Here is a 72,089-nt window from a genome sequence, read left to right as displayed (position 1 = left end):
AATGAAGTAGTATGGGAGTGGGCAGATGGGTGCAGTGAGATTATGAGGCTCATATGAACATTGGTTCAGACTCAGAAGGCTGAATGCTTTGTTCTTGTCCTGTACCATTCTCGATTTGAGTTATTTTACCAATGCCATCAAAGGAATTGCCAAATAGAAATCTAACCTTTTACATTGGCCCAAAACAATGCTGTATAAACATGAACCTGCTGATCAAAGGATCTGTGTTTGATAAACAGGAAGAAGGAGGTTGCTGCTATTTTTAAACTTGTTGCTAAATATTAGAGGAACTCGCTTTGTTGACCTACTGTTATAAACGGCTGCCTCTTTTCTGCCTCTTTATTATGCTCAATGAAATCAATTTGAGCTCACATGAATTGCGCTCTATTGATTAGTCAAATCTTTGTCTTTTGAATGCAGTTATTGCTGTCTAGCAGCAACCAGCAAGTGAATCAGACCTAAGTTAATTAAAATAGCATACTTTAAATAGCATAATTTAATCTGTGAAACTCAGAAACAGGAGTAAACCATTCAGTCCCTCGAGGCTGATTTGCCATTCAATGAGGTCATGGCTGATCTAGACCTGAACTCCATTTGTCTCCTCTTTGCTCCTTAACCCTTGATAACTTTGCCTAACAATGATCTATCGATCTCAATCATGAAAACTCCAACTGCCCCAGCTTTCACAGTATTTTGAGAAAATGAATTCCAGATTTCTAGTACCCTCCTTGTGAAAAAGTGCTTTCTGATTTCCCCCTGAATAACCTAGCGCTAATTTTATGAGTGCGCCCAATTGTTCTTCTTTCCCTATCAGAGGGAATTGTTTTTCTGCATTGATCCTATCAAATTCTTTTAACATTTTAAACAACATGATTAGATCAGCCATCTATCCCATAAACTCTAGTGAACAGCTGCCAAGTTTATACAACTTGTTCTCCCAATTTAATCCTTTAAATTCTCATCATTCTGAAGAATCTGTGTGAGCAATTCCAGCTCCTTCCCTCATGGTGCTTCAATGTCAGCTCAGGGGCACATTAATATGGTTTACTATTCACGCCTATAACAAGACACTCAAATAAAAACAGAGATTGCTGGAAATACTGAAAGTCTGGCCGCGTCTGTGGAGAGAGAAACAGAGTTAACATTTCGAGTCCAATATGAATCTTCTCCAGAACTGCATTCCTGACCACCTGAAAGGAAGAGAAAAAGTTTTTTGTTAAAGTGTCGGATGTGTTGAAGGATGTAATGAAACTGTGAACAAGGACAGCTTTGAGATGTCGGTGCTGCTGGAGAGAGAGGTTGAGTGTGTACATGTGGTGGGGCATGACACTGACTGTGGATCTCAGCATGTGGTGGGAACAGTAGTCCAAGGAATATTGTATGTCTCAGAGATACCTGTAATCCTGGGTGGACTCAAAACATGAAGGATGGAACTTCAAAAGAAGAATCATATTAAATTTGAAATGTTAACTCTGATTTTCTCTCCCTAAAGATGCTGCCAGACCTGCTGAGTTTTTCTAGCACTTACTGTTTTTATTTCAGATTTCCAGCATCCACAGTATTTTCCTTTTATTTCAGTAAGCCATTCAGTTGTATTGAAACCTCTACAAAAGAATAGCATGAGAAACCTGGACAACCACTCAGCTGCAGCCTAGGTGTGACAAAGACATACCTAGCTCAGTCAATCCTACAAAGTCCTCCTCACTGACCTCTGGGGACTGGTATCAAAGTTTGGAGAGCTGATCCATAGACTGGTCAAGCAACGACCTGTCACACTCACAGAATCACTATCAGCCAATGTCCAAGATTCCCCCATCACTATCCCTCAGTATGTCCTGTCCCACCACGGGACAGACCAACAAAGATGAGGGCACAGTGGAATATAGTTGAAAGAGAGTTGCCCTGGGAGTCCTCAACATTAGAGTAGGAATCTAAGGAGAGGCATCCTGGAATCCATCAAAGCTGGGACATGGCTAAAAAGTGGGGAGATCACAGGATGGCCATTATAGGAGTTACTGGGATCTAACAGCCCTTGTGGAGCTGGGGTATAGCTGCCTTGGGTTAGGGAGCTCAAGAGGATGGCCCTAAGCTGCCTGTAGTTTCAATTGTACCTTGAGGTCTTAAACCCGATCATATGCCCTTTCGCTCCTTCATGTACTCCAGTGTTTCCCCATCACTTAGCCAGTTCCTCTCACTGCATTCCTGTCTTAACGCATTTAAATCTAAATCTTCTAGTTCTTAACATTTTTAATGTTAAATCAACTCAAGACTGTCAAAAATGAAGACATTTAGGCACTTTTTTTAAATTGCATGAAATATTACCGGCAAGGGTTACAGAATAGGAAGCCATTATAGTATTTTTTTTAAAGGGCTGAATTAATTTCTGTTTGTAAATAAGATTCAGGGCTATTAAGGAACAACCTCGATTGACACTGCAGCTTATCACGTCCTTGGAATCTCCCAAAATCTATGACAGCCAATGAATTAGTTTTGAAGTGTAGTCACTATGCTTGTATAGACAGTAACTGCAACCAACTGGAACACAGTAAAATCCCTCAAACTATAATGAGTGATTGGATACCAGCAATCTGTTTTGGTGGCATTGGTTCTAGAATCACCAAAGAGATGGAGAATACAGAGGAAGCAGTACTGTTCCTTCTGGTTCTACAGGAACATTTTTTGCAAGTCACTTTTTAAATCAAACTTTTACCATTTCTTGGTGCCAGTTGCTACAGCAGTCATTGAATAATTTAGAAGGTAGGCCCTCAGACCAATTTAGCAGAGAGGGCCTGAAACAAATGTTAGGCCCCTGTAAAGAACATATCTTTTTATTTATGTTGGACTGTGGATTAAAATTACAATGGCTGCAGTTTGAAAGATATGTCTACTGGAACAGTGTGAGGGATGTTTACAATGTTGCTGTCTTTAAACAGAGTGTGCCATGAAAGGCAGGATGGTGCAAGGAGGATTCTAGTCTAATGGGGAACTGCCTGGCAACAATATTTTAATTGGCTTCTAACTAGGTGACCAGGGCTTGTGTGAGAGCAGTGCAGCAGTGAAAAAGCTCCTATCCTGAAAAGAAAAAAGACCTAAAACTTCTTTCTCCTATGTGTGTAAGATTCCAGTAATTCTACAATAATAGCTAGCTGTATTTTTCCCCTCATATCACTATACCTTGCTCTGTCTCTCTGAAAAACCCCTGTCAAGAGGAAAAGGGGAAAATCACCATTAGAGACATTGAAAAGCAAGCGCTCAACCAGTGAACTAAAGAGAGAGAGAGTGCTGGAAGACCACCTTGTGTCATTAACAAAGAACTGAAAGGAATTTGGAAGACATTGGTCAAAATCAACCCATCGGATCCTGTACTCCGGAATTGGTGCTATTGAACTGTTTTATCCCAGCCTTAGAATCCATGTTTCTGTGTGTCTTATGTGTCTTTTATGTGTCTGTATAGGGATTTAAGAAGGGGTGAAGTTTAGGTTATAGAATTAGAAGTTAGCAGTTCATATTTCTTTCTTTTGTCATTGGCTAAAGACAATTTGTTTAGTTAGCAGTTGTTTACTTATTAAGTATACAAACCTGGTGCTTGTATTCTGTTAACCTAAATTAAACAATTAGGTGGTTTGATCACACTTTGCACATTTGTTGCGGCTCAGGGAGCAGTGGGGCTTGATATTACAGTGTGCAATCACCCCCCCATTTCTATATGTAAGAGGATTAAAATGCTTGTTTTAGCTGACTGCTGGGCACGTTTAAAAGTGAGTCAATCCAATTTTGAGAGAGATCCTCTTCACGCATCTGAAATTGGATGCTGTTGTGCCATTTAAAGCCCAGAAAACTGGTGCAACAGGGTTTAACCTCTCCCATGGGTTGGTCAACCCTCGTCACTGCTGTTGCTCTGCTTCCAACTCAAAGTTGCGGTTGTTGAATTTGCGCTCACACGTCTGAGTTTGACTAAAGAGATCCACAATATCACCTGGTGGGACCACTAAAGTATAAGAAAAATGAAAAAAAAAGATAAATCAAGGAAATAGCAAAAAAGATGAGAAACATCAAAAATAATTCCACTGAGAAATGGGCCTGTATATAATAACTCTCCTTCTCCTTCTCAGGCAGTCCCTTGGGATCGAGGAGGGCTTATTTCCACTCCAGTTTGATGGATTCTGTGATGGCTGTTAAGACCAATGTGCAATCTGTAGACTTTGCCAGATATGGGGCAAGTGGTGCTGGAAGGATTGGGTAGATGAGTTGTTTGGTGGGCTACTTGCTCCTTCTGATGTCTCAACTTCACCTCTGCATGTTCCCGATGAAGTCTCTCAATGTGTTTGGTGCCTTCCTGAATGAACCTTCTCCATTTTAGGCGGTCACAAGCCAGAGTCAGAGGGGATGTTTGACCTCTTCAGGAATGCTTTGAGGACATCCCTAAAGTGTTTCCACTGTCTGTCTTTTGCGACCAAGCTCCGAGTAGAGCAGTTGCTTCAGGAGTCTGGTATCATATATATGAATGACATGTCCTACCCAGTGGAGTTTGTTTTGAGTGATGGGCCTCAATGTTGGGCAGGTTGGCCTGGGGGAGAATCTACCTTTCTTGCCACTGGATTTGGAGCTGGAGTAGAGTAACTGGAATAGAGTCAGCAATCAATCATGGTACAGAGTTAAAGGAAATGAATCAATCAAACATCTGTCCAACTGTTGGACATGGGCTGCTGTCGTCATGTTACAATGTAATGGTCAGTCATGGTCACAGGCAGCTTCCCACAACTCAAATGTTCTTATAATTGACGGTGATCAGAAGGAACTCTGATTTCAGAGTGCAAAGATTGTTCAAGGGATAAACTTTGGAATGAAGATGAACAAAGTTATTGATCTGAATCATTCATCCCAGAGTTCTGATGCAACACATCAAAGTGAACAAGGTAATTTATTATTAGAAACAGAACAGATGGCAAGGGACAGGGTGGCACAGTTGGGAGGAATGTTCTCTTTCGTAGATAAGGCTTATTTTTGAAGCTGATATTAAGAAGACACAAGTCTCTTCCATCTATGAGTTGGAATTTTCCCAAGTATTATTAGTTTGGGCACTCTCAAGCCAGTTGCTAGTGGATGTGAGCACATAAGACAAATTTAGCATTAATTGGCACCCAATTTCATACCAGTGCATTTGGAGTTCTGAATTTAGAGATAGGAGCCATTGCCTGGGCAAGGTAGGAGAAGCTCGGGGCGGAATTTTCTGTGCCCACTGGTGTCGAGCATGCGTGGTAGTGTGAGCAGACAATATGGTGAGAAGACCAAAAATCAGCTTCACGACATTATGAAATGAGCTTGCAATCGTTTGCTCTGCCCGTCAATGGTGGGCCGTGTATCCAGCCGCCAGAGATAGGGAACTTCATTGTAATACATCTGCATATCATTATAAGCCCAGCTCACTGGAATCATCCCCCTTATGGATGTAGCAGCAGGGCCTTCGAAAGATCGTATTCCGAGCATGTTTTCACACCAGCATATTTAATGTGTGGGCTTGGCGAGCTGCACTTTGAGGGAAACTCGGGGGCGAGTGCACAGTAATGTTGTGTAGAGTTCGCAAGGGTTGCCTGTTGGACTTCAATGTTGAGGCTCCGTGTATTCAGGCGAGGGCACAGGCAAATCGCTTTTTCCCACTGGCTAACAGTGCAGTGCTGGGGCAAGGGCTGCCCTGCGGTTGATGGTAGTGCACAAGCACATGCAGGGTGTGGGTGAGGGAAATGGCCACGTATTAGGGAAACCTTATATAAAGTGACCATTCCACCGCAGCTGAGACAGTTCAGGCACAGCCACATTGACATGCGTGGAGTTGGGCTTCAAATTTATCTGCCCACTCAAGCAACACAGAGGTATGAAAGTGCCACCAAGTGCTCCAGAGCTTTTCATCCCTCGGGCACAGACTGCAAACTAATGAGCGTTTTAGTCGACAGCAGAGCAGTTGGACGATTGCACGTGTTGTACAATCTCCTTGCTAAATCTGGCCATGGAGCAGTCATTGCTGGAGGTGCTCACAGCCCCTTTGCAATGTCAGCATCCCTGTTTGGACCAGTCTCCCCCATGGTTCAAGCTAACAGTGCAGCCTTGCAGTGTGAGTTAGGAGAATGCCTGTGCCTGAGCTGAGAGCACAGCATGCAGTCCAGTGTTCAAAGCTGCTGCCAATTGGTCGGGTGGAGTTGGGGTGGAGGTGGGTGAGGTTTCGGGCAGCCATGAAGCGCACTAAATTCTGGCCATAAAAGTGGTGGCCAGCACTCTCCAGGATGTGTTAAGGGTTCTTCAGACTTAACCAAGAGAGGTTTTTAGTACACCCAAGCTCACCCACACGTCTCTCTCTTTCATCCTGCAGGAAGAGTACATCAGGATAATGGAGCCTGGTGAACTAGCTGTATGCCTTGTGGCTTACAGAGATTGGAGGTGAAGGAGAAGAGGGTGACTGAGGCAGCTGGCTGAGCAGAGGGAGGAGCAGCACCCTCAGGAAGAAGGGGCGGCTGGGTGTCTCGCACACGTTGCTGAAGAGCCACAGTGAGCCGTCGCTGTTCGGTGCCCAGCTAGACTCAGGATTTTTGACTCCGCCTCTCATTCCTGCAGATGACTGAGAACCAGCGTTACCAAAGACTGCGCATGTCCAGAGAGCTCGTTGGTCACATCTGCCAGCTACTACAGGAGTTGGCGCCGGAAGGACATGGAGGGCATTCACTGCCAGTGGCCATGAAAGTGACTGCGACACTCAACTTTAACTCCAGTGGCTCCTTTCAGGGCTCCCCATGTGACCTCATTGGGATATCACAAGCCTCCACCAACAAATGCATCCATGAGGTCACCGATGCCATCTTCACGAAGGCACATATCTTGGTACATTCGCCCGGGACCAGGAAAGTCAGGATGCAAGAGCACTGGGATTTTCCCAGATCTCAAGTTTCGCACAGGTGTCATCAACTGCACTCACGTAGCACTCAGATCTCCATGGCAACAAATAGTCAACCACATCAATCACAAGTGCTTCCACTCATGGTGCAGCTGGTGTGCAGCCACTACAAATGCATCCTGCGGGCCTGAACACGGTTCCCAGGGAGTGTCCAGGGAGCATTCTTAGTCAGTCTCAGATCACTGACGTCTTCCAGACTCCCTGGAAGCTGCAGGGTTGGCTCCTCGGGGACAGGGGCTACCCACAGAGGCCGTGGCTGATGACACCCATGTGGCGGCCTCAGACTGCAGCAGACCGATGGTACAACGAGGCTCATGCTGGAACTCGCAACTTGTTGGAGCAGACCATCGGGATGATGAAGGTGAGGTTCCGGTGTCTGGACCAGTCTGGTGGAGCCCAGCAATACAGTCCGCATCATCGTCTGCTGCGCCCGTTACAGACTGGAGCTATAATGGGGAGAGAACCTGGCTGAGGAGGAGTCGGACTTCTACTCCGATGAGGAGGGCGTTGACAAGGATGCGGGTGAGGAGGTCCTCAAAGGCAATTATAACAATGATGAGGCCATTGCACTGACCAGACGAGGCAGGCACATTTGGGAGGCCCTCATAGCTGCTAGGGGAACTGCTGGAGACCAGAAATCTGCTGAGTCCAAATCAGCCGATGGGCCTCTGGACTCGGTCATGTCACAGTTGCTGGAGCTGCAAAGGCAAGCTTGGGAACATCAGGAAGGGATGTCCACTACTCTTCTCAGATTGCAAGGCAAAATGGAGGAGTCTATCATCCTTAAGGCTGAGATGACAATGCCAGCATTGCAATGCAACGAAGTCAACACTGGTAAGATGGCGACCGCCATGGAGGCCTTAGTCCAGGACGTCGCTCCTGCACTGCTACTCGGGCTGAACTCCATCGCTGAAGCCATAGTTGGCCTCCAACATTGTCAACGCGAGAGGGGTGCGAGGCAGCTACACCAGCTCCTCATGGAGTCAGCCAGGGGCCCTCGGGCACTTATAGGGAGGAAGACCAGCAGGTGCACACCCCGGGGCCATCCACCCGGGTGACTCTGGGAGTGTCTGGCCCATCCGAATCCCCTCTTTCTGTGACCTCAGCAGCTCCAGCTCCACAGGCCAAGGAGGGTGCCACTGCCACACAGCAGGAACTCCAAAGCAGGCCGGGGCCCTCCAGGTCTCGGCCCTCCAGAGGACACCCATCAAAGTAATCACAGACAGGGTGTAGCAGTCAGCAGGCTGCCTCCACCTCTGCTGTGGATGCTGGGGAAGCACCAAGATGTAGCGGCAGGGTTAGGGAGGTTAAGAATATGTGGTTGCACAGCCTGGGCATGGGTATTAATCACTTGTACATAATGTTCACTATTGTTAATAAATTCACAAGAATGTCTCCTTGTCTATGGCTCCTTGTTCTGATGAGCAGTGTTTGTGTTATTCAGATGTGAAATCCTAGTTCCAGCTCAAGATAAAGGCAAATGTTTCAGTCCAGGGCCTCTTCCCTGTTCCATCATTCTCTCTGTGGCTCTCAGCACCTTTAAGGTGGGGCTGGCCCCATCTCGTCAGCATCTGTGACCAGTGACACTGTGTTCCTGAAGGGTACAGGTGCTGAAGGCTGACAAAGGATCAGGTGCATTTAAAGTTTCACGGCTGCGTCTCTATGATATGACCCTGATCACAGAGTGCAAGCGAGCTGCCCTCAGCCAGTCAGGAGTTAGACATTCACAGAGGCTCTGTGAAGATCTATGGAGTGTCCTCACTGAATGTTTGTGGAGGATGATGATGACATGCAGTGAGGAGACACCATGGATCCTCACATTACATCTGTAAACGATTGACTCTAGTCTGTCTTATGGCAGTGCACATATCCTCAGAGAATGTTCCTGTCATGGAGATGCAGCGGAGACCCTAATAGTCACTCAACTGCAGGAGGATAATGACGACATTCAGTGAGGATACTCCAAAGATCTTCACACAGCCTCTGTGAATGTCTAACTCCTGACTGGCTGAGGGCAGCTCGCTTGTGCTCTGTGATCAGGGTCATATTATAGAGACGCAGCTGTGAAACTTTAAATGCACCTGATCCTTTGTCAGCCTTCAGTACCTGAGCCCTTCAGGAGCACAGTGTCACTGGTCACAGATACTGAAGCGATGGGAGCCATGCCCACCTTAAAGATGCTGAGAGCCACACAGAGAGAATGATGGAAGTCTGTGATGCCTGCCCATGACATTCTGGCAGCAATGACCAGCACCATCGAGGGGCAGGCACCAGTAATATGTCCAGTGAGTGTGAGGCCGGAGCATCACTTTGGTTTGGAGGCTGCACAGAGCACAGGGAAGAGGCCCTGGACTGAAACATCTGTCTTTATCTTGAGCTGGAACCAAGATTTCACATCTGAGTGACACGAACACTGCTGATCAGAACAAGGAACCATAGACAAGGAGACATTCTTGGGAGTTTATTAACAATAGTGAACATTAAGTACAAGCGATTAAACCCCATGCCCAGGCTGTGCAACCACATATTCTTAACCTCCCTAACCCTGCCGCTACATCTTGGTGCTTCCCCAGCATCCACAGCAGAGGTGGAGGCAGCCTGCTGACTGCTACACCCTGTCTGTGATTACTTTGATGGGTGTCCTCTGGAGGGCTGAGACCTGGAGGGCCCCGGCCTGCTTTTGGGGTCCTGCAGTGTGGCAGTGGCCCCTCCTTGGCCTGTAGAGCTGGAGCTGCTGAGGTCACAGAAAGAGGGGATTCGGATGGGCCAGACACTCCCGGAGTCACCCGGGTGGATTGGCCCGGGGTGTGCACCTGCTGGTCTTCCTCCCTATAAGTGCCCGAGGGCCCCTGGCTGACTCCATGAGGAGCAGAGGTAGCTGAAGTGAGATCAAACTGCCCCGCACCCCTCTCACGTTGACACTGTTGGAGGCCAACTATGGCTTCAGCGATGGAATTCAGCCTGCGCAGCAGTGCAGGAGCGACATCCTGGACTAAGGCCTCCATGGCAGCTGCCATCTTACCAGTGTTGACTTTGTTGCATTGCAATGCTGGCATTGTCATCTCAGCCTTAAGGAGGACGGACTCCTTCATTGGGCCTTGCAATCTGAGGAGTGCAGCGGACATCCCTTCCTGATGTTCCCGAGTTTGCCTTTGCAGCTCCAGCAACTGTGACATGAACGAGTCCAGAGGCTCATCAGCTGATTTGGACTCAGCAGATTTCTGGCCTCCAGCAGTTCCCCTATTGCTGGGGTCCTGCGAGGTCCCAGCTACCATCTGTGGATCAGACAGTGCAATGTACTCACCAGATTGTGATTCCAAGGCTACTCTAAAGCTCGGTCCCTCCGAGGTGTGTGTCTCTGCGCTGGTGGAGAGTGTGGGTGACGCTGTGACAGGTCTTCAATGAAGGTGCCACCAGATTCGTCTTCAAATGTTTGTTCGGGGCTTGATTGGAGGCCATTGGGTTGTGGTCTCCATTGGCTGTTTCCAGATGTGCCTGTGAAAGCAAGGGGAGATAATTAGTGCATGGCAGTGGCCTGTGAAATAGGACACATCACTCACAGTGTGGTTATCTGATGGATGTTGCACTGCTGGGTCCTCACTTGGTTGAGAACCACCGATCTCGCCGTCAGCATAGGAAGGGTCCAGATCCTCGCCGGCCAGCTGGATGGCTCTGTTTTCAAAGTCTGTGAGGACCTTGATTTCAGGCATTCCTCCACCAGACTGTGACCTCTCCCTCTTGTCTTGTGCCAGCTTGTCCTGTATGAAGGCAGATGAAGAGAGTATAAACAGGATGCCTGCCAGGCCTGATAAGAAGGATGCCTGGCATGTGTGAGTGATGAGTGATGAGTGGTGCCATGGTTGGGATGAGGTAAATGACAGTGTCTGTGAGAGAGTGAATGGTGATGTCCCTTAAACTGGCAGTGAGTGAGATCCCTGTGGATGTGTGATGGGTTTGAGAGTGTGTGAGTTGGGAATGATGAGAAGAGTGACTTACCCTGGCAGAACAGAGGAGATCATTCATCGTTTTATTAGCACTGGGTGGCTGTCCCCTTTTGCAGGGTATTGGCGCTGACCACCAGTGCCACTGCCTCCCATTCTGGATTAGTGATGTTGCCGCCCCTCCTGCAGGCAGAGCAGGGGTAGAGGACATCATGATGGGCGTCTACAGCATCCAAAAGGTGCTGGAGGGATGAGTCACTAAACTGGGGAGCTGCAGTCTTCCTGCATTTCAGGGCCATGTCTTCTTTGCAGCTGCCCTGGGCTGGAAGCACTGAGAGGTGTGCACGTGGCTGTACTTCACCTAAGGTGCCTGGTGTGAGGAAGTGGCGAGGTGACAGCGCCGCTGGCGAATTGGAGGCTGCCCACCATCGAAACAGCGTGTTTCCCGGGAATGCATGATTATCGAAGCGGGATTGGGACGATATGATGTCATTGGGAAGATGCCATTGCAGCCGGCAGGCAAAACGTTCTTTATCCCGCCCACTACCGCACGTAGTGCAAATCTGGGATGATTTGGCTCTTTGTTTCTCTCTGGCCCCATGTGGAGTATGGAAGGGTTCATACTGAAAATGCAGTGCCTGAAGGTCAAAAATTGTTTTTCTGAGTTGATCAGATAAGGTACCAAACAAGAGAATCACGCATAAGAAAGATAATGGCAGATGGAATTAAGGGAAATGCAAACGTGTGGAATAGAAAGATGGTCGGTGGAAAGAAAGTAAAGGAAAAGGAAAATCCCAAGACTGGAAGAATGTAATAAGCGCTGTTCCACATGGGTCCATGTTGGTACCTCTCTCATTTCTAAATATATAAATAGTCTGGATTTCAGGATTGAGGGGACATTACTGAGATGTGCTGACGACACCAAATTAAGGGATGGCAAATTTTGGTAATGATTGTTAAAGATTGCAGAATGGCACAGAACAGCTGGCAGGATGGGCAGACAGGAGGCAAATGCAGTTCAAAGTAGAAGAACGGGAAGCAATATATTTTGGAAGTGAGAATAGTGACAGGATGATGGTAAGATTTTAAATACAATGGAGGACCTTGGTGTGAAGATGCATAGATCATTTAAGACGGCAACAAGTGAATAAGGCCATAAATAGAGAAAACAAATCCACAAATCGTTGATATCCAAACACATGAGAAAAATATGGATCTGGACCACTCCATCAAGCCTGCCCTATACAGACATGCAGCAGCCACATTGACTCAATCCCCTAATCAAGCAATCACATGGGATTTTTTTTTAAAAAGGGAAAGAAATGGGCCAAACTCCAGAAAAAAACAGAAAAACTCCAAACAAAAACTCCAGAAGCTTATTATCCAATTCCCAAAGGTGTTTGGGCAGAACTCCTTCCAAGTCAACAATTTGCCCTCCATAACTGAAAGGGTCCTCCTCTCTCAGGAAAATCTCCAATTCCTTTTAGAAGGATGTGGGGAATCTGTATTCTTCAATAACCTGTAGGTGTAGTAGACCTTAATACAACTTAAGTAAAGTGATCATAGCTTTATTTTCTATCGTCCTATCAATGCAACCTAAAGCCTATTTTACTACGCAATGGTGTTTCTCTGTGCTTAATAACATATCAGCATATTAGAAGGACAAGGGCAGCAGGTGAGTGGGAACACCAGTACCTCCAGATTCCTCTCCAAGTCACACGTTATTCAGATTTGTCACACATCGACCGTTCCTTCAACATCACTGTATTAAAATCTTGGAACTCCCTACTTAACAGCACTTTGAGAGCACTGTTACCACCCATGCAGCAGAGGTTTAAGAAGGCAGCTTACCTTCTCAAAGGCAATTAGGGATGGGCAATAAATGCTGGCCTGATCAGCAATGCCCAACTCTTGAGAATGAATATAAAAATCATTACCTGTGCACTTTTAATAACTTATAGGTGTGTCTCCTTCTTGATCTATAAACTTGTTGAGTATCCTGGTATATATTGGACAATTAGTTGTCCAATTCAATACACCTTATGTGCCCAATGATATTAACCAGATATCCATATTGTGTGGCTCTTCTGGTGTCTGACAAAAAAATCGGTCAGTCTTCAGACATGTGCCTACTGTGGCTTGGTGGGTGGCACTCTCGCTTCTGTGACCAGAAAGTTGTGAGTTCAACTCTCGCTCCAGAGACTTGCCTACAAAAACTAGGCTTATTCCAAAGCAGGGAATGCTGCACAGTTAACAGATATTACTGTTTGCCAATAATATTGAACCAATGATAATTACCAGTCACTGTAAGAATCACTCATAAAATGCACCATTCACAGCACACACACAAATTGGAGGAGCTGCTTTCTGGCTCTCAGTTGGACCTAAAAGATTCCAATGGCACACTATTAAAAGAAGAGGGGAGTTCTCTCTGGTGTTCTGGACAATAATTTATCCAACAGCCAACACCTAAAAACAGATTATCTAGGCGTTATCACATTGCTGTTTATGAGATCTTGCTGTGCACACATTGGCTGCCACACTTCCTTAATTGCACCTTTAAAAGCATTTAATTGGCTGTGAAGTGTGTTGGGGCATCCTGAGGTAAGGAAAGGTGCTAAATAAAGTGTTTTTTTAATTGTTGTCTTGATTATGTCCTCAAAGTGGGTTGCACCTTGTTATTCCTAATGAGGTAAAGCTCCAGTCTGGTATGAACAACTTTGGCTAGAATGTTTCTTTTCTAAAAATGGCAGAAAACTTCCACTGCTTGCCAAACTCTTGGTGGCAATGTGAAGTTGAATCTGATATCTAGACGGTGAATCACACCAAACCTTCTTTAAGATATTGAAGGAACCAGATAAACTGGATCACAGAATGACATTCACAATTAAGACAATCCATCAAACCATGGAACATGGATTTGTTCTTGGATGAGAAAAGATACACTGTGAAGGTCTCACTGCTTCACTCAAAGTTTGGTAAACATGTGGGCTCACCAAGACAGGGAGGCAGTGCAAGTGAAGACTATTATAAACAATTGAAGATAAAGTGGGGTTGGAGTTCTGTGAACACTGGGAGAGGCCTGATGATGAAGGCTGACATTCCTCACCCTCTTCTTCCCCTGTTGTTGGCCTCAAAACAGAACAGTGGTATGAATTAATAAGACAGCTTGATCAAAACTTCATACTTAACTTGCCAAAAACTTTAATGGTTCATTATTTGAGTTATACTTTCAAATATTTGCCTGTTACAGCATCTTGTTCAAAAATTAATGCCACTGTCACTTAAATGTTTGTTGGAAATTCTCTTGTTGGTGGACCCCAAATTCACCTTAACAGCAATTTCTTGCCTGGAGTTCTTGATCTTCAAGATAGTTAGAAGGTGGCTGCTGGAGGATTATAATAACTTAGGTACAACAGTCAGCACAGACTCAAAATCTTGTCTGACCAACCTCCATGACTTCTTTGAGGAAGTGAAGACTCAAGTGGATTGGAGAAAGTCCTATGATTAGGTGAGAAGTCAAAAAAAACTTAGAAAGGCTAAGAGGAATATTACTTTCAATTAAACTGCTGAAATGGAATTAGGAACCATAGCAAACTAGCAAACAAACTATTTAATTCAGACAATTCTTCATTTTTGGTGAGATCAACAGGTGAAATACATGTCTAGATAGTTAATGATGGTAAAATCTATAGAATGACTCACAAAGCCAGTTAGATGTTATTGTGGGTGGGATGGGTGGAGACTGTTAGAACCTCTCTCGATAAATAACTTAAAATGGGCTAAACGGTTTTCCGCACCTGTCATTGTGATCTTGTGGTTCACAAATCATCACCAGGATACAAGCTAAATGGCACATAGTGAATGTTTTATAATTGCTTTGTTAAATTCTACATGGCCTGGGTCATTAACCATAATATTTTAGGAGAGAACAATAAATCCCATAAAATACAGGCCCAACACTTCCATGACACTCCCAGTTATTCTCGTAGATAGTATACATTAACATTTACACATTATCAGTAATCCAGGGCAGGAACATGCTAGCAATATCCTGACACAAGTCACCAACTGGAGTCATTGTTTAACACATGCAAAAGTTGCACTGACACATATACCTACTATTGACTCAAATTCTCTACTTGTTCCTAAAAGTTAACAACTCTACATCTCTCGGTTTACCAGAAAATCAACTTTTTTTCAACAGTTCCTAATATTATGTAGGCACTTAAAAAAATTTCACCTGTTCATGGATGCGAGTGTCACTGACTAGACCGGCATTTATTGCCATCCCTAGTTGCCCTTGAGAAGGTGGTGGTGAGCTGCCTTCTTGAACTGCTGCAGTCCATGTGGTGTAGGTACACCCACAGTGCTGTTAGGGAGGGAGTTCCAGGATTTTCACCTAGTGACAGAGAAAGAACAGTGACATATTTCTAAGTCAGGATGGTGTGTGGATTGGAGGGGAACTTGCAGGTGGTGGTATATCTTCTTCCTTAATCTGATTTTTAGGAAAATTTCCAATTACAGGATGTCAGAGGAGATGATCCTGGTCTTTGCTTGGTGCCAGCTGGGGATAACTGATATTCCTCCCACGTTTTGAAGTGTTTTTGATTCCCGCTCAGAGTGTAATTCACATGTTTTCACTTATGCTTCAACGAGGTATGTCATAAAGTTACTGCTCTTTATTTTTTGAAAAAGTATTTTAAAATACCTTCAGCTGAAACTCTCTAATTTGGAATGAGACAGCACAAACTGCTTTCAAATGTGAGGTCATCTTCGAAGGTGAAGGTGAAGGTGAGAAAAGCAAACAACACTATTCCCCTCCTCCCCTCATCCCAAGGAAGTGTGAAGAGAGAGACACATTTTGGGTAATCTACAGACATTGAAACCCAACATTAAGGAAGATATTAAAAATGCAAAATGCTGTACTTTAATCAACGGTAATCCTATTATGACAATGGGGAACATCTAAGTGTGGTCACTTGTTCTACAACGATGACTACAGCAGATATAATAATCGAATTCCTTTTGGAATATACATCTACAGGAGGGCCCAGCAGAAGTAGAGGAGCCTGAAGAAGCTGCTAATGGAGCAGTAAGGAATCGCTTTCTCGCTCTCTTAAATTAAGTAAAGCCCTATCCCCATAGTCTAAAAATCCAGCACATGCGATAGAGAGTGTCCCTCGGAAAGGACCTTAGGAGGAACTCATCGATTTCTGCAAGATGGACTATGGATTTTAAAAAAAAGAAATTGTCTTCAGCAAATACAGTTACATGGATTTCAATTCAGCTCTGGGATTTTAAAGGAACCAGCTAACTTAAAATGGCCACAATGCTCAACAATCTATACCTCAAGGAGAAGCAAATGACTTTAACCCAAATTCTTTTAACTTTTTATTTGGATAAACTTTCCTTATGTGTGTAACATCACATCTTTCGTTATTTTTTCCTTGGGTTTAATAGCTAATAAACTTGCTCTTTCTTTAACTCAAGAAAACCTTGTGATTGGCTTCTTATTGTTCACTGTATAGATAGTAAAAAAAATATTTTTGGGATCTGGGAAAGGCATCCACAGGGAAAAGAAATTCATAAAGGGTCATGAGGACTCGAAACGTCAACTCTTTTCTTCTCCGCCGATGCTGCCAGACCTGCTGAGTTTTTCCAGGTAATTCTGTTTTTGTTCAAAAAACTCTTGTGACCAACTGAGCAGGCTAAATAAAGGGGAGCCGGTTCACTCCTCCTCACTGCTCCTGGTCGTAGCAGGTAACTTCATCAATGGCATCTGTAATGGATCTATTTACATGAACGCATATTCTCTGTGATCCGTCAGTATTACCTGGTTGTGATGAATGTAATTAAAGATAGAAACAGACAAAATAATGTTTAGGAAAGAACCATCAAGCCTGCCCGACACTCATGATGGCCAGAACAACATGACCAGACACTTGGGCAAAAGAAGAGAAAAACCCAGGGTTAATAAGAAAAACACTGGAAAATTCCTCTCTGACCTTTTTCAGGCAGTGAAACCAGTCCAATCCTATAATGAAGCAATCTCTGCCTCAGTCAAGCACCACTCCAGCTCCCTCGTGAAAGGAAACAGAGAGTCAGCTCCACTATCACCCAGTCGGAATGCAATCCAAAGAAAACAAGAGCAGAAGAACAGAAGGAAGGGGAAGAGGAGCTGGTCATTTTGCCTTTTGACGCTGCTTTGCCATTCAGTGAGATAATGGCTGACCTTCAACCTCAACATCACATTCCCACACCATCTTTTGATTCACTTAGTGTTCAAAAATCCATCAATCTCAGTCTTAAATTTACTCAAATGCTGAGCATCCACAAACCTCTGGGGCAAAGAATTCCTAAAGTTCAGAACCCTTTGAGTGAAGAAATTTCATCTCATCTGAGTCCTAAATGGCCGATCCCTTATTCTGAGACTCCTGACCATGTGTTCTCTTCTGCAACCAGGAGAAACATCCTCTCACATCTATCCAGTCAAGTCCTTTATGGATTTTATATTTGGAGGCTCATTACTCTCTGTGAGAAGAAGACCTGCCCAATGTTCTCACTTACACAAAGGTTAAATACATGTCTCCAGTCCTCCCTATTGTAAGATGTTGGGCGTTATACAATAGGTCTTATTAAGGTGTTCGTAGTCTTAGGTAACTATCTATCAACTACCAGAAAATATTTCCATAGGTATAGTAAAGGTCCCATTTTAGTAGCTGTTACATACAGATCTGTCCAACACTACACTGGCCCCTAGGTGTATGTCATGTGTTCTGTTACATCACTGTGTGGGCAGCACTGCACTAAGTTCCAAGTTAACCCTTTATGTGCCAGACCCTTATAGTACATCTCCCCCCCAAGTCTTTACCCAACATAATTACAAGTTATCCAAGTTTACCCCATGTATTTACATCATTACTACTACCCCATCAACCCCCTCAAGTCTCTGAGTTCATAGGTTCAGATTGACTGGAGGCCTTATAACCCTTCCACATCTTGTTCTCACTACTGTCAGAGAAGTGGTAGGCTCTGTCGCTGCAGGTAAACTTTGTTGAATCAGAGATTGTCCTGGCATCCTGGGTGTTCATCTTCTTTTTCCATTCTTTGGCATTGAATCGCTCTCTGTCGATTCCCCATCTGTAGTGATAGATAGTGGTTGGTTTATCCCACTCTTTACAGGCCAGACGAACTCTGGGCTCATCTCTATAGTGTTTTTTTCCACTTCTTCCTTTGTGTGGCTCGCAGTGTCACACGCTGGGCTAGAAGATGGCTCTTTCAGTTATGAGGGTGTGCCTTGGTAGTGAGCTCACCTTTGCATTTGGTTATGTGGTGTGCTGTCATCAATGGACGGCTGCTACTCGGTTCCAGCATCGTTTGTGGCACTGTTTAATTTACAAAATTATGAGTGGCATAGACAGAGTAGATAGTCAGAAGCTTTTTTCCAGGGTGGAAGAGTCAATTACTAGGGGACATAGATTTAAGTTGAGAGGAGAAAACTATAGAGGAGATGTGCGGGGCAAGTTGTTTATGCAGAGGGTAGTGAGTGTCTGGAATTCGCTGCCGGAGGAAGTGGTGGAAGTAGGTACGATAGTGATGTTTAAGAGACAGCTTGACAAATACATGTATAGGATGGGAATAGAGGGATAAGGACCCCGGAAGTGCAAAATGTTTTAGTTGGCAGGCAATATGATCAGCGCAGGCTTGGAGGGCCGAAGGGCCTGTTCCTGTGCTGTACTTTTCTTTGTTCTTTGTTATACTGGCTGGGGGCTGCAGCGCCTGCTCTGTGGTCTCAGTGCTTATCTCTTCAACTGGCATCAGAGCTGGAGGTCGAGACTCTTCTCGTTGCTGGTTCCTCTCTTGACTATCAACTATTCAAGGTGTCATGGTAACCATCTGAGTGGTTGGCTAATCTGACCAAAGAGGAATTTCTGGTACCTGTAATGAAAGTGGACAAACCTGCTCTGCAAAGAGAGAAGATAATTTAGAGCTCAAGTCCCAGTCGAGAGAATCTTTCCTGTTGGGTCTCTCTGGAACTTACAGGTCCGTATAATTTACGACATTGGATGTTTTGACATCTGCCATTTTGTGGAGATTCAGGGATACACAGAAACAGACTGGTTATGGATGATGTACATCAGCTCAAAGATTTGTTTGCTGCCATACCTTAGTGATTCCAGAATGACTGGAAGTCAGATTCCTCCAGGCCTATAGTATGGTGTGTCTGTTGTTAGTAGCCAGCAGTCTCTCAGCCACGGCTTTTTGTCCAATAGGACCATAACACTGGCTCCTGTATCCAATTTAAAGTTTGTGAAATGGCTATTAACCAAGATGTCCACATTCCAGAACAAAAATCCAGGGTCTTTAACCTCACCCAAGATGGATGGTTGTGTGCCCTCTTGGTGTGCTGTCTCAATCTTGTGAATCCTCTTGGGATTTTCCATGTGTTTTTGATGTTTTGGTTTTGCACAGCTTCCTGAAGTGTCCTATTCAGTTATGTTGAAAGCATTGGGCTGAAATTGCCAGACATTGATCATGAGCGTGGGAGCGGTTTGCTCCACAGTGCTGAGATGGTCACTCTATCGGTCAGTTATCCTCCCCTTAATATGGATCTATGCTGCAAATGGATTTCAAATTGCCTGACAATCTGAAAGGCTTTCTCAAGAGTTAGATGTTCCTTCACTTGAAGCACGTCTGAGAGTGTGCCATCTACCATTCCTACAACCATTCTAGCCCTGATTAGCTCAGATTCAGGGTCACTGAAATCATAGCCTTCAGCCACTCTGTACAGCTCAGTAATGAGAGAGTTGACAGGTTCTCCTGGTTGCCGGACATGTTTATTAAATTTAGACCTTCAATGATTTTGGTACTTCTTAGGTTAAAATAAGCATTGAATGGTTTTAAAACTTAATCAGATTTTGCAGATGATTCATTAATTCATTGTCTAGCTATTATATTATTGGCTATCGGGCCTACTGAATAAAGCAGGATGTTAACTTGTTCAGTTTCTGTCTTTTATCCTGACCTAAAGAAATCATGTATCTATAAGAAATCTCTTTCTTCAAAGTCCCCAGTTTTGTGATTGATCTGGAACTTGGATAAATCCAAATTGACCTGGAAGAGTGGATTTCTGATCCATGGTTAAAATTTTTGAATTGCAGGTTCAGCTTTAAAAGTATTCTGAAAATCCAAGATGCTGAAGCTATTTGCTTCTTCACAAAGGATTTTTCCACACTTGTTGATTTTGGTGGGCTCGCACAGTAATGACATTTGTGATCTCAACGTTTAAATTTTTTCAATAATGGTTACCTGGATCAACTGGTTAGAGCCTTCCCTATTTTAGTGCAATGTTCTTGGGTCTTGGAAGCATCAAATCCTGGCTTTTGCTGGGTTTTTTATGATGCCTACACAGACACAGTTAATTGTTAATTTTTTTTTTGTTCAGACGAACTTGGGCACATGTTTAGGCATGGACTCAGGAATCAGGTTTCTCGGACTGCAGTTTAAACAGCAATTTCTGACCATTGCAATATTTAACTGTTTTCAGGACCTGTGTTATCCAGGAATTTAAATGTTTTTGTTCACCCCTGTTAGGTCTGCTATGTTCTGGGTTTTGCAACTGGACTTCCACAGGATTCAATGGAGTCTTCTGCTGCAGTGAGGAATTTAATTTCTGCCTTCAGCTTCCAAGACTTTCTTCAGAGCTTTTCTCTGGTGATTTCCTTCTGTGCCTTCACTTCTTGAGCTTTCCTTCAGGTCAGAAAGCTTCTTTGATTTTTTTCCTTCAGTTTTCCAGGATTTTAAATTACTTTGGCAGTCTCTGAGAGGTTTTGAGCTGTTCCATTCACTGTAACCGTGTTGTAAGATGTTGGGCTTAGTTCAGTAGGTCTTATTAAGATATTCATAGTCATAGGTAGTTCAACAGTAAGTATTTATTAACTACTAGAAACTATATACATAGGTACAGTAAAGGTCCAAGCTGTTTCCATGCTTGCTTCTATACACTGCTCTGTCCAACACTACACTGACCCCTAGCTGCAGGTCAAATGTTCCCTTACATCACTGTACTCAGTCCCATGTTAACCCTTTCTGTGCCAGGCCCTTATACTACACTACCCAGCCTATAAAACTGAAATACTCCATCAATAGGAACACTATCCAGCTCTAGATTTTATAAATCTGTCTATGCTGCCCTAGATTACACAGATCAAGCTCTTCAAGACTTTTTGAGCAAACTGGAATCACTTTTTTAGCTCTCTGAATATTTTCTAATGTCACTATATCACACACTATGTGAAGGGACCAAAACTGGGCTCAGAACTCCAGATGCAGTCTAAGCGGTGACCTGTATAATGGTATGATGGCATCATTGAAATTCTTGTTGCAGTGTCTTGAGCAACCAACAGGTCTTTGTGGATCATTGAAATCAGGAAATTGTCCTTTGCATCTGTCCATTATTTGAGAGCCAGTGAGGGGGAGTGAAAGCATCTCACTAGCATCAGGAGTGGTGGTGATGGAAGGTGAGATTTGGGTGGGTCAGGCTGTCTGCACTCTTGTTGCCCTCCAATACTAAGCCCTGCACATCAAACTATCCAATTTTACCAGAAGGAGGGGCTCTTGCTGGGTCCTGTAAATGGGATTAATAGCAGAGAGGCCACGTTACTCATTATTTCCACCACATTCCCCTCATGGGATGTTACATATTTCGAGGCTATAATATTCCAGATGGAGAATTGGAAAACTGCAGGATTATTTCTATGTTCACGGTTACTGACAACATGCACGTTCGGATAATCTCAGCAACCACCACAACTGCAAGCTCGACACCTACTTCACATCCTGTCGCTGATAAATTCCACCTTCCATTGGAAATGAGCCCTCCTGCTCCTCAAAGTCGCCCCTTGTTTAATGGTCACAGCCAAAGAGGAGCGCATTATAGCGACCAATCGCAGCTTAAAGCCGACCCATTCTCCCGGAGCACACAAACTGACACCAGTCACTGGAGGCTCCCATTAAAGAAAAAGTCGAGGTTGATGGCTTGGTTTTGGCCAGTTGCCAATGACTGTATCTCATTCATTTAGACATCCAAGAAATTATAATCTTTCAAAGCTTTTTGGACCAATAGATTATCGGTTTTTTTTGACATTTACCTATGGTAAGAGAGCAATAATGTTAGTGTTCTAGTCTTGGTGACCTTATATAGATTCCTTCTTGTATTTTGCAGAAACAGCCGATGGGGAGAATATTCTGTGTCCTGTAGCCACTAATAGTGGCAACCCGCTCCGAGTGCTTACCCAGCAGATACACAAAGAGACATGGATAGGTCGATGTGTGACTGCAGCCGACACCAGCAGGGTGGGAAGTGCTGAATGAACGAACGTCTTCGGGTTGACAGCAGTATGTGGGGCCGGAAGGGACGGTCACTGCGGAGTGCACAGCGGAGGCAATGCAGTAAGTGGCAATGGGCATACAAGCGAGTTTAACCGAGTTTAGTGGCCAGGTTTAATCTGCCAGTGTTAGGAGTTGCACTCTGTGACCGAGACAAGCGGGAGTGTCTGCCAGAGAATGAGCAGGTTCTGCTCTGTGTGCCTTGAAGATGAATGAGTTCTGAATGAAGTGATCATGATCACGATTCCCATACCTGGTGCTTGCAGTCACATATAAACTTTCCACAGAAAGGTTGGTTTTATATTTAAATACCTCTTTTCGATTGGGACGCTGTCAGAGTTATCTAGAGATGGGAAGCGAAATATATGAATAATTCACATTTCGGGTGTATGATAAAATTGTTCGGCTGGTTTGCGATCTACCGCAGTAATTAGTTTCTAGGAAGGGACACTGTAATGTTGCACAGTTTTAAAGTTACCCCAGTTAAGTGTGGAGCTCTGAGTGCACTGAATTCGCCATTCTTTCCTGCAAGTTATTTGGAAACAGATTTCCATCTGAAATCTCGCCCTGTGTCAGCAGCGGTCAGTTTGTTCCAGTTGAGGCTGCGGGGTTCTGAGAGATGTAACAGACCAATCAGACATGCGGCGTTTAACCAGGAATTCAAAGGGGAAACGGGTTCGGTTGAAGTTTTGACCTTCCGCAAGCTTGAAACGCCTGAGCCTGTTGGAGGGCGTGTGTGTGTGTGTGTGTGTGTTTTTGTTTTAAATTCTGTCTCTGCTGTTCTCCTTAGAGAGTGGATGTTCGGGGTCCGAATGAATCTCCTATACACACATCACACACACCCCTCCTCCCCCGACCAGATCATCCTGTGTTCATCATTATCTAAACATCTATTTTTATTTAGCAGAGGGTTAAGAGGGCCATAGAATAATTGGCCCGTAAAGAGGTAATAAGGACATATTTATCAAGCGGCGGTTGGAAGATGTTGTGGTTTTAATATAATGAACCCCAGGAGGGAAATAGACAAGTCAGGAATCATAGATTTTAGACTTAGTTCTCCATTGGTTAAACATAAACTTCCTTGTTTATGCTTTAATAAATAAAACAAACCAAAATTGAATCAATTTTTCAGCTTATTCTGTATTGAATACATTTTCATTTCTAATTGGAACATGGTGGGCGAGTAAGGATTATTTAAAGGTGTAGAGTTGGGATGCCTTCACCGGATTACATTTAGCAGAAATAAAACAACTTGAATACTTGGTCAGCTTTTTCAATGGGATATTTTGAGCTAAAAGCACTTTCCGATGCCATTGGCATTCTCTTGCTATTTGTCACCTCCTGAAGTCCGGCTCATGCAATAGTTCCGGACGGCAGCAATCTCTGATTTCCAAGTTAGAACATCCCAAATGGATCTGGAGAAGAGGGAAGGGGTTATCTTCAGGATGTCAGCCGGCCTAAGGGATGAGCCTTTAGGAATTTCGTTCACTGAAAACCGGCTGCTGCCTGCGAGTGAGAGATTCCCTCAGCCGGAACAGGTCGTTTCCCCAAGTGATTTGTCAAGGTTTCACAAAAGCTCTTGGTTATTCCTGACACTGATGGTGGGAAGTATTGTCTGGCCAGAGGTCTGCCTCCTCCACAATTATTACCGAGTCAAAGCCACAACGAAAATGCACCCTTCACTGATATACCATCATTATGCCCTGCAAACTGAGAGTCTAACCTTGTTAGACTTTATTAGGTGACACGGACATTTACAATTGAATAAAAACTCTGTTTAATTTTATTAACCTATAGAATATTTTATTACAAACTTATGATAAAACATTGGCCAGGCTGACGAATCACAATAATCACAAAACGATTTCTCCCACTGCCTCACGACTCCCCTCCTTCCACGCACAATTCCCAGGCCTATCTGTTAAGTTAATACTTTTGCCGGTGGCCTATTTTCTTAGTTGGATACTGAGAGCCCAGAACAGTATCACCTGGCGCCCCCAATTTCAATCTATAAGGATAAGACCACGCGGACTGCAACGATTCCACATTGTGGCTCCCCATCATCTTCTTATGAACCATTTCAGGTGGGCAAGAAGTCCTGACCTTGCCATCAATTCCATAAATAAGTAAGTGGTCCCTGTTATAGAATCATAGGGAAGTGCAACACAGTATTACAGTATCTTTAAAGTGCAGAAGGAGGCCATTCCCATTATCCCTGTAACCTTGCACATTATTTCTTTTCAGGTAACAATCCAATTCTCTTTTGAATACCTTCATTGAACTTGCCTCCACCACCCTTTCAGGAAGTTTGTTCCAGACTACAACCACCCTCTAGGTGAAAAAAAAATTCCTCACATCACATTTACTCCTTATGCCAATTATTTTGAATCTGTGTCCTCTAGTTCTTGATGCTCTTTTGAGTGGGAACAGTTTCTCACTAGTTACCCTGTCCATTCCCCTCAGAATCTTGAATACCTCTATCAAGTCTCCTCTTAGCCTTCTTTTCTCCAAGGAAAACAGTCACAGGAAAATTCCAATGTCAGAGGAAACAACATATTTATACTGAATGAGAAGAGAGTGCTGATAGGCAAGTGGACTCTGATTGGTAGAGATGTTGTCATGAAAAATGCACCAGTTGATGGTGTCTGACATTTAACTGCCAGGGCAATGTTTTGACCAATTGGAGTCAAGTTGCCTGAATTAAATTTCACCAACAATGCTTGGCAGTTAACTGTCAGTCACCACCAACTGGTGTATTCTGCATGGCAACACCTCATCAATCAGAGTCCACTTGTCAACCAGTCAGTGCTCTCTTCTCATACAGTATAAATATTTTGTTTCCTCTGACATTGGTATTTTCTTGCGATTTATCCTGATGAGTACAAGACAAAAAGCTTTGACAAAAATCTATTATTTTCAGTGATACTAATGTACATTTATTAAGTAGATTGCAAGTACAGCCTTTAGTGCCCTGTCACTTGCCACTCAATCTCTCATGCCACTCTAGCATCTCCATCTTTGGTTTCCTACACTGTTCCAATGGAGCTCCTCACAAGCCTGACACATGAACGCTAAGTGGTCTGTGCTCCCTCCAAATTGGATTTTAGGTTTTACTATTGAATTTTAATAACATCAAAATGCAACTTTAATGCATGTTATTTTTGAGATGAGACCTTGGGATTGGGTATGTTAGTGTATCAGGGGAGTGGGTTTTTGGAGATCGGTTGGGAAACACCACACTGGGGGGACGATCTGAATGGTTGGTGTCAGTTTGCTTCCTTCTCCTGGGCTGTTGGATTCTGTTCCTTTTTACCAGCTTCCCCTGTTTCCATTTCAGATCTATCCAGTCATAGGATCTTACAACATGAGACAAGACCATTTGGCCAATCAGTCCTAACCTGGCTCTTTGAAAAATCTATCCAATTAGTGGCACAGTTGAGCTTTCTCCCCATAACCCTGCAGATTAGTTCTCTTCAAGTACAATGTCCTCTTGCCTTTTGAAGGTTCCTGTGGAATCTTCTTGAACCACCCTTTCAGCTAGGGGGCTAGTTCCAGATCATAGCAACCCTCTGCGTGAAATAACTTCCTCATTTCCCCTCTGGTTCTTTTGCCAATTATTTTAAGCTGTGACCTCTGGCAGAGGAAATAATTTCTTCCTATTTGTTTTACGAAATCCCCACACAATTTTGTACGCCTCTATAATGTTTCCCCTTAACCATCTCTGCCCTAAGAAGAACAGTCCCAGCTCCTCCAGTCTCTCCATATAACTGAGCTCTCTCATCCCTCGAATCATCCTGGTAACCCTCTGTACCCTCCCAAGGGTCTTTGACATCCTTCCTACAGTGGGATGCCCAGAGTTGTACACAATACTCCAGCTGTGACCTAACCAGTGATCCTTAAGATTTTCATAACTTTCTTTTTTTTTATTGAATGCCCTAATTACAAAACTAAGTATCCCATATACTTTCTTAACTCCCTTATTAACTTGCCCAGCCACTTTTGTAAATATATACCCCACCCCTGACCCTCCCCACTAGGCTCTATGCTTTTACACAATGTCCCTCCTCAAAGTAGTATTGTTTCAATTACACTGCCTCCCTATGTTGTTTCTCCCAAAGTACATTACTTCACATTTGGACCCACATTAAATTGCATCTACCATTTCACCAGTCTGTTTATGTCCTTGTGAAGTTTGCTACTGTTACGGACAGTGGGGGGGGGGGGGGGGGGGGGGGGGGGGGGGGGGGTGGGTGGGGGGGGGTGGAGGTGTTAATTTAAAGAGCATTAATTTCTCCTCTCACCACCTGTCTGTAAACAGAAAGGTGTTTTGATTTGTTTCCTTCTTTATAAGCAGTAACATATTTCCCAACCCCTTAGTTTTTGTGTGATCCAATTTTTCTATTAATCACCCCACAGCAAACTCAAGATAGGTTGAACTCAAAGGGTTAGTTTATTTTCACACACTCAGACAGTAAAGACAGGGATCAAGAAAAGAGGTTTTACAGAGAAAATAAATATTGGTTCACATGAGTTCCTGAGTCCAGAATCAAAGTCCAATGAGGTATTCCTTCATGGAGGTCAGTTGGCTGAAAACTGATGTTGGATAATTCACTATTTTGGTGGTGTTGACTTCACACAACGAGATAGGCATGTAGAGATGAATCAGTCTTATTGGTGATGGTACAGAAATTTCAGAAGCAGCATTGCTGATGGAGGCCAGGTATTCCAACTTGACAGAGCTCCTTGTCTGTGAGGCTGCTAGTTAGATGGCAAAGAGCAATATGAGCTATGCTGTTCAGCGAGGCAATATTACTTGTTCCACAAGCCAGAGGTCCAGGTCACATGACTCCCACTTCTGTACTAGGTCTTTGACAAAGGATGTGCATCGTCTGGATTCCAAAGACTGTTAACTGTCTCAGCTATTAGGAATTGAAAGGAAGGTTGCAGGGCCTTTGTCTTAGCACATGATCCATGTCCTTTTGGCTAACCTTGGGTATTAAATGCAGTGGTTGTTAGTGGCTCCTCAGATATAATGAGATATGAGTTTTCCTGAAACTGTCACGTAGTTTTTTCTTTGTCTGGAGAGTCACAGACAGACATAGGCTAAGCCATTTTAAAGATCTTTGTTCAGTTTTTAAATTTTAGAAATAGCAATGAGCATATCTACAGATATTTTATCAAAACATACAGTGCGAGGTCTTTGTCCCTCACATTGCTGTCCTGCTCACTGTTTACTGCGTTGCTAAGTTTTGTGCCATCTGCGAACTTCAAAACAATATCCAAGACCAGGTTCTTTATACATGACTCCACTGCTTATGTCTGTCCAAAGAAACATCTGTTCAGCACTGGTCTGTCTTCTAACCCTAACCCTTAGCCAATGTTATACCCAAGTTACCATTCTTTCTTTAATACCATGTGCTCGAATAAATCTGTTATGTGGTACTTTATCAAATACCTTTTCAAAATCTTTATCTACAACATGCACAGCAACACCTTTATCAACACTCTCTGTTCCTTCAACAAAGTCCAACCACCAGTTCAGCTGTTTACGCCTATTCCATGTCTCTTAGTGCCTTTATTTTCTTGCATTATATTTCTTCCTATATTCTCTTGTTAGTCCTTTTGAAGGCTCTTGCTCTGTAATATCTTCCAGCTTTGATGGGAAATCCATGTCTAAAACTTTAGCACCTTTGTCCTCTAGATGCAGATTGACCTGCTGAGTGTTTGTCAAAGTCTCTGTTTTTGTGACAGTTTACTGTAAATATCTGTCGGCATCAGGACAAAGAACATTGGCTGAAGCTGGAGGATATTTAGGTATCAGCTACTCATAGTGAACATGTATTGACAAGCGTAGCTTTGTGACCATTGTTCAATTTTAAACTCATAACAAGAGCAAGGCCTTAAGGACAAAATATAAATTAAAAGTGTGGAATTTCCCAGATTACAAAGAAGCATTTGATCAATTGGTAGAAATGCAATTTTGGGGAAATCAATTTGAGCTGATGGTGAAGCAAGGGAATGAACCTTTCTATTAGAAATAATCTGCATTTACGCATTGCCTTCCACATTCTCCAGTTGTTCCCAAGTGCATTACTGTGTAGTCACTGTTGTCATGTAAGTAATACTTGTGCACAGCAAGATCCCACAAGCATGACAGGTTTTAATTTTAGCGATGTTGGTTGAGGGCTTTTTGGACACAAGGGAAACTATACTGCTTGTCTTTAAATAGTGCAATGCAATCTTTTATGTTGAGTTGAATAGGCAGATGGGGCCATGCTCTATGTTTCACCAGAAAGACTGCACTGCTGATAGTGCAGCACTCCCTCAGTACACCCTGAGTGTCAGTTTGAATTAAATACTGAAGCTGGGGCTTGAAACCACAAACTTCTGACAGGCAAGAGTGCTACCGGTGCGTCACAGCTGTGTGTCACAGGCGAGAGTGCTACCGGTGTGTCACAGCTGTGTGTCACAGGCGAGAGTGCTACCGGTGTGTCACAGATGACGCTTAATTTGGGTTTTGCAGGACGCTTTTCTTATATGATTTTTCAACTCAATGACAATACTATAACAGTTATAAAGAGGGATTTGAGAAATTGTGTCTTTTTTAAATGGACCTCAGGATTAAAAGGCTTCAAGATTGTGAAAGAATTAGAATGTTGAACTCTCCAAATAAGCTGTTTTTGTGGCAAAGTCCATTACAATTTCTTTTAGAAGAAAGTTTGTTTAGTTTCAAAGTGTGATATTGAAGGTTGATGGTAGTGTGTAGGAGACTGCGATTACATTATACGGTAGGTGAGGTTGGTGAGCCACAGAATCTGTTTCTGTGCTGTTCTGTGTTTCTATTTTCTTCTGAAGGTGGGAAATCTTTAAGGAGTTTCAGGATGCACTGACGTGCAGTCAACTGTAGACAAATGCAATTTTGTGACTGAGAATGAAATTAATATTTATTATAGTGGTTCAGGTCTAAGGACAACCCTGATTTAAATAGAAACACTCAGTGTGATGGCTGTTACTAATGTTTGGGTCTGTGTGCCACTGGCTGAGAGAAACCGGAGACATAGCAGATTAATCCCTACCTTGTACACAGTTAGCTTCTTGTGCTCAGCCTCTGCTTCAAGTCAAGAGGTTCAAACCCAACTCCAGTCTCTGAGCACATAAGGTACTGAGGGAGGCCTGTATTGATAGAGGTGGCATTAAGCCATCACCTTGCTGCCTGCTCTGTTTAGTTGTCCACATCACTGGTAAGCTGTGAAGTTTGATAGCCTGAAAGGAAGAGGTGAACAGGCTTTCCACAGTCAAAGGTTATCGGAGGCAGGCCGAATGTAGAGTTGAGGCCACAATCAGATCAGCCATGAACTTAATGAATGGTGGAGCAGGCTCGAGGGGCTGAATGGCCTACTCCTGCTCCTAATTTGTATGTTCATCTGAACTTATCTGGAGATACTTGAAAATGCCAACAGATTATTCCACCAGCTAGGAGTCCTCACCATACCTGGACAGTGTAGTCAATTTTGGGCAGTTTCTTAACGTTTAACCTGAGGCTACAAACCAATCAGGAACTTGGGGGGAAAACGAAGCAGATGCAGTCAGAGCTAAGCAGCTGTTATTAATGCACTGAAGCAAATCTGTGAACAGACAACCGGCCACAGTTTCAATTAATGTTCGGACAGGTTGAGGGCAGAGCTGGCATAATATTTCAGGAGGTCCTGCTGCAATTTGAAAAACTCTAACTCAGCACAGAGTCCAGCATCCTATAAAGGACATGTCTTTTAATTAAGGAAATATCGCAACCTTCAAATCTAATCCAACCCCAGTAGCTGAGCACAGCTCCTTCAGAAAATGTTACCATTCAGGAATTTCATGTTGCTTTGTTTTGAAAGAGGAAATAAAGAGAAATTGTTCTGACTGGCAGGAGGATCATTAACCACAGGATGCAGAATTGAGCTTTAAAAGAACAGGGAGAGGAAATAAGAATTGTTTTTACTCAGTGAGTTGTTGTGATCTGGTACATGACCTGGAATGTTTGGAAAGTCAGTGGAAGCAGACTCAGTGATAACTTTCAAAAAGAAATTGGAATTGTGTGTGAAAATGAAAATGGTGGGAAACAGCGGAGGAGCTGAATCAATTGGATAACTCTTTCAAAGAACTGGTAGAGATGTGATGGGATGAATGGTCTCTTACTCTGTAAGGCTGTAGAAATCTATGATTGAGTGATTTGTTTCTTGTCTTCTGGCTTTCCTGAAGATACTGACTCCACCTGTGATCTGACTCTACATTCCTCTGCTCCCTTGCCCAGGTGTCAACATGGACAACCTATTCAACGATGGGAGCCAGCATAACCTATCCTCACCTGACATCCAGACATGTGACCTTTCACAAAGGCAATGTGGGAGAGTGAGAAAGTTTTTATAAAGAACCTTCGCACTATTTATTTCTTGTCTTTCTTTTGGACTTTGCTCTTTTCTTACTACCCACATTTCCCACATTACGACAGTGACTATACTTCAAAAGTGCTTTATTGGCTGTAAAGCACTATTCATGTCATGAAAGGCGCTATATGAATGCAAGCTTTTCTTTTACCCCTTTGGATACCAAAGTTACTATAACAGGCTCAGAACAAAGGACAATTTAATCTGAGTCAGAAATGTAAATTCAAATCAAAGCTTTCCAGTCCAGTACAAGCTGAGACACTTTTTGATTAATGCACAATTTGTTTGAAATTCAGATGAGCACTTTCAGAATGCTTTAGAAGCTTCTGAGTTCTAATCACGTTTTCTTAATATGTGGATGACGTTAAGTAGATGGTAATGAGAATAGAGCCAAACCTGGGAGATTAATGGATTTTGGAGACGGGTCACAAATACTAACTGGCAATCCCCGGAGCCAAGCTAAGGCTGATGTGGGCCAAGTTTTTTTCCCTCCCCCTGCTCCTTTCCCTATCGGTGAGACCGCCTGCTGAAGCTAAATGTATAAAATTCATTATTTCTGATTTTATATCCATTAAAATAAAGTCATTAGGCAGAATTTTACCAGGCCCCAGGTAGCAGGCTAGGAAACAGGGTAAAATACTGGGCAGCACGGCTCTCTGACACAGTCCTGTCGACAGCGAGGCTTCCAGTGGTGGAAACAGCAGTGGGTCAGCTGCAGGAGGAGGCAGGAGGCAGGCGGCTGCCTTAGAAAGTGAAAGGCCCAGCTAAGGGCCATTTTCCCCGTCTGCTGGCGGTGGAGCCGTCCTGTCAGAGCTGGAGGCTTCGTGGCCCAAAGAAAGGCTCGCCAATGGCAAAAGCCACCCCTGCTGCTGGAGTGATGTCCCCCTCCGATTACCAGGGCCTGCCTGCTTGACCCCGGCAGCCCTGTGAGGATGTCTCGAAATGGAGGCGGCCTCAGGTTTCCTTTGCTGCCTCAGCAGTTGCCATCTCTCTTATTGGCGCCGCAGAGCTGCCAGCCCTCTGATTGGACCAGCAGTTTGGAAGCCCCACCCACCCTCCTTAATTGGCCGCTATGCCCTGCCTGATTGCCCCCATGTGGCAAAATCACAGGGGAGCTCCTGCCTCTCGAGTGTGCTGGCTTCCCAAAAAGCTGCTCAATGCTGGGACCTCTGCCCCTCCATCCGCCACTGCTGGGAAGATCCCACCCAATGGTTTTTGAGCATTTAGGTATTATCTTCTGGGCATTAATGTTTTTTGTAGCTAAAGCCAGAGTTTCATTATGTAACATGGTTAACTGCAATGGGCAAACCTTGATCTCTTTGGTTCCTCATGTCTGGTAAATTTTATGCAAATAACCAAATGAAATGGCCAACGAAGCAAAGGTTTATCTTTTCCCAATATGTAAATCAGAGGGTTACTACTTCCTTTGGCTATTGTTTTACAAATTATATTTGATGTTGTTGTCGCAAACTCTGTCTAATAAGGAAAAACACACAAGGGAAGGGGAAACTGATGTAATATTTCAGACAGAGTTGGCCCTAGGCTGTTGCTCTTGACTCTCTGTAATTGTAAAATGTGGTGGATTCTTTCAACTGTAACTTGCGTGTCCTCAAACATCTGCAGAACATTGTTTTGTATCCCTGACAATCAGAAATGTAACCTTCGATTGACCCAAAGAGAATAAGACTTGCAAAGCACTTGAGCTGGTAATCTAGTACTGAGGGAGTGCTGTGCTACAGGTGGCACAATATTTTGCATGGGTGAATGTGACTGGAATTGTTGTTTGTCAAATCTTGCTGTGCGCAAGTTGACAGCCATGTTTCCCTACATCACAACAGTGACTACACTTCAAAAGTTTCATTGACTGACTGTGAAGTGATTTGGAATATTCCAAGTCTCTTCACCTACATCAATTGGCAATAATATGTAACATCAATTAGGTCCAAACTGAACTGGAAAGTCTTTAATGAAAGTAAAATCTTAGAAAAGGTTGCTTCAAGACATGTTGGGTTTTGCAACACACTGGGGTCAAATGAGCACTCCTGAATTTCTAGGCCTGAGATTCTCAGTTCTAACACTTATGAGTCAGGGAGAGAAAAGTGAATGATTCAAAAACACAGGCAGCTGCTTTCCTCATTCTGATTTAATTTCCCTTCTTTTAAATAAAGCAGATTGAATTTTGAAAGCAAACAGCATGTCTTTGAGGGATCAAGGAAGAGAGGAGGAAATGAAAGTGATGGGCCTCTGGCGTCTCATCACCTGCCACTGGCTGTTTTGAATGGAGAGATTGACTACAGGGTTAAGGGTGAAGTGAGTGACAGTGGAGCAAAGGGGTAGAGGCTGGTACAGGGGTTGAGCTGGTGGCTCATAGGGGAAGTCGAAGGATAACGATAGGAGTGAGGGTGGTAAAGGGGAATGGATAGTGGGATTGCACTGGGGAACATATAGGAGCAAAGGGTCATGGAAGAATGAGTGATTGTGGCGTGGTTAAGAAGTAAGACACTGAAGGCCATAGTTTCCCTGAAGTTCCCATTTGAACTGCAGCTGTGGTGACTGAACCCTGCCTCATCTGACGGAATAGACAGAAGGAGAAACTTTTTTCTACCTTAAATGAGATGAATAATGAGAAGGTGGCAAAAGCAGTAGTGGAGACTTGGTGCTGTCTGGTGCTACTCCTTCCTGCTCCTCAATTAAGAGCAGTTGCTTTGTTAGTGACCATTATACTGTGAGAATGGTTGAACCTGCACCACAAGTATTATTTAAAACACTGTTTTGCTGATTGTCTCCCTTCACTGGGGATGAAGAGCTGACCACTGGGTTTGAGGAGTCCAGCCAGTCAATCCCTCCCCACCCCTCCCCTCCACCCCATCACCCACCATGGGTGGGAGAGCAGCTGACATTCTGGCAGGAATGGATGAACAGGCCGAGTTAAACACAAGGTGGTGCCTTTACCTGCATGGTCTATGCCTAATCCTGCTTTCTTATAATTTTATCATCAAACGAGATGCCTTTGCACTGACCACACAATTTGTGTAAGGTCGGCACTAAAGGGCATGTTGTCATGTGGGAAACAACAGAAAATTTGCACACACCAAGTTTTCACTAACAGCAGGTTGTCTGTTTTAGTGATGTTAGTTGAGGGATACATAATGGTTAGGACATTATGGGAGCTCCCCTGTTCTCCTGAGAGGATATTGGTTTAACATCTCATCTGAAAGCGCAGCATTCTCACAATATTCCACAGGGTGTCAGCCTAGATTTTGTGCTCAAGCCTCTGGAGTAGGATTTGAACCCACAACCTTGTGGTGAGAATGCTACCCACTAAGCCATTGGATCATTTTGTATACTTTGTTCCTTCAGCTTTTCTCTCTCTCTCTTGCCCACCAAGCCAAACCTTTTCCTATAGTCAACCTGTTGCTAACTCATCAGCTGACAGTGGAGACCCTCAATATATTTCCACCTCTCCCTGCTACCCCTCTGACCCTCCCTCCCACCCCCTCACACACAACTTGCCTGAGCAAGTTGCAGTTAGTGAAGGAGATCCAGCGAGATGGTGACGATGAAGGTGTGGAGAATGGCTCTCAGTAGCAGTAATGGTGAAACAGAGACAGAGGTTTGCAATGGTGAGGAGGTGGAAGCAGATGAAAGTGGCTGAGTTTAAAAGTCAGTTCATGATCAAACGGATACTGAGTTTCTGTGCCATTGGGATCAGCTGAAGTGATGAACCAGTGAGATGGATAGTCAGGAGTGAGCATCTTGGTTGCAGCCAAGCGGGACGTTCTTGCCAAAGTTGTACTGAGGAAGTTTCTGCTCATCTTGATACCTCATCAGCCAGATAGTTAAGAACTGGCTGGGGATGTCACTTGAAAGCTTATCTTGTGCCTACAAATAATGTCACTGAGGGGCAGAATGTAGGCCAAGAAAAGGCAGTCTGAAAATGGAGACATTGGGCACAAACAGGTGACTGGGTAAAGGTAGAAGAGGCTATTTCCATAGATTTGCTGCCTTCACTGGGATAGGCAGTAGTGGGACCAGGGAGAGATGAGTAAAAGCAGACTGATTGACCCTGTCAGATGTCAGAGAGACCAAGGGAAATGAGGAGGTCTAAAGAATGCCATTGGTGACTTTGTTGTCTTAATGCTGTGGGCAGAGGGGAAGGTGGCGAGGTGTTGATGAATGATTTAGGCAAGGAGATGAGTTATAAGAGCAGAGTTGTGAAATTTAGAGAAGATGGAAGTATCCTTAGTCATTAACCACTCAGATATTTGTGAAATGTTGATTCTAGAATCTCAAAAATCTTTCTGAAAAATACAGTCGGAAAAAAATAAATGTGAATTTGTCAATGGAAAAGGAAAGGATAACTTTTGATGAAGTGCAGTCAGATGTTGAGTACAATAACTTATTTATTAAACTGTGATCCAACAGCATGGACATTCTTATAATTCTCCTGTTTTAATTAATTGATTAATTCTGTCTGCAGTAAATATAAACGCACAAAGAAATGAGTGAAATAAAGATGAAACTGATGGTATGATCCTCTTGGGTAAAATGGTTCATTTCATTGTTGACTATCTTCCTCTTTTTCCACGTTTAATGGTGCACACCATCACTCACATAAAATGGATTATTTTAGTTTACAATTAGTTATCGTAAAGAGGTTTCTTTGTGCAATCTGAATTCTCTGGGATTTTATATTAATTCTAAAGACTGGAAGAAACTTGTGAAACAAACCTGATAAATGTTTGAACTGCTCTGCATCTGCGGCAAGAACAGCTAACTTAATGTCTTAGATTTGGTTCTTCATCCTAACTGCAAGAAATGCAGATAAACGGCATTTATACAAGAACAGAACAAGGGCAGGGGGGGCAGACAGGTACAGGGTGGGGTCAGAGCATCATCCTGCTGTGCTTCGATTTGACCTTCTCCGTGTATCAGCCTCCCTGCAGAGCATGACTATTCCCTCATCATGGTGTCCAGCTGCCTTTTACTGCATCAAATCCATAATACTTGCTGCTGTAGCACTTCCTGCTTTCAAATATTGCAATAATGAAAATATAAAGGGTTCTTTAGCTCAGGAACTGGACCCAATGACAGATTGAATGATTGAAGAGCCAGATTCACGTTTGGTGGAAATTATTTGAAATTCAGTGTTCAACATCTTTATTTTTCACCAATCTCAACTCAGTAACGTGGACTGATGGCCAGTAGAGGCCCATAAAGGTGTGTTTTCTCAAGTTTCCTTGTGGAGCAGGAGTTCAGAGTGCTCTTCCAAGATCCGCAAGGAAACTTAGGACCTCTTGGCTTGTTTCAGATCTAACACATTTGCTTTTCCAGTAACTGCAATCGTTTAAAGAGGCATGGTTTGATCAGGGATAGTCAGCATGGCTTTGTCAGAGGGAGGTCATGCCTAACAAATTTGATTGAAGTTTTTGAGGAGGTGACCAGGTGTGTAGATGAGGGGAGTGCAGTTGATGTAGTTTATATGGATTTCAGCAAAGCCTTTGACAAGGTCCCACATGGGAGACTTATAAAGGAGGCAAGTGCTTATGAGATACAGCGTAATTTGATAAAGTGTATTCAAAATTGACTTAGTTATAGGAGACAGAGGGTGATGACAGAAGGATGCTTTAGTGACTGGAAGCCAGTGTCCAGTGGCGTACCACAGGGATCTGTGCTCGGTCCCCTATTATTCATCATTTATATAAACGACATAAATGACTATGTGGGGGGTAGGATTAATAAGTTTGCGGATGACACAACGATTGGCCGGGTGGTTAATAGTGAGGCTGAGTGTCTTGGGCTACAGGAAGATATAGACGGGATGGCTAAATGGGCAGATAAGAGGCAGATGGAACTTAACCCAGAGCAGTGTGAGGTGATACATGTTGGAAGAAGTAATTTGACAAGGAAGTGTTCAATTAATGGCATGACACTAGGAAGTTCTGAGGAACAAAGCGACCTTGGTGTGTGTGTCCATAGATCTCTGAAGGCAGAGGGACATGTTAGTCAGGTGGTGAAAAAGGCAAATGGGACATCTGCCTTTATCAATCAAGGCATAGATTACAAATGTAGGGAGTTGTATAGAACCTTGGTGAGGCCACAGCTGGAGTACTGTGTGCAGTTCTGGTCTCCACATTATAGGAAGGATGTGATTGCACTGGAGGGGGTGCAGACGAGACTCACCAGGATGTTGCCTGGGATGAAACATTTAAGTTATGAAGAGAGGTTGGATAGACTTGGGTTGTTTTCGCTGGAGCAGAGAAGACTGAGGGGTGACCTGATGGAGGTGTACAAGATTATGAGGGGCATGGACAGGGTGGATAGGGAGCAGCTGTTCCCCTTAGTTGAAGGGTCAGTCACGAGAGGACAAAGTTCAAGGTGAGGGACAGGAGGTTTAGGGGAGATGTGAGGAAAAACTTTTACCCAGAGGGTGGTGATGGTCTGGAATGCACTGCCTGGGAGGGTGGGGGATGCGGGTTGCCTCACATCCTTTAAAAAGTACCTGGATGAGCACTTGGCACGTCATAACATTCAAGGCTATGGGCCAAGTGCTGGTAAATGGGATTAGGTAGGTAGGTCAGATGTTTCTCAGGTGTCGGTGCAGATTCGATGGGCCGAAGGGCCTCTTGTGTACTGTGTGACTCTGTGAAAATAGGCAGTTAATTCTATCCCCCCAGTTAACACAAATTCATCAATTACTATGATCCATGCTGAGAATTATAAGAATGCCCCTGCTATTGGAAGACTGACTTCCATAAATTAATTATTGTACTTAACATTTGACAGCACTTAATTAAAAATCATTTATGGAAGTCAGTCTTCCAACAGTACGGGCATTCTTATCATTCCCATTCAACACTTCTGGCTGAAGATGATTGCAAATGCTTCAGCCTTGACTTTTGCACTGACATGCTGAGCCATGCAATCATTGAGGATGGAGAATTTGTGAGCTTCCTTCTCCGGTTAGTTATTTAATTGTTCATCAATGTTCACGGCTGAATGTGGCATGACTACAGAGCTTTGATGTGATCCATTGTTTGTGGGCTCAGGGGAGGGGGAGATGGTGGAATAGTGGTAATATCATTGAGCTAGTAGTTCAGAGGCCCAGGCTTATGCTCTGGGGACATGGGTTCAAATCCCACTGCAACTGCTGGAATTTAAATTTGATTAATAAAATCTGGATTTGAAAGCTCCTCTCAGTAGTGGTGACCATGAAGCTGTCATTGATTGTTGTGAAAACTCATCTGGTTCACAAATGTTCTTTAGGGGAGGGAACCTGCTGTCCTTACCTGCTCTGGGCTGTATGTGACTCCAGGGCTATAGCAATGTGGTTGACTCATTATTGTCCTTTGAAATGACCAAGCAAGTCACTTAGTTTAAGGACAATTAGAGATGAGCAACAAATTGCTGGCTTTGCCACTGACTTGAACATTCCAATAAAGGAAAAAAGAAACTGCCTATTGCATGCTGCTTCACCTGCCTAGAATACATACATATCCAATATGGAAGCTTCACCAAGTTGGATTCTCACTTTTATTTATGTCTAGTGCCACACCTCACATGATCTCCTATGCCCTTCATTAAACTAGGGTTGGCCCCCTGGCTTGATAATGGTCAAGCGAAGCTAATGGTTTGTGGCTGAATACAGTTCTGTTGCTGCTGGTGACCCATAGCGTCCCATAGATGCTGAGTTTGGATCTGGTAGTTCTGTTCTGAACCTATCCCATATAGCACGGTGGTAGTGCCACATGACATTATGGAGAGTGTCCTCAGTGTGAAGACAGGACTTTGTCTCCATAAGGACTTTGTTACTCCTACCTATGCTGTCATGGACAAATGCACCTGTGACAGATGAGGAGGGGGTCAAGTAGGTTTTTTTTCCTCTTGATGGTTCTCTCACCACCTAGCGCATGTCCATTTTGGCAGATGTGTCCTTAAGGACTCGGCCAGCTCTGTCCCTAGTGAGAGTGCACTCTGTTCCTCAGTGCTTCTTTCAACTGATGTTCAACATGGAAGATACTGATCCATCAGTTGAGGGAGGGCAGTACTTTTTTGCCTTTTTTGGCTGGTTTTCTGCCCCGTTTTCCAGTGCTAGTTCCAGCCAGAGGACAAGCCTGTACAGGGGTAATCCAAGATATGCTCAAGGGTATGAAGAAGCTCTCAAAGAAACACACCATACACTGACACCAAGGGGAAGCAACAGAGGAAAGCTGGAGTCAATGTTGAGGACTCCCAGGGCAACTCCCTCCCACCTGTATAGCACTGTGCCCCCGCCTCTGCTGGGTCTGTCCTGCCAGTGGGACACCTGTCCTGCCAGGGATGGTGACGGTGGTGTTTGGGACATTATCTGTAAGGTATGATTCTGTGAGTATGACTGTGTCAGGCTGTTGCTTGACTAGTCTGTGGGACAGCTTTCCTGAATTTGGCACACGCCCCCAGATGTTAATGAGAAGGACTTTGCAGGGTTGATTGGGCAGTGAGTGCCTTTGTCTTTTCCACTGCCTATGCCAGTGGCAGGTGGTCTATCCGCTTTTATTTTTATTCAATTATTGATACAAGTGAGTGTCTTGCTGGACCATTTCAGGAGCCAGTTGAGAACCAACCGCATTGCTGTGGGCCTGGAGTCACATGTAGGCCAGACCAGGAAAGGAGGGCAGATTTCCTTCCCTGAAGGGCATTAGTGAGGCAGATGGGTTTTTACGACAAACTGGTAGATTTGTGATCAACATTATTGGGACTGGTTTTTTATTTAGTTAAACTCTCAGTAAGTTTAAATCCATTTGGACAATCATTTTATTGTCACTTTATAATGCATCCCAGGTTGTGGAACAGTTTATGATCTCCCAGGACTTCTTTATACAGCTTTAAGTTGAATCATGATCCTGTTGTCCAGTAGAGTTGGATCCTGATAATAAGTTTTTTTGGCCACTGATCCAACCAGTGTCCAGACCCTGGATTTGTTACCAAGACAAACACTGTTACTGATAAACCTGAATAAGCTCTTTGGCAGAAAGTGTCATGTACAATTCCTTATCCTTATCCTAACAGTTGACAAGTACTGAATCCTTTACTTCATTGGTTCTCTCTTCCATGCTGGGACATATCAAACCTGAAGTAAATTGAACAGTTGCAATTTTTGGCTCCCACAGTGATTGAGTATGGGCAACTTTTTCTCTCTAATACTGAACTCTGATGCAAAGTGTGTGTTGTTTGGAATGCTGATCTTCATTCCCAATGGAAACAAATCATTGGCAGTCAGTCTCTACTACAGCCCAATCCAATTAGAAGTGCAGAGAAATATGAGCACATAAATTTTGGGGAAAGTAATGTTGAGTTTAGCTCCCAAAACCCCGAGATGTGGAGCACCGTGAATTACTGCCTGATTTGCCATTTGCCTCACACAAAGTGTAGCTCAACATCAACCTTCCTGAGACTGACAAGAAATTGCTGATTTGCACCATAAAAATGAACTAGTCTCTCTGCGGATATTAAGGGCTGCTATTTCATGTTGTAAAGACCCTTTAGTTATGTTGCTGCAATGTCACTCTATCTGAAGGTCCAGAAAGCAACCTATCGAAAATAGAACAAAAACAAAAAATACTGGAAAAACTCAGCAGGTCTGACAGCATCTGTGGAGAGAAAAACAGAGTTAATGTTTCGAGTCTGTATGACTTCTTCAGAACTAAAGGGAAATAGAAATATGGTGAAATATACACTGTTTAAGGGGTGGTGGGACAGGTGAAGTTGGATAGAAGGCCAGCGATAGGTGGAGGTAAAGGAGAGATTGCGAAAGATGTCGTAAACAGAAGGTCAAAGGGTTGTTAATAGTGGTGGTGCTGGCTAAAGGAGGTGCTAGTGATGACATTAAGAGTGGGAAGCAGACTGTGATAATGGCCGGACCAGGGTAAGCACTCTGGAAAGTGAGAGATGGCTCTAGTGGGGGTAGGGTGGGGGGAGGGGACAGAGGTGGGAAAAGAGATTGGGAATAGGCTAAAAGCTGGGGATAAAACAATGAACAGAAATGGAAATTAATTTAAATAGTAATAATAATGAAAATAAGTGGCGAAAAAATATATAAAAATTAAAAAAAATGAATATTATCCTGCAGATAGTAAATTGTCGCTAGAGGATTTAAAAAATGAATTTTTGAAATTTTTTCTTTCTTTTCCTTTGTCTTTTTTTCTGTCTTGACCTAATCTTTTCTTTCTCTCTTTTTGTTCCTGATTTAACTCTAATTCACCTCCCTTCTCTGTTGTTCCTCTATTTCTTTCTCAATTCTTAAATCACATTAAAGAGATGGGCTGTTAAGTCCCATCGTACCGAAGTCCCAGGTGCTCTGTTGTCCGCACTGCATCGTTATCTACTTGCAATTTGCTAGGCAAAAAATTGTCTGGCCTGAACAATGCAGGAAGATTTCTAACGGGCACATCACCAAAGGGAACTGCTTCATCAAATTCTGGGGCAGTCCCTCTCAAGTAGATACTGGCCTTGACGCCAAAGTGTGTGTGGTGAGACATCTCTCCGTTATTGCTCTGTCACTTCCAATTCTCCATTTTAATTAGAAATGCGGGAAAATGTGAAGTATAAGCTTTGGAAGGTTGAATCTACAAAAATTAATGTGTACACCCCCAATCCTTCTGCTGTAGGAAAATCTGGCGCTCGCTAGTCGACTGACTATAAACTTCAGCCTTAGATCGACAAAAGATTGAGCAAGGTGAGAATACAGGTCATTGCAGTTTAAATTATTGGTCCACTTAATTTAACATCCTAAAGAAATAAATGAGCCTTCACTTTTCCAAATTATCATTAAAACATAATTATGAGGTCTTTGTGTATACATAACACAAGCCTTCAGAACAATTTCACCTAATACTGGCCATTGCGTGTCAAATATAATTTCCCATTAAAATGCTAATGATGTTGTCGTGGCTACAATCTCCAAGAGACCACAATAGCATTCTAATTATTCCTACAGCTATAAACTAGCAGCCAGGGAGATCACAAACTTAAAGAGAAACAGAATTTGAGAGAGAGTACCTTCTGGGTTTGATCAACTTTCAGCTTTATCTAACTGACGGTATAATCAAAGCTTTCAAGAGTGGTTTCCTGGAGCGTCAGTTTGATGTGCAAGGCAGGACTGGACAAATCCAAACAAGAGGATATATTTGTAAATCCCTGTCTGTATTTTGAATTGCTCATTTGCATCTTCTGCCTTATACAGAACAGCATTTTCCAATGAAGAAATATGAGTTTAATTACATTGCTAGCCTCGTCATTGTGCTTGACAGACCCTCCCCCCAGCCTGAAAGATGCAGCCTCACTCTGTTTGATTCTAACACTGCATGGAGTATAATTTAAGTGAGTCAGATTTAATAAGTGCCCAGAGATACAATTTTGTTGGAATTTTATAGTCTCACACAGAACTCTTTTAAATACATTGAGAAAATGCTCAGTGCCATGTGCTCCCTGAAAACACCCTGAGCTTTATTTAAGTACAGGTGTAAAACTCTCGTGGATGGGAGAATTTGATCCAGAGCTAGGAGAAACGAAAACATGCAATAAATTAGCCAAACTGAGTAGCTGCCGATCCACCATTTTAAATATTCACTCCCCCCACTATTGGCGCACTGTATACCATCTACAGGATGCCATACAGCATCTTGTTGAAGCTTCTTCACCAGGCACCCGCAAGCATGAACACCCAGAAGGACAAGGGCAATAGGGTGCATGGAGATAATACCAGCTCTTAATCACATACCATTCCAAGTTGGACATCTATCACTGTTCTTTCATTGTCACTGGGTCAAAATCCTGGAATTTTCCAAACGGCACTGTGGGAGGGCTTTCACTACATGGACTGTAGTGGTAAACTCTAAAGAAATTGCACTTTTGTGAACACATTTGATGGTTATATGAACATTTTGGTCAAATTGTGAATTTGTACATTGGAATCCTCTTATGTTGAGGTTTATCCATCCTCCCACTCAGTGATCGTGTCCCACTGTGAGATTCACATTCCTGTGATATCAGCCTCAGTTGAACTTGTTTCCACACCCTTGTGTGATGTCAGGGAGATGTGTTTAAATCTTTATTTGAAGTGGGTGATGTAAGCGTTTCTAACCCTTCTTCCTCAAGGAACACCATTGAGTGAGAGCAACTCATCAGCATTGATAATCTAGCGGCATGTGTGTCTCCTCAATAGTAGTGGCAGAAGAGAAGGTATGCACAGGAGGAGGCATGTCCACGTTTCAGTTGCAGCAGTGTTTGCATTATTGGATGGCAGAGAAGGCTCCAAGTCTTCTCTTGCATCGCTCTTGTTCCTCAGTGGACTCTCAGTTCCCAGAGTGGGCTCATTCAAAGGGCCCCACAGGTCAAAGCAAAGATCATGGCCTGGTGATTCATGAGGCCAGAATTCCCAAGTGTGAATGCGGCACTCGTTCTCGCTGCAAGTGGGTGGAAATCCCCTGAGATAAAAGTAAATGGCATTGAGGGCTAGGAGAGATATGGCCATCTGCCTTCATTTAACTTTACTCTTCCTGGAACCTGTCAGCAATTAAAGTATCACCGGCACGTCTCACATCCTCTTTCCTCCATGGTGTGATCGCGTTATACTGACCCTCTGAGGTTCCTGGGCCTCTGGATCTTCATCCTCCAATGAGCTGTCACCCTCCTATAGTTCATCCTCTGGCAGAGGGTCACCTCTTTGCATTGCCAGATTGTGAAGGGTGTAACACACTGTGATGATGTGGGAAACCCTGTCGGGAGTGTTTTGGAGTGAGCCACCTGAGTGGTCCAAGCATCTGAAATGCATCTTCAGAAGCCCTATGGTCTGCTCTATAAGGGAGTGTGTGGAGCTGTGAGCAGCATTATCCCTCTCCTTGGAATGACTCTGAGGCAACGTACTGGTGTCATCAGCCAGTGTTTCAGTGGGTTGCCCTTATCCCCAAGCAGCCATCCCTGCAGATGTAATGACCCTTCGAAAATCTCAGGCACCTGGGAGTGACTCAGGATGTAGGAGTCATGGCAACTCCCAGGGTACCGTGCACAAACGTGCAGTATGTGCTTCCGGTGATCACACACCAGTTGTACATTGATGGAATGGTAGCCCTTGTGGTTTACAAACATTAGGATCTGTTGCCATGGAACCATATAGCCACATGGGTGCCGTCTATTGCACTCTGCACTCACGGGAAGACTGAGATGGCGATGAAGCTGGTGAATCTCACAGCCTGGCTATCTTCATCCAGAGCAAACCTGACCATAATGATGGGCCCTCCTGTAAAGGGCACCTGTGACTCTCTTTATGCATCGATGTGTTGTGGACTGAGATGCTGCACAGGTTACAGATGGATTCTTAAAAAGAACCAGAAGCAAAGAAACCTAGCACTGCGGTCACCTTCAAAGCCACTGGCAGGGAATACCCTCCAACTCTACATGGTGTCAGGTCCTCACGAAGAATGTGGCATATGTGATATACAAGAGCTCGGAACAAGTGCACAGAATTTCCTCTCACTCATTTGTAATTAGGAGACTCTTGGACAATAAGCCCTAGATCTGGCGAGTCACCCCCATTGTCTGGGTCTCTCCTCCTGACCCTCCTGTTCATACTGTGGCTCCACTTGACCATGTCCCTCCTGCTGGAGCTGCGCACAGAGTCACCTCTCCCTCCTTCACCTCCTCAATTGCATTAGAACCCTGACAAAGGCAGCATTGAGTCCTGAATCTAAATGTGCTTTTGCCTTCTCTCTGAAAACAAAACCAAAGACATTAAGATGCTAAAAAGTCAATAAAAAGAAATGAAACCAGACGGACAACCCGGCATTGACCTAGGCACTGAAAATTACAACGGCAATCTCAGCCCTGTCGACCCTGCAAAGTCCTCTTTACTAACATCTGGGGGCTAGTGCCAAAATTGGGAGAGCTGTCTCACAGACTAGTCAAGCAACAGCCTGACATAGTCATACTTACGGAATCATGCCTTACAGATAATATCCAGCCACCACCATCACCATCCCTGGGTATGTTCTGTCCCACCGGCAGGCCAGGCCCAGCAGTCATGGCGGCACAGTGGTATACAGCCGGGGAGGGAGTTGCCCTAGGAGTCCTCAACATCAACTCTGGACCCCATGAAGTCTTACGGCATTAGGTCAAACATGGGCAAGGAAACCTCCTGCTGATTACCATGTACCGTCCTACCTCAGCTGATGAAACAATGCTCCTCCATTTTGAACATCACTTGGAGGAAGCACTGAGGGTGGCAAGAATGCAGAATGTACTCTAGGTGGGGGACTTCAATGTCCATCACCAAGAGTGGCTCGGTAACACCACTACAAACCGAGCTGGTCGAGACGTAAAGGACATGGCTGCTAGACTGGGTCTGAAGGTGGTGAGGGAACCAGCAAGAGGGAAAATCATACTTGACCTCAAACTCACCAACCTGCCTGCTGCAGATGCATCTGTCTATGACAGAAGTGAACAGTGCTTGTGGAGATGAAGTCCTGCTTTCACGTCTCTATCGAGCCACAGTGCTAAATGGGATAGATTTCAACCATATCTAGCTACTCAAGACTGGGCATCCATGAGGCCCTGTGGCTCATCAGGAGCAGTAGATTTGTACTCAACCACAATCTGTAACCTCATGGTCCAGCATACCTCCCACTCTACCATCACCACCAAGCCAGGGGATCAACCCTGGTTCAATGAAGAGTGCAGGAGGGCATGCCAGGAGCAGCACCAGGCATACCTAAAAATGAGGTGTCAACCTGGTGAAGCCACAACACAGGACTACTTGCAAGCCAAACAGCATAAGCAGCAAATGATAGACAGAGCTAAGCCATTTCCACAACAAATGGATCAGATCTAAGCTCTGCAGTCCTGCCACATCCAGTCATTAATGGTGGTGGACAATTAACCAGCTCACTGGAGGAGGAAGCTCCACAAATATCCCCATCCTCAATGATGGAGGAGCCCAGCACATCAGTGCAAAAGATAAGGCTGAAGCATTTGTAACAATCTTCAGCCAGAAGTGTCGACTGGATGATCCATCTTGGCCTCCTCTGGAGTCCCCAGCATCACAGATGCCAGTCTTCAGCCAATTCAATTCACTCCATGTGATATGTACTAAAAAACAGGACCTCTCGGGCTATAATCTCTGGATTACTCCCAGTGCCATGTGCTAGTGAGCTCAGAAATAGGAGAATAGCACAGATGAATACGTGGCTTAAGAGTTGGTGCAGGAGGGAGGGTTTTAGATTCCTGGATCACTAGGACGGTTTCTGGGAAGGTGGGACCTGTACAAGCAGGACGGTCTACATCTGAATCAGAGTAGGACTAACATCCTTGTGGGCAGGTTTGCTAGTGCTGTTGGGAGGAGTTTAAACTAATTCGGCAGGGGAAGGGGACACAGAATGTTAACAGAATAGGGACATGTCACAATACAGTAAAACAGTCAAGTCAGAGGGAGTACAGCTGCATTAAGTTTCAAGGGAGTAAGGCAAGACTGGATGGTCTCTACTTTAATGCCAGGACTATTACAGGTAAAATGGATGAGTTAAGGGTGAGGATTGACACGTGGAATTCTGATATAGTAACCATCACAGAGATATAGTTGAGGAAAGGGCAGGATTGGCAGTTCAACATTCCGGGATATAGAACCTTCAGGTGAGATAGGGGAGGGGGTAAAAGAGGAGGAGGCATTGCATTATTAGTTAAGGAGTCAGTTATTGCAGTGAGGAGAGATGATATCTTGGAGGGGGCATTGAATGAAGCTTTGTGGGTAGAGTTTAGGAATAAAAAAGGGGCAGCCACATTGTTAGGTGTTTATTATAGACCCCCAGATAGTCAGCGGGAAATTGAGGAGCAAATATGTGCACAATTCACGGAGGTGTGTAAAAACAATAACAATAGGGTAATTATATTAGGTGATTTCAACTTTCCTAACATTAATTGGGATAGACATAGTGTTAAGGGCTTGGATGGAGTGCATTTCTTGAAATGTGTACAGGAGAACTTTTTAGGTCAATATGTAGAGGGTTTAACAAGGGATGGTGCAGAGCTGGACCTAATTCTGGAGAATGAAGCCGGACAGGTGGCTGACATGGTGGTGGGGAAGTATTTTAGTGATAGCAACCACAACATGGTACAATTTAAGCTTGTTATGGACAAAGAAATAGACAAGTTGCAAAAAAACTTTTTGGATTGGAGGAGAGTGGATTTTAGTAAAATAAGGCAGGATCTGGCCAAGGTAGACTGGGAACAGTTACTTGTGGGGAAATCTACAGAAGAACAGTGGTGGGCACTCAAAAAGGAAATGGGGAGGGTACAGGCTCAACATGTTCCCTCTAGGGTGATAGGAAGGAGCAACAAGCCCAGAGAACCATGGATGACCAGAGATATTCAGGATACGATGAGAAGGAAAAGAGGCTTTTGGCAGGTACAAGGGGAGAAAATCAGTGGAGACATTAGTGGAGTACAGACAGTGCAGGGTGGAGCTTAAGAAAGCAATCAGGAGAGCAAAGAGGGGATATGAGAAAGCTCTGGCTGGTAAAAGTAGGGAAAATCCCAAGATATTCTATAAGTACATTGATAGGAAGAGGATAACCAGGGAAAGTGTAGGGCCCATTAGGGCAATCTATGGGTGGAGCCAGAGGACATCGGTAGAGCGTTGAACAAATACTTCACATCCGTCTTCACCCAAGAGAATGAGGATGAAGATATCGAACTCAGGGAGAGAGACTACGAGGTTCTTCAGCTAATAGATATAGGGAGTGACAAGGTATTGGAGGTGTTGGCAGGCTTAAAAATGGACAAATCTCCAGGTCCAGATTATTTCAATGAATGGTATGGCACTAGGAAGTTCTGAGGAACAAAGGGACCTTGGCGTGTGTGTCCATAAATCTCTGAAGGCGGAGGGGCATGTTAGTGAGGTGGTGAAAAAGGCATATGGGACACTTGCTTTTATCAATTGAGGCAGAGGTTACAAAAGTAGGGAGGTCATGTTGGAGTTGTATAGAACCTTGATGAGGCCACAGTTGGAGTACTGTGTGCAGTTCTGGTCGCCACATTATAGGAAGGATGTGATTGCACTGGAGAGGGTGCAGAGGAGATTCACCAGGATCTTGCCTGGGATGAAACATTTAAGTTACGAAGAGAGGTTGGATAGACTTGGGTTGTTTTCATTGGAGCAGAGAAGACTGAGGGGCGACCTGATGGAGGTGTACAAGATTATGAGGGGCAAGGACAGGGTGAATAGGGAGCAGCTGTTCCCCTTAGTTGAAGGGTCAGTCACAAGGGGGCATAAGTTCAAAATGATGGGCAGGAGGTTTAGGGGGTATGTGCGGAAAAACTTTTTTACCTAGAGGGTGGTGACGGTCTGGAATGCGCATGCCTGGGAGGGTGGTGGAGGCGGGTTGCCTCACATCCTTTAAAAAGTACCTGGATGAGCACTTGACACATTCAAGGCTATGGGCCAAGTGCTAGTAAATGGGATTAGGTAGGTAGGTCAGGTGTTTCTCACATGTCGGTGCTGACTCGATGGGCCAAAGGGCCTTTTCTGCACTGTAATTCTGTGATTTGTATCCCAGACTGCTGAGGGAGGCAAGGGAGGAGATTGCAGGGGCTCTGACCCAAATTTTTAATTCCTCTCTGACCACGGGGGAGGTGCCAGAGGACTGGAGAACAGCTAATGTGGTTCCACTATTTAAGCAGGGTTGTAGAGATAAGCCAGGGAACTACAGGCCAGTGAGTCTCAGGTCATTGGTAGGGAAACTATTGGAGAAAATTCTGAAGGAGAGAATCTATCTCCAATTGGAGAGACAAGGTTTGATCAGGGATAATCAGCATGGCTTTGTCAGCGGGAGGTCATGCCTAACGCCTGCACTTCCCAACCCCACCCGCAGTACTGGTTACTCTCTGAAAGTGGAGGCCTGCATGAGTACCACAGCACAGTGGGTGTTCTTCAGGACAATGTAGGCAAAGAGCAGGAGATGACCAACCCTACAGCCCCAGCAGTGTGGCATTCATCGCAACAAGACAGGCACTGCGCTATGGCAGGTAGGCTATGAATGTTGCACTCACCCTGAAGTTACCAGCGGACTGAAGTCCGACTTGTGCAGGCCACCCCTTTTCAAACGGGTTTGAGGCTGACATAATTTCCCACTGGCGTGATGGAAGATTAGATTGTGGCAAGATTCAGGCAAGCAGCTGTTTAAATGAGTACTCATGAGATGTTCATGAATGTAAACGGCGTTCACACCATTCGTCAGCGGGATAACCGACCCACCTTAAACCCACCATTGGGAGAACTGCAAGCTGTTTTTATGCCGGTGGATTTTTGACTTTTCGCCTGCTGCTGGATTCTCCGCTCTGGCCTGCCATAAAACCCACCGCGGACAGGATGGGGAAATTCCACCCTTCCATTTAGACATTCAAGAGGAACAGTTTTATAACTGGATCCCTGTTTGTCGATGTTAAAATAATCAGGTGAGTTTAGCTGTAAAACTCGGAAGGAATATTTGCTACTTTCTTTATCAAAGCATTGCTGTCTAAAGGGACTGGATTTCAATCCCAGTTTGATTCTGTCATTTTCCAATCTTGCTTACAGATGATCAGCATGTTAATTTATTAGTTAACACTTCATTGCTATCTCTCTCCACAGCTCATAGACTTTCCAAAGTTTGGCTTCAAAGCCTTGGTGTGATCAGAGAAAATATTGGAAATTCAAGCATAGAGGTCTGTTCTTCTGATGTGCATGATTTTCTATCCAAACAATGGGTTGCAAATTGGAACCGCTGACCTTCATATTAAAATTGTCAAAGTGCGCATCTATAATTTAAAAAGAAAATATTCTTTGGATGTGGACATCACTGGTAAGGCCGACATTTATTGTGCATTCTTCATTCCCCTTATGAAGAGCGTGGTGAAGCGCCACCTTGAACCACTGCAGTCCCTGTGCTGAAGGTACACCCACAGTGCTATTAGAGAGGCAATTCCAGGATTTTAACCCAGCAATGATAAGGATACCGTGATTATATGTCCAACTCAGGATAGTGTGTGACATGCAGAGATGAGGTTACCATGCACCTTCTGTCCTTGACCTTCTGGTTGGTAGAGGATATGAGTTTGAGAGGGGCTGAGAAAGCATCTACGATACTCTGTACCAACAGCACAATATGATAAAATGTACCCATCTTGTGGAATGAAATAAAGTAATGGTCAATGCAGAACAGCTTTAAAAGCAATAATTTATCTTTCATAGCCTGAAAGCCTTAATTTCCAACCATTATTCATTGTCACATAAGAGCAATGGAAGGATTCAACACACCAGGGAACCTGTTAGCAAACTGCACATGCATAAAATACAAAGACGCACTCTATATTTGTTCCCGGTGGGAGCATGAGTTCATAAGAATACCCATATAACCTTCCTCCTAATGCACAGCCAGCTGACAGGAGACGAAGATTAAAGCCATTGGACTTTTAGAGATGTGGCAGCTGTTTTATTGCATTAGACCCTTTGTGTATGCTTCCTTTAAATAAACTGGGTAACAACTGCAGTAATTCTATGTTAATTTTAGGTGAACTTATTAACTAGATGAAACTGAAACCCTAAAGTATTGATTGGCTTCCCTCCATCATCCAGAAACCAGACCACCAGTTGAGACAATCTATAAATCTCAGGGAGGACCTATGCTTTCTGATTGAAACAATCTGTGTGTGTGTGTGTGTGTGTGTGTGTGTGTGTGTGTGTGTGTGTGTGTGTGTGTGTGTGTGTGTGACCCTCTGTCTGTCTGATTGTGTGTGTGTGTGTGTGTGTGTGTGTGAGACCCTCTGTCTGTCTGATTGTGTGTGTGTGTGTGTGTGAGACCCTCTGTCTGTCTGCTTGTGTGTGTGTGTGTGAGAGACCCTCTGTCTATCTGATTGTGTGTGTGTGTGACCCTCTGTCTGTCTGATTGTGTGTGTGTGTGTGTGTGTGTGTGAGACCCTCTGTCTATCTGATTGTGTGTGTGTGTGTGTGTGTGTGTGTGTGACCCTCTGTCTGTCTGATTGTGTGTGCGTGACCCTCTGTCTTTGATTGTTTGTGTGACCCTCTGTGTGTGTGTGTGTGACCCTCTGTTCTCATCTAATTGTTCCTGTGTCAGCTGTCACAATGTCGCTGTATTCCCTGGCACCAGCTGACTGGGGATTATTTCTGAAGTCTCTCTCCCAACTCTGTCTCCATCTTGTATCCTAGGGCAAAAACTTACCTTCATCAACTGATCGTTTCCAACTGAAATTAACCAGTAAATTTTAAATGTGAAGGTTGTGCAAAAATATTCAGTTGTTTCTCAGCTTTCCATTGAATGCCTCAATCAGTTTCAGAATCAGTTACAATCTGGCCCCAACCATTCAGTCCATTGCATCTGTTCTGCTGTTTCTGTTGGGGGACTGTGTGCTCCTTTGGATACTCCATTACATAAAGGATATTAAAGCCATAGAATGTTGAACGTAGATTCACTAGGATGATGTGAGAGATTGGAATTACGAGGGGAGTCAATTTCCACTGGAGCAGAGAAGGGTAAAAGGAGATTTAATTGAGGTTTTAAAAGGCATTTGATAAGGTTAATAGACTATTTCCTCTGGTTGGTTAAGCGGAGGGAAGTGGACATCAATTCAAAGTTGTCACTGAGAGGGATGAAAGAGGTATTTCTTCATAGAGAGATTCATTAGAGCATTGAATACTTAGCCAAAGGGAATAAAAGTGGGCAGAACTGACTTGTGAAGTTCAATGCAGAACATTGTAGAATCCTTCACCTCAAAAGGAAAAATAGATGAGAGATAAACTTGATAAGCAGTACCACAGTGGCTAAGGATGAAGCTGAAAAACTTAGAGCAGATTTGATGCAAAACATGGCCAACCAATTTATGAGCAGCAATCCAATAAAGACAATAGGATAAAAATAAAAAACTGCGGATGCTGGAAATCCAAAACAAAAACAGAATTACCTGGAAAAACTCAGCAGGTCTGGCAGCATCGGCGGAGAAGAAAAGAGTTGACGTTTCGAGTCCTCATGACCCTTCGACAGAACCCAGGATGTTGAACAGCACATAGCTCAAGCAGTAAATTGTAGGTCAGATCAGTTGCATTTAAATAGCATCCTTAAAGTAATTAACATTTTAAGGCTCTTCAGAGCAAAACAAAATTCAACACCAAACCATGTAAGGTGGTGACTAAAAGCTTGATCAACGAGAGAGATTTTAAGGAGCGTCTTAAAGGAGGAAAGAGAGACAACGCGTTTTAGAGAGGGAGATTAGGGTCTTGACAGATGAAGGCACAGCCACCAATTAAAATCAGGGATGCTCAAAGGCTAGAATTAGAGGAGCACAGATATCTGAGGTTTGTGGGGCTGGAGGAAATTATAGAGCCAGGGATGGGTGAGGTCATGGAGGGATTTGAAAATAACAATGAAAATTATAAAATTTAGGCATTGATTGACGATGTTTCGATGTAAATCAGCAAGCACTGGGTGATGGGTGAATGGGACTTGGTTGTTGTGAGTGAACACACAGGCAGCAGAGGAGGTTAGAATATGGGAGGGCAGCCATGAGTGCATTAGATTGTCAAGTCTGGGAGTAATGAAGGCATTGATGAGGGTTTCAACAGCTGATGAGTTGAGGTAGGGGTGAAGTCAGGCAATGTTAAAGAGGTGGAAATAAGCATACTTAATGATGAACGTTATAGAGCCCTGGTCAGACTGGATCTTGAATATTATGCCCAACTCCAGTTGCCAAGAAATAAGAGATGTTTAAGCCCTGGCAGCGGAGAGTTTATGCAGCTGATATCCAGGGTTGGATTTTTAAGTGCTGCCCTGGTTGGTATGCCAGTTTCCCAATACCAGTGAGTTTCATCAGAGCTGGGGGAGGCTGGTCCCAAGAACCCAGCTATGAGGTCCTGTCACATGTGGCTGGTGGCTGCATTTGAAAGAGAGCACAAACGTATGTTCAAGGTCATTTGCCTGTACTTTGCCTACATTCTCACACCCTGTTGCTGTTGTACTCATACATGGCACCCTTCTGTTCATATTGATCTGGGTAGTTGATGTTGCCGATGAGCAACAAACACAAGCAAAATGGTTGGGTTTTTCACAAGCTTTGCAGTGTTTACTGGTAGCAGGACACTTTGTCTGGTGTGGGTAAGTACCACCAGAGTGGTAATATTGTCTGGACAAGTTGCAACTCTGTTTGTGAAACCGCTGCTGTTCTTTGGCACGTCAGTGATGAACAGTGTTTACAGGAGTTAAACTTGGATGTGTCTTTTTTGCAGTCTCAACTTCAGTGGCTCAGGACTCTGATAGCAATAGTGAGTTTGCTAACTCCAACAGTCCTGACAGCTTTCTGTCTTCCTTGAGTGCCCTCCGACGTAGTTGGCTGGAGGGAAACCATCAGTGATTTGTGTTTTCATTTCCCATTTGACCTGTTCGATTTCACCAAAGTCACAGTTGGCTGTTAGTTGCCTCAAGCACATGCAGTACTGCTCAGTTGTCTCATTGGCTTCCTATGTAGTGAGATTGAAGATCATTGTTTCATTTTTTTGGGGGGGGTGTAAAACAGAGCATCAGTGCAGTTTTAGCTGACTCAAAGTCATTTTATTCAGGTGTAAGTGTTTTAAAAATGTCTTCTAATTCCTTACCGGCTTAGTGGAAAAGTAAAGCCTTTCTTCTTTTGTCCACTCTGATGGCAAAACCTGCCACAGCATCCTCAAAATGTCAGACACCTTTGCAAATGTAGAAATACAGAGGATGGCTCTGAATGTACTTGTAAAGGTGGTAGACAGGGCATCGACAATGCTATTTTCATCAGTGATGAAACTCGTCTGTAAAGCTTCCCTGTTTGTTTGATCTGAGTTTGTGTGCCTTTGAAACGGCCTGAAAGTTTCACTAAGTTTGCAACTTTAAATGCTGTTTTCTCTGCAGAGAGTAGGCTATACCTTCCAAAAAGATTCATAGCTTCTTATTTTGTATTATCCTTGTTGCCAGTATGAGGTTCTTGGGACTAGAAACAGCCAGAGACAGCCAGAATTAAAAGTGCCCAAGCACAATGGCCCCTTTTATCAAAACAGCTTCTACAGAATCTGGCTTCTGAGTGCAGACTCCCTCTGCTGGTACAATTCTGTATGATATCTTCAATTGAACAAAACATATATTGCACTTTTCAAAACACTAATACCCTACACCGGCCAATCTACTAATGAGTGCAATTAAGGTGGTAGGGGGAATGTTCTGTACAAGTCTGGGCAATGCAGTGGGTCATCAAGCTCCTGACATCGCAGGGGCATAAGAGGAGGGCCAAGGCTTCCAGGCACCATTTGGAAGCCACCTGAGTGTAAAGAGGACGGTGGCCGGTGATGGAAGCATGGCTCTCAGGTTGTCTATTGGGGAAGGGGAGTAACATCCTTCACAGGAGAGGCAGAGCCCCGGTCAGCAGAAAGGGATGAGGGGTAGGAAGGCAATTGAGGCCATACCCCCAGCATAGGCTGTACCGCAGAAGTCAGAGCTACCTCAAGATGAATGAGAATCAGTATCACAGGAGACCATGACAGGCAGATGGTCCTCTGGAAAGAGGACCTCCCTTCTCTCCCTCACTGCCACGAGGAGGACCTCCAGGTTGTGCACCAACAAAGTGAGGGGCAGACCTAGCCCAGGTTCCAACCTTCTGCCATTCCTGCTCCTTGTAGCAAGTAAATCAATAAAACAGTCACCACTTTTATGGTTGGTGTGTTGGGTTTAAATTAGTCCCACCTCTCTCAGTCCCGTCTCTGTTCCCAACCCTGTGGCCCCTAATTGGTCACACGAACCACCCTCCAGTAAAGTAACAATGAAAATCGAGGCCTCTGACTGCTCCCCACCACCCCCGATCAGAGGCAGATCGGGACCTGGAGAGAATCCCGACGTCAGTTTCCCAACCCTGGGAGAAAAGTCAGAATAATGAGGGACATCAAAGAAGCTGGGGATTAACAACCTAAAAAGGAGGAATCTGAGAGGTGGTGTAGCCCAGAGTATTTTGGGCTAAATTGCAGGTATAGAATGAGGAGGTGCAGGTTACACTGGAGAAGGGGGTGATAATTGTTCTTCACACAGGGTATTTGCTGTTGGTGGTGGTGGGGTGGGGGGGGAGGGGGGGGGGGTTTGGTGGTGCGGTGTTGCTTTCTCTTGTATTAATTAACTGGTTAAATTTTTTGCTTATCTGGAATTATTGTGTGATTTCTTAGGCCAGTCACGTCAGCATCGTGGCTAAGTGAGGGCAGGGGCTGGGTGCTCTGAGTGACTTATCCCCATGACCCTGCAAACTCCTCTCCATTCACCAGCTCGGGCAGCCTCAAGACACTTCACAACCAATGCTTGAAATGTAGTCAATGTTACAGGAAACACAGCAGCCAGTTTTGCGCAGTGTAAACTCTCACAAACAGCAGTGTGAAATCTGAGCAATCAATTTGTTTTATGAGCCTTGCTGAAAGAAAAATGTTGCACAGGACACCAGTAGAACTCACCTGCTTTTCTTTGGAGACTGCCAATTGTCTCATCCAAAAGGTGGCAGCTTCAGCATTGCAGTATTCCCTCAGTAATGCACTGAAGTGTCAGATGAGATTATGTGCTAAAGGCTAAAAAAGATGGAGATGATATTAGAAGAATAAATCAGACAAAATATCAAGACATTTAAGATAATGAGGGGGAATATAGAGGGGATAAACTAATGAAACCTGGAGAGGACAAAACCATTGGTCCAGATGGATCATATCTACTGATACTACTAGAAGCTAGGAACAAGGTAGCGGAGTCACTCGTGAGATTACTAGTCCTAAGTAGCTGCCGTGAGTTTAGTTCATGTATACCATGCAATTACAGCAACTTCACGTCGTTCAGTACCTGGTGATGGTGAGGCAGACAGTGAGATGTTGTTTTCATGAAGCTAGACCAGCAATGTTTGAACAATAACTTGCGAATATTCATGTTTAACCACGCATCTTCTTCTGCCTGAAGTTACTGCATCATTTACACATAAATAACTGTGAGCACCATTTGCCTCACTGTCATTTCAACAGCAAATCCTTCCTGTAGTTTCAACTTGTGGGAGAGCCCATAAATATAAAATAGTTATTCAGGAGAAACTTCTCACAGAGATTTTAGAATGTGGATGCATAGGTGCTTTTAAGGGGAAGCAGGATAAGTGGGTGAGGAAGAAAGGCTTTGTAAGGTAGGGGGAGCTTTTGTAGAGGAGAAACCTGTTAGCCTAATTCCATCCTGTAAAAGGCTCAGAAGCGGGGTTTGAACCCAGAACCTCTGGCTCAAAAGTAAGAGTGCTACCACTGAGCCACAGTTGATATACAATCAAGGGAGCTTCTAATAGAAAGGCTATAGGCTGCTGCATAGACTAGAAAGGGAATTGGATAAATAATTGAAAAGTAAGAATGAAAAAGGATATGGAAATGGAGAGGGAAATGGGATTAGAATGGCCATATCCAGTTAAGCCAGCAGAGGTGAGATAGAACGAACGGCTTCCTTTGATGGTATAAATTCTATAATATTATCTTCAGAGTTTTTAATGGGATTAAATGAATAAATAATGTAGGATATTCCCAATGATTGAATCAGTCTCAACATAGTATAAATTTAAAATTGCTGCTGAATGCATAAAAAATGTTCTTATGCAAAGTATTGTTGCAATGTGGAATGTGCTGCCACTGGAGGCTATTCAAGTCAATTACAACATGCAAGAGGAAACTAATAACGTTGAAGAAAAATATTTATGGGTACAAGGAAAGAACCAGCCAACGGGATTAGCTCCCTAACAGTGGAGTGGGCACGATAGACTGAATGGTACCCACAAAGAGTGTGGTGGGAATGAATAGTATCAGTGCATTTAAGGGGAAGTTACACAAATATATGAGGGATAAGGGAATAGATGGTGGATTTAGAGGAAAGGTAGGAAGAGACCTGAGTGGAGCATAAATGCCAGCATGAACTGGTTGGGCAGAATGGCCCATTTCTGTACTGTGGATCCAATGTAATCCTCCTTCGTGTGCTGAAATTTCTCTGATGCTGTAATGTGATTATGGGTCATTAGCTGCTTCTTGATCTGCAAAGGTGACCCTGAATGGTAGTTGGTGTAGGTTGGCTTTGAGTGTTGTGTGTAGCTCTTGCTCTCGCTCTGCCTGTGCCTCCTGTAGCAGTGCAGGGCAGCATGTTATATAGAATTACGCAGAAATTACAGCACATTTGCCAACCAATTTGCATTGATAATAAAAACAAAAAAATGCTGGAAATGCTTAGCAGGTCAGCCAGCATCTGTGAAGAGAAACAGAATTAATGGCCTGTAACTCTGGGCTCCCCAGCATCAGATTTGAGGGGGTACCCCAAAGATGCACTGGGGAATCCCTCTCAGAAGTTTCCAGGTGAGGGTTTGCATGGCAATTACCCAGAAGTGCACCCTTCCTCTGGATAATTGCACTGCCCTGGGAACCATCCGAAAATGCGAATTAAATCATAAACGTCGGATGGTTCCACTGGGGTTATACCAATAGTTAGCCAGAAAAAGTTAGAAGAATTAAAACCTCTTCAAACTTCTGACTAACTATTGTAAAGACATAGACTGATACCATAGGACTGCCCCCACACCCACCCGACCTCGGACTTCCCACGAACCCTCACGGACCTCTGACCACCCCACCCAACCTCCCAGCCCTGGACCTCCAGCTCTCACCTACCCTCTCGGACCAACCACTCCCGCGACCCCCTTAGACCCACCCCATGACCACCTGCACCTCCAACGAACCCCTCACCGCCCCCCTCTCTCAACACCAACCCCCTCATACTCAGTTCCTCCCCCCCCACTGCCCACCGAACCTCCACCCAACCTCCTACCCCACTTCCCCCAGGCATTCGACTGACCTTCTGGACCTCCGATTGACCCCATCCCCCCGGACACCCCCATCCCTCAAAACCTATCCACTTACCTTAGACACTTACCTTCCCCCTGGCCTGTCAATTTCCCTGGCCCTTTAAACTTACCTGCTTTATGTAAAAAAGGGGCATGGCCTTCTTAAGTATGCTGGAGCTGCACTTCGCTGGGGTCTGTGAGGATACTTTTGATGCTGACCCCCAGGCAGCTCCGATGAACGGAAGTGTAAGTGTAATTTTCAAGACCAGGTAAATGTGCATTTATTTCTTCTAATTCCTGCGGGCCAGCACTTTCCAACGCTAGTCGGAAGTTATGGCCCAGTGTTTCAGGTCACGATGACTGTTCATCAGAGCTGGTGTTCATCCTTCAAATGAGTTGATTAAATCCCAATAAAATAGCAAAGTACTATGGATGCTGGAAAGCTGCAAGTGCTGGAAATACTCAGTAGACCTGGCAGCATCTGTGGAGCGAGAAACAGAGTTCACATTTCAGATTTGCGACCTTTCCTCAGTTCAAATCCCATACACCTTGAATTTAAAATTCTCATCCTTGTGTTCAAATCCTTCCATATCCTCTCCCTTCCCATAATCCTCCAAGATATCTACATTCCTCCAATTCAGGCCTTGTGTCTATCCTGTTCTTGTTCACCCACCAGCTATATATGTCCTAAGCTCTGGAAATCCCTCTATAAAGCTCTCCATTTCACTTCTCTTCTAAGATGCTCTTCAAAGCATATCTCTCTAACCAAGCTTTTGGCCATCTATCCTAACCATCTCCTTGTGTGAATCAGCGTCAGTTCTGTGGGGTAATGCTCCTGTAAAGCACCTTGGGATGCTTTACGTCAAAGATGTTATGTAGATGCATGTTGTTGTTGTAATGCTCACCAACGTTCTAACCTATCTTTGGAAAGCAATGATTCCACATCCGCTTATTAGGAACAGGTGCAAAACTAATTGCAGTGGCAAATATCATCAATCACAATTCAGGATCCTTAAAGAATCCTTGTATTATTACACAAAGGGTCCAAATTAATATTGGATGTTGCTGCTGTAAAACTCTCCTTTCCGCAGGACAAGAAACTTGGAATTCTGCAAAAACTGCTTCCTGGCTCTGCTCGCACTTGCATAGTTTTGAATTGTCTTTTACAGCAGTAAATATATGTGAACAATAGAAATCTGTTGCCAGGAAACTGTAAAGATTTGACCATTTTAAAGTAGAATAGTTTGACCAGTTATATAACCTAGTGTTATGGCGCCTATACCAGGCAATTATTGATAACTATTATCCATCACAAATGAAATTAATTATAAAGGAGCCTCTCACAAGTGACTGCACCATCAGACAATTCAATGAGCTCTTTGCCCTCCTTTAAAGAGGGATTAAATAGTGCACGCTTTTTAAAGGTCCACTGATTTCAGGCAAAATGGTGTTAATTAAGCATCTTTCAACTTGTCTTGCTGATGGTTCGGTTGGCATAAGGATCTGAGTGCCCTCAGTACTGCAGCGTAGTCAGACGTTTGTTCCGGTTTGTGTTGGGAGCCTGGTGATGTAGTAGCTGAGCAATGGGATCTGCTCATCGTGGAGGACTGAGTTTTATTGATCTGACTCTCCATTGTAGGATCTTGATGCCTGTTGATGTGGCTGGAAATTTGTGCCTCATTTGATGCTATTTTGGGCCACATGCTAGAGTGTGAGCGACACTGTCTTTATTCTGCACTTTTAGTTCTACCATCCACCATGTAGAGTGACCAGTCAGGGCGGGGTCTGACCTGAGACGTGAAAAGATTTTCCTCTTTACTGCCTGGGCATCAGCTATCGCCTGTGTCGAGCTTAGAGAGGAAAACTGGGCAGCTCACCCACGTATAATGGGCTTTCGGACCTTCCAGCCTGATTTTTGTCCTCAGCCTTGGCCTTAAATGTACCTCCCCTACACTACACACAGCTGACAGTATTTACAGATTCAGGAGGAAAACCTGCAGATGAAATAGTGTCGTGTGAATCAGATTGAACGGAGGGGCTTTGGGGAGCAGTATAGCCAGAGCATGTGACAATAGCTTAAAGCTGGCAATGATAACAAGAACAAATAAATAAGATTAATACTTCAAATCAGTGCCCATCAGTGGTTTTAGAAAGAGATTACGAATCAATAAAAGCTTCTGAATGTACTAAAATATATTTAATTAACATTGCTTTCCTTTACAATGAAGCCCGGATATTATAGCAGGACATCAAGAAGCTTTGAGTTACTCTGTCATACTTGGCTTAATCCACAAAGTCTCTGTGCCAGTAATGATCCAGTGCAGTTGAAATGATGATGCTGCAACAATCTGGAGCCTGGCGCAAAACATCCTCTAATGTGATGTTATCGTGTTGTGGAGAGTTTGATGGGTTAGACTATTTATTATTCTGAAACTGTTTGGTGCTGACAGTTGGGAGAAAACTATGTCTATCCTTGAGCACGAGAGCACTTTTATTTGGCTGTGTGCTGTAGGTGGGCAGCCTTGCCCACCGGTATGAGTGCAATTCCCATGCAGGGACAGGATAGGATGCTCCCTACACTCCAGCCCCACTGCAAAGCTTTAAATAATTATCTCTTATAAACATCTAATTATTGATGAACATCTAATTATTGTTTCAGATTTCCAGCATCCGCAGTATTTTATTTTTATCTAATTATTGATAATGCGTTATTCATACCACAGCCTTAACTTAAAAATTTACATAAATAAATAACACTGCAACTGATATATTTGTGCTATACAATTCCATTCTGTCGGCATGAGCACTTCATATCTGATTCAATCTTCATGCAATTTTTTTAATGTTCATTCCCAGGTATAATTGGCAAGACTGGCATTTATTGCCTGTCTTTAGCTGCCCTGTGAATGTGGTGGTGGATCTAGAATCCAAAACTATAATATATAAAAAATCATCCATGAGATGCTGTGGGGCATCAACAACAGCAGAATTGTATTCAACCACAATCTGTAACCTCGTGGTTTGGCATATTCCTCACTCTATCATTATCAAATAAGCCAAGGAATCAACACTGGTTCAATGAGGAATGCAGGAGGGCATGCCAGTAGCAGCACCAGGCATTAGTTAAAATAAGGTGTCAGCCTAGTGAAGCCTCAACACAGGACTACTTACATGCAAAGCAGCAAGCAATAGGCCGAGCTAAACGATCCCACAACCAACGGATCAGATCTAAACTCTGCAGTCCTACCACATCCAGTCATGAATGGTGGTGGACAATTAAATAACTCACTGGAGGAGGAGGCTCCACAAATATCCCCATCCTCAATGATGGGGGAGCCCAGCACTTCATTGCAAAGGCAGAAGTGCTGAGTGGATGATCTACCTTATTTTGCTCCAGAACTCCCCAGCATCACAGATGTCAGCCTTCAGCCAATTCAATTCACTCCACTTGATATCAAGAAATTACCAGATTACCACAAGTGAAAACCCTTCGACACAATCATGAGTTAAGTACGCCATGGTCTCAACAGATATGTAGCCTTGTAGATTCAAGTCCAAACTCCTACTGACTTTTCCAGCAGGCTTCCTTATCCCAGCCATGTCAGAGTGAGTCTTTGCAGTAATCTGATGTGTAATATACCTTTAAAGCAAATGTTGTAAAGTAAGAGCACATGATCTTGGTACCCAATAGCACGGTAGTGTGGGCTACCTCTGTAGTCAGTAGCCTTGAGTTATAGTTTGAAAAGTAAAGACAGAGTTTTGAGTTGTAAACACACAAGTGAAGCTGCTGAGTTCCTTTTGTAAATAAACAGAATGCGTTTCTTCTAAGAACAGTCTAATGATTTTCTCTGCCTTGGTACCAACTCGGTCATCCTGAAAAAAGCCTGCAATCCAAATCCTTTAGCCCCAACAAACCAGGGCACTGGATCCCACAGTCTTCCAGTCTTCAGCCAATTCGATTCACTCTACTCCTGCCAGTCTTCCAGTGCATCTTGCAAATCCCTTCACTCACTCCCTGAGCATCATTGAACCAACTTCCAGCAGTAAGGCACTCTCATGCGACTACTTGGCTTTTAAATCTCTACAAGTTCTGTCTCTTCAAACAGGGATAATATCATCACCAGCATTCTGCTTGCTGATTAACATAAAAAATGGTCTTTCCCTCTGCCTGATACAGCAGCATTTTGACGTTCCTCTCTCAGTCTCTCTGTGTGTCTCAGTCTGTGTCTGGCAAAATCAACACCAACTGCCTCTCTTCTGTGTCCAATTCAGTTTCTGGTCAATAATACACCCCAGGATGTTGATGGTGGGGGATGGTAATGCCAATGAATGTCAAGGGGTGATGGTTAGATTCCCTCCTGTTGGAGATGGTCATTATCTGGCACTTGTGTGAATGTGTCAAAGTGTGAAAACTGGCACTTGAGTTGCGATGGGCCTTTGTCCTCAGGACAACCAAATCTGGCCCCTGTCTCCGGGCAGAGTTCAGAATAATTACCATCCCCTCTTCATGACACTCTGTTTTACTTCAGTTTAAAGGAAATGCCTTAAAACATAACTGTCTTATGAGTTTCAAATTTGTAACATTAACAAAATTAAAGTTAAAGGGAATCAAGGGCAAAACTCTCAGCTGGTTGGAGTCATACCTAGCACAAAGGAAGATGGTTGTGGTTGTTGGAGGTCAATCATCTCAGTTCCAGGACATAGCTGCAGGAGTACCTCAGAGTAGCTCTAGGAGTTCCTAGGCCCAACCATCTTCAGCTGCTTCATCAATGACCTTCCTTCCATCATAAGGTCAGAAGTGGGAATGTTCGCTGATGATTGTACAATGTTCACCACATTCACGAATCCTCAGATAGTGAAGCAGTCCATGTCCAAATGCAGCAAGACCTGGACAATATCCAAGCTTGGGTTGATAAGTGGCAAATAATATTCATACCAAACAAATGTCAGGCGGTGGCCATCTCCAACAGAAGAGAATCTTCCCTTGATAATCAGCAGCATTACTATCATTAAATTCCCCACCATCAACATCCTGGGGGTTACCCTTGACCAAAAACTTAACTGAACCAGCCATATAAATACTGCGGCTACAGGATCAGGTCAGAGACTGAGAATTCTGCGAAAAGTAACTCACCTCCTGACTCTCCATGCCTGTCCACCATCTACAAGGTACAAGTCAAAAGTGTGATTGAATACTCTCCACTTGCCTGGATGAGTGCAGCTCCAACAACACTTAAAAAGTTGAACACCATCCTTGGCAAAGCAGCCTGCTTGATTGGCACCCTATCCACCACCAACGCACAGTGGCAGCAATCGCCAAGGCTCCTTCAACATATGACATTGTCTTTGCTACGAGCTGCAATTATTTCTTAAATTATTCTCTGTCCAATGGTATTACTACTGTTAGGGCACCAGAAACTACTTCCACCAGTGTTTACTGGCCCTTTTTTCCCTAATCTCTGATTCTGACCCATATTGATTCTACTTCCTAATGGTCTGAGCCAAGATCCTTTCTCACAAATGTCCTTATGTCATTCTTTATTATCAGGGCTACTGCTCCTTACTCCTCCTTTTCCATCTGCCTGTCTTTTTGAAGTTTTATATGTCCTGGAATATTTATTTTCTAACTGTGGTCAACTTGCAGCCAGCTGTATACTGATGTTGGTTGAAGAATAAATATTCACAAAGACACCATGAGAATTCTCCAGCTTTCCTTCAAAACCACTTCAGTGGAAAGACAGTTTCTTGGTTTAGTGTCTCATCCAAAGGGTAACATTTCTGACACTGCAGCTTTCCCTCAAGTGTTACCATATACAAGTATCTGGAGTGGGCTATGCAGCTTTGATCTACTGAAGCAGATAAAGTGGCTCTCCAACATGATGGAAATAGTGGAAATGGTTGAAAATCCGAAGTCCCGGCCCTGAACATGGCATTTCCTATTTTAGCAGAGGTGGGTCTAGAGGTGGGCTGGGGTTTGTACATGCGTGTTTTACAGAGGCAACTGGCTATTTAAATCATTAGATGTCTTCACTGAAGTTGTTGATCAGGAGTGTGAATCCCAGGATGTGCAGACTCGACCAGGGAAGAGCTGGTCTGAGCTTGGTGGATTCATTTGGATAGCCATGATACCCCTTTGGAGAAGTAAGGTACCCCTTTGGAAATGGTCCCAGGACACTTCTGGGAGAGGTAAGGCACCCTTTTGGGATTGTTAGAAGTAAACATGATTGTGCAGAAGAAGTGCATAAACTCATGGGAACTGCCACAGCTGTCAAAGAACTGTCAAGTAGTCAAGGAACTGCCAAGTAGTCAAGGAACTGTCAAATCTGCCAAAGAACTGTCAAGTAGTCAAGCAACTATCAAAGCTGTCAAATAACTGTCAAATCTAATTGGAATTGTCAAAGCTGCCAATGGACTTAACTCTGCTGCTCTTTAAATTTTAAGAAAAGTCTAGAATTCAAAGAAACTCACTACTTGATATTTCATTCTGTCTGTTGATATAAGCCTAAGTGTTATTATTTTAGGATTTGTGCTGCAAAGGCTGATTTTACAAACTAACATTGTCACAGTGGGGTATCTATTAAGTGAGCAATTTGATCGACAGGCCCAAGTGATTATAGAACAGAAATATTTGTTTTCATAAGAGGTTAGTTGAAGGAATTTCTATGTATTGAATTTATTTTATCAATTAGAGTGTTTTTTTAACTTAAAAATAATGACATAATTAATAGACACATAAATTGATCTTATTTTAGCGTAGCTCCGATGTTTACCCATGGTGGATACTAGGTGGCATGGAGGGGTAAGGGCAAAGGCTGGTGGGTGGGGGGGGTCATGGGTCGACATGAGCTGGCACTAAGTTGGCATAGGGGCTATAAAGGGCCATGGGGGTGTGGAGGTTATAGGGGGTAAGAGAGCCATGGGGTTGGGGCAATGGTTGGCATGGGGGTGTGAGGGGCCATGGGGGAGTGTGGGTAGGGGGCATGGGCTGGCATTATGGGTATGAGGGGCCATGGGGTTAGGTAGAAGGACAAATGTTGGCATAGGGGTTTATGAAGGGCCATGGGTGTGGGTGGGAAACATGAGGTGGCATAGGCTGGCATTGATAGGACATGGAGAGTGTGTGGGGGGATGAGGGTGAGGGCTTTTTTTTAATTTTAATCATGTTTTAATTAAATTCAGTGCAGTTTCAGAGCACAGAGACAGGCCATCCACTCCACCCACCTCCGCATCCGGCAGGTTCTGCTCTCGTTCCAGGTCTAGCAAAACGCCTACAAGCAACGGCTCTCTGTGGATCTTCAGCTACGTGTGCAGCAGGCCCTGCCACCCCTTCATCTTGAGGGAGGTGCTCCTCCCTTTGCTGAGCCAGAGGTCTCCGCCATTCTCCTCATCTTCTTCTTCTCTGCTCCCTGTAAGCCATGAGGCATCCCGCTAAATCACCAGGCTCCATGATCCTGATGTTCTCCTCCTGCAGGATCACAGAGAGAGATGTGTGGATTAGCATAAGTCTCCTAAGAACCTCTCTTGGTTAAGTCTGAAGGCCCCTTCACTTATGCAGGAAAGTGCTGGCCACCACTTGGATGGCCAGTGTGTAGTGCACTCATTGGCTGTCCGAAACCCCACCCACCTCCGCCCCACTCCACCTGACCGATTGGCAGCAGCTTTGCCCATTGGACTGCATGCTGTGCTCTCAGCTCAGGCACAGGCATTCTCCTAACCCACACTGCATGGCTCCACTGTTAGCTTGAACCATGGGGGAGACTGGTCCAAACCTGAATGATGACATTGCAAGGGGCCGTGAGAACCTCCAGCAGTGACTGCTCCATGGCCAGCTTTAGCAAGGAGATTGTACAACTTGTCTAGTCGAACAATTGTTCTGCTGTCCCCTGAAACGCACATTAATTTGCAGCCTGTGCATGAGGGATGAAAAGTTCTGAAGCATTTGGTGGCACTTTCGTGCTTTTGTGTTGCTTGAGTGGGCAGTAAAGCTTCAGAGGCCCAATGCCAAGCATTTCAGTGGAGCTGCTGCTGAACAGTGCCAGCTGCGTAAGTAGACAAGCCTGCCCAAATGTGCGGTCACTTCCCTCCCCAGCTCTTCTCCCCCCTTCCCCCCCAGCAAGCACGTGTCTGTTTACTTCTTGCAGTCTGTGCTGCCTTGCCCCTCATCACCCAGTGGCCTCACCCACACTGGAGCGGGTGAGGGTCTGAAGAAGGGGCAGACGGACTCGCAACATTAACTTTGCTTTTCTCTCTCCACAGATGCTGTCAGAGCTGCTGAGTTTTCCCAGCATTTTCTGTTTCTACTTCAAATAATGATGCTGGCCTTCTTTGTAAAATATAATTTGTTCAGCTCTTTCAATCACTGAGACCCAGGTCTCAATGATTGAATTGGTTTGAGATCACAATGGAATGTGCTTTGATGCAGTGAGTAATATTCCAAAACCTTTTTCCTAGGACATTCAGTGTATCGTAGCAATGTAATTATTCCTCCAGCCTATAGTGTTGAATAAACCCCTTTGAGCTTTGTGATGATAGTGTTTGGAGTAGTGAGGCTTACTGAAGCATTGATAGTTAACTGATTTTGACTGCTGGCCAAATGAACAAAAGCCTCAGCACTCTGCAGGTGGACCAACTAATACACCAGTGAAAATGTTAGCGTAACTACACTTTTAGAAAGCCCTTTAGGTTTTGCTGCTGTGTCTTGGGCAGAAGTCATCAAAAGCTGAATATATTCATAACTCTTTGCAGAGTCCTGAACTGGGGGACATGCCTTAATGCAGGGTCAGTATTGGAAATCAAAACCCTTTATTTCCAATAAATGGTTAAATTTGGAACCATAGAACATAATACAACATAACTGCCTGTCTCTCTTCCAGAAAACAATTTGTGAATAGTCTGTTTTGAAAATCAATCGGTCCCCAATCTTGCTTCCTGACTGATTTGAGAAATTAACACTCAAAAGAATGTTTGTAACAAAATAGAGCCAAAAAAATTATTAAATGTATCTGTGCAGTCACTTTTTATGCACTTGAAATATTTCTAACAAGTTACCTTGTGTTCTGAGAAGCCGAGACCTTTTTTTCATGGGGCTTCAATTCAGCTGAATGAAGCAAGCCAGCCAGGTTCCAGACTCCACAGAATGCACCGTCTCTCTCTGTTGGGAGCAACCTGCACAATGCCAAATCCACCTTAAGGCCGCCTTCCTTCTACTGACAAATACTGCCATTGGAGCTGGGGAAAATGTGTCAATGATTTGCCTTGATTTGCTTTTAGTGACTGACAGAGGGCACCCAGAAACAGCAGTGAGACAATTTAGAGAGGGCAGAGTTTCCCAATTGGTGTACAGGGGCGAGCCCAACATGCAGGTGCGTAAAATGATGCGGGATGACGTCAGGCGTGTATCCCGATGTCATCGCCGCCATCGCGATATTTCATTCAGCGGGCGAAATCAATTGAGCTGCTTGAGAACGCTACCCGTCCAACCATAAGGTCCAATTTTCAGGAAACCTCATCCACGAGCAGGATGAGGCTTCCTGAAGCTTTTATTAAATAAATTAATTAATTTTCATAAATATAAAAACATGTCCGTTGGTTAAGAAGTAAATATTGGCCAGCACTTTTTATTGAATATTTGCCATGGGATCTTCTACATATACCTGAGAGGTTAGACAGGGCCTAGGGTTAATGTCTCATTTGGAAGATTCTACCTCTGACACTGTAGCACTCTCCCAGTACTGAGTGCCAGGTTAGATTATGTGCTCAAGTCTCTTGAGTGGGACTTGAATTTTGTCCTATTGACGCAGAGGCAAGAGTGTTACCCACGGCTGACACTTGTCTGGTAATTATGCAGCTACAGTATGACACATGCATGGATATCTTTAGTTATCCACATGTGGAATATGAGGGGACAAACCTTATTTCTTCATTTATCTATCTGCAGTAGGTGAGGAAAACATAATTTGTTATTATAAATGATCTGGAGCTAGCACAGCGACAACACTTACAGATGATGCTAAGCTCATAAAAGTGGTCGACTGCAAAGCTGAATAGGATAGCTAAACATTGGACTTGAGAATTGGGCGGACAGGTGGCAGATGAAATTTAATGTAAAGAAATGCAAAAAGCTTCACATGGTGACAAAAAATCCAAAAAGTGATTGTTAATTAAATGGAAGGAAGTTGATGTGTATGGAAAATGAAAGCGACCTGAAGTCCCAATTGACAGTTAGTTGAAGTTTTCACAACCATGCTCAGTGCCAGTGAGCAAAACAAATCAGATGCTGGGATGTATTAAATGGTCGACATTGAATCAAATTAATGAGGTAATCGTGACACTTTATAAATCACTAGTACTGCACCACAGCCCAAATAGGAAATTGCAGCAATTGAAATGATACAGGAGAGAATAATTAGAATGATTGAGGGGTTGGAAGGAATGGAATATGAGGTATGATTGTATAAATTGGATATGTTATCGCTAACATAAAAAGCGAGGGTCGAGAGGTGAAGTGTTTGGAGTTTTTGGTATTCTAAAGGAAATGAATATGGTGAATTATGACAAGCTATTTCACCTTGTTCAGGTTAGAGGATACAGATGAGAAATTTAAAAGTCTTTTGAGGAAACAATATTTCAGTTAACAAGTGATCAGTCTGTTGGACAGGTTCCCTAGAGAAACATTGGGAGAAGTTAATACTGATTCATTCAAAACCACCTTTCTTTCAGAAAATAATATTTTGGGATTCGGTGTATGAGTAATTTGAGGAATGTTAATTGGTGAGTGTAGCATGGTGGTGAGGGAAAAGGTGACTTTGGACTCATGGTTTCCAAACCTCTCCACAACTAGGCTTTTGTCACCTCACATCTGGATCTGTTGAGAAAAATCGTTTGCTATGATTAATCAACCAATCTATTATTGTTGTATCATGTAACTACCAGGATGGTAGAAGATAAACTAGAGGGACACTGGCCTTTCCTAGTCCAACTGCTCCTATTTTCCTATGTTCATGTAATCACTTTTCTAAGTTTCATTCATGAGAAATACCATAAAATATCTGTATTAGCAGTCTTGTATAGTGTGTACACTTAATTCAATTCACACACTTATTTCCTAAAGCCCTCCCCTATCACTCTTTTCACATCATATTTTGGTGATAATGGTGTTATTGCTTTGATACTGACTCCAAAATGGAAATGAGGAGCCAGGGAGAGCTGAATCTAGAAGTAATGTGCAAGATAGCCAGCACCTTCCCCAGGAATTCAGAAGGGTAGACAGTTTTTTAAATTTAATTCATTCATTCATACAATTTTGGAATCACTGGCAAGGCCAGCATTTATTGCCCATCTCTCACTGAGGAACGAACAGTGGTGAACTTCTGTGGTGTGTGTGGTGAAGGTCTCCCACTGTGCAGTTAGGCAGGGAGTTCCAATATTCCAGTAAAAAGGAGTGCATAAAATACTCACTCTGTTCTCAAATTTTCAAATATCTAAGTTGTCAGGATGAGTTCAAGACCAAAGAGGCCTTTCCAAATAAGTTTAAAACTTGCCCTCGTGTCATCAGCAGGTGCAGGAGTGTGCCTGTGGGCCCACAGGTACAGCGTAGGCCTCCCCTGACCCAGGCTCATCCATCCCTTCATGAACCTCTGACTGCCCCCATGCTTACCCGACTCGCCAACCTGCCACTTCCTGGCACGTTGCCTCCAGATTTGGGCTGGAAGTCAGCCAGCAGCACGTTAATGAGGCCCGGCCATTAAAGTAGGTTTAATTACTCTACTTGGATGTATTCCTGATGGTTTCATGACATGGCATTCCACTGCCCTGCCCCCCAGGCGCCGACCATTGTCTAACGCACCATCCTCATGACAAACCATCTTCCCACTCCAACTGGAAAGCAAACAGACTCAATTGGATGATTCTTGACTGCGAAGCTGCTTATTTTCCTGACCATTATACATTCATAACTTACAAACAGAAGTGTTAAAAGTAAATAAAAAGAAAATCCCCAATTTCTTTAACATTCCCGTAGTTTTTCTCTTGGTCTTTGCTTATGGCTGTTTCCGAGAGATTAATCTCCAATTCCAGAAGCCCCAGGACAATTTGGAAGAATCGGAAATCTGATACTAAAATGGCCTGTGCTTCCCATTGCCAGTTAGGAGTTAAAATCCCCACTGATAGTTCTAAAGGTTGACTTGCATTCTATTGATGGGTATATTCTATTGATACTGATATAGTTTAACCTCCTAACCATATCTAGGCAGTTGTCTACAATCCAGGATGGACCATGATACATATGAACATATAAGTTAGGAGCAGGAGGAGGCCATTCAACCCCTTGAGCTCCATCATTCAATAAGATCATGGCTGATCTGATTGTGGCTTCAACTCCACTTTCCTTCCTACCCCACCCCCATAACCTTTGACTACCTTGTCAATCAAAAATCTATCTAACTCAGTCTTTGGAACTGTCAAAGCTGCCAATGGACTTAACTCTGCTGGTCTTTAAATTTTAAGAAAAGTCTAGAGTTCAAAGAAACTCACTACTTGATATTTCATTCTGCCTGTTGATATAAGCCTGAGGGTTATTATTTTAGGATTTGTGCTGTAAAGGCTGATTTTACAAACTAACATTGTCACAGTGGGGTATCTATTAAGTGAGCAATTTGATTGACAGCCCCAAGTGATAGAACAGAAATGTTTGTTTTCATAAGAGGTTAGTTGAAGGAATTTCTGTGTACTGTATCTAACTCAGTCTTAAAAATATTCAATGACCCTGCCTCCACCGCTGTCTGGGGAAGAGAGTTCCATAGACTCATGACCCTCTGAGAGACAAGAAATTCTCCTCCTCTCCGTCATAAGTGGGAGACCCCTTATTTTTAAACTATGTCCCCTAGTTCTAGTCTCTTCCACAAGAGAAAACATCCCTTTTGCATCCTGGGGAGGGGAATAGTGGAGATAGAACGAGATGGAATTGTTTCACAGAATAGCCGAACCCAAGAAACATTTTGATGTTCTAGCAGTCAGATTATCCTCCCTTCCCAACTGGGAAAAGATTAGAGAACTTGTGAGAAATAAGAGACAACCATAATGTCAGCCATGGCTCCATGGATATCAATCTTGCCTAGATCAGAAGGCTGTGAGTTTAAGCCCCATTCCAAAGACTTCAACATTAAATCTTAGCAGGCAATTTGATGCTACACTGTCAAAGGTGGCACCTCCAGATTACACATTAAACCGCGGCCCCATCTGCTCTAGCTCTCTGTGCACGTAATATGGCACTACTTCAGAGAAGAGCAGGAAAGTTTTCCCTTGTGTCCTGACCAACATTTATCCCTCAATCAATATCACTAAAACAGATTATCGAGTTGTTATCATATTGCTGTTTGCGGGATCTTTCTATGCTCAAATTGGCTTCTGTAGTTCCTATATTGCAACAGGGCCTACACTTTAAAAAAAGTACTTAATTGGTTGTGAAGCACTTTGGGACATCTTGAGGTCATGACAGTCACTATATAAATGTAGCACTTTATCTACTAATAACCTTGAATAAAAACAACATACCTTTTTTCAGGAATTTCAGGATGGTAGCAGTGATGAGAAAGGCTGATGAAGGAAGTCCAGAGCAATGGAGAATGCTATCCCTGAACCAATGTACGTTGATGTGGACAAAGGATTGACATTAGCCTGCTTTGTCCTCCTGTGCCTCTTCCTAATTATGATGATTATCCGTTGTGCTAAGGTGATAATGGATCCCTACAGTGCCATCCCTACATCTACCTGGGAGGAGCAACACCTGGATGATTGAATGCCATGTGGTGTCAGAGGAAAGGAGAGAGATTCCTCCTACTGACAAGTTCACTTGAACAAACAGGACTCATTACAAATACTGAACCTATTAGTAGAATTCTGTGAAAGTGTTTACTAAAAATTGCATGTGTATAAGTGCCTCAGCGAAGATTATGTTTGTCTTAAATGACCTTTTATGTTTATATCATACAATGCACTGGATCGATAGAACTGTATATCTTACATGTATGGATTGTAGTCTTAGGGTAACATAGGATAAATGCAAACCAATTATCTACTAATAAACATTAAGACATATAATGAAGCCTCAGACTCTGCCTGCTAAATCCTATGTTACAAAGTTTCTCGTTCTTCTATAAGCAATATTTAGCAATGACGTCTGGAAGGCATTGCAGGAGATGTACTTACCTTGCGACTGAAGTGTGATGGGAGTCTCAGTCTGTTCTTGAAAATTGTTTACAATTGTTGGTGCTTTCCTCAACTTATGACCTTGCAATCTCTCATTACAGCCTCAATTGGTGATGTTCTTTAAAAAACAAGTAATGCTTTGTATTTACACTGAGTGGCTGAATGATCCATTCCACGGTGGCACACCCAATGTTTTCTTGGGACTTGGCCCAGTTAAGTTGACTGTTGATGATACAATTATCGTTTGGTCGCAGGATCAGATCACATAAA

General features: G+C 43.8%; 1 protein-coding gene across 1 annotated transcript; it reads left to right on the top strand.

Moving 5' to 3' along the window:
- Positions 1 to 22,513: 22,513 nt before the first annotated feature.
- On the top strand, positions 22,514 to 71,666 carry LOC121270031 (cortexin domain-containing 1). Its single transcript, XM_041175334.1, has 2 exons — positions 22,514 to 22,566; positions 71,176 to 71,666. The coding sequence occupies exon 2, from the start codon at positions 71,230 to 71,232 to the stop codon at positions 71,407 to 71,409; it is 180 nt and encodes a 59-aa protein (XP_041031268.1). The 5' UTR covers positions 22,514 to 22,566; positions 71,176 to 71,229; the 3' UTR covers positions 71,410 to 71,666.
- Positions 71,667 to 72,089: the final 423 nt, after the last annotated feature.

Source organism: Carcharodon carcharias, chromosome 26, assembly GCF_017639515.1.
Source record: "Carcharodon carcharias isolate sCarCar2 chromosome 26, sCarCar2.pri, whole genome shotgun sequence".
Classification (NCBI taxonomy): Eukaryota; Metazoa; Chordata; class Chondrichthyes; order Lamniformes; family Lamnidae; genus Carcharodon; species Carcharodon carcharias.
This window is presented reverse-complemented; position numbering and strand designations above follow the sequence as displayed.

Coding starts and splice junctions, on each gene's coding strand:
- LOC121270031 (XM_041175334.1), top strand. CDS start 71,230: ATGGAGAATGCTATCCCTGAACCAATGTACGTTGATGTGGACAAAGGA.